The sequence below is a fragment of the Oncorhynchus masou genome, unplaced genomic scaffold, assembly GCF_036934945.1.
Source record: "Oncorhynchus masou masou isolate Uvic2021 unplaced genomic scaffold, UVic_Omas_1.1 unplaced_scaffold_921, whole genome shotgun sequence".
Classification (NCBI taxonomy): domain Eukaryota; kingdom Metazoa; phylum Chordata; class Actinopteri; order Salmoniformes; family Salmonidae; genus Oncorhynchus; species Oncorhynchus masou.
The window spans coordinates 215,579-280,331 of record NW_027015689.1 but is presented as its reverse complement, the minus strand read 5'-3'; the positions used below and the strand labels follow the sequence as shown (position 1 = coordinate 280,331).

The window sequence follows — 64,753 nt, the reverse complement described above, 5'->3', positions numbered from 1 at the left end:
GAGTCACCTGTAGATCTCTATTAACTAGAGGTAGAGTCACCTGTAGATCTATATTAACTAGAGGTAGAGTCACCTGTAGATCTCTATTAACTAGAGGTAGAGTCACCTGTAGATCTATATTAACTAGAGGTAGAGTCACCTGTAGATCTATATTAACTAGAGGTAGAGTCACATGTAGATCTATATTAACTATAGAGGTAGAGTCACCTGTAGATCTATATTGACTATAGAGGTAGAGTCACCTGTAGATCTATATTAACTAGAGGTAGAGTCACCTGTAGATCTATATTAACTAGAGGTAGAGTCACCTGTAGATCTATATTAACTACAGAGGTAGAGTCACCTGTAGATCTATATTAACTACAGAGGTAGAGTCACCTGTAGATCTATATTAACTACAGAGGTAGAGTCACCTGTAGATCTATATTAACTACAGAGGTAGAGTCACCTGTAGTTCTATATCAACTATACTATAGAGGTAGAGTCACCTGTAGATCTATATTAACTACAGAGGTAGAGTCACCTGTAGATCTATATTAACTACAGAGGTAGAGTCACCTGTAGTTCTATATCAACTATACTATAGAGGTAGAGTCACCTGTAGATCTATATTAACTATAGAGGTAGAGTCACCTGTAGATCTATATTAACTACAGAGGTAGAGTCACCTGTAGATCTATATTGACTATAGAGGTAGAGTCACCTGTAGATCTATATTGACTATAGAGGTAGAGTCACCTGTAGATCTATATTAACTACAGAGGTAGAGTCACCTGTAGATCTATATTAACTATAGAGGTAGAGTCACCTGTAGATCTATATTAACTACAGAGGTAGAGTCACCTGTAGATCTCTATTAACTACAGAGGTAGAGTCACCTGTAGTTCTATATCAACTATACTATAGAGGTAGAGTCACCTGTAGATCTATATTGACTATAGAGGTAGAGTCACCTGTAGATCTATATTAACTACAGAGGTAGAGTCACCTGTAGATCTATATTGACTATAGAGGTAGAGTCACCTGTAGATCTATATTAACTATAGAGGTAGAGTCACCTGTAGATCTATATTGACTACAGAGGTAGAGTCACCTGTAGATCTATATTAACTACAGAGGCAGAGTCACCTGTAGATCTATATTAACTACAGAGGTAGAGTCACCTGTAGTTCTATATCAACTATACTATAGAGGTAGAGTCACATGTAGATCTATATTGACTATAGAGGTAGAGTCACCTGTAGATCTATATTAACTACAGAGGTAGTCACCTGTAGATCTATATTGACTATAGACGTAGAGTCACCTGTAGATCTATATTAACTACAGAGGTAGAGTCACCTGTAGATCTATATTGACTATAGAGGTAGAGTCACCTGTAGATCTATATTGACTATAGAGGTAGAGTCACCTGTAGATCTATATTGACTATAGAGGTAGAGTCACCTGTAGATCTATATTGACTATAGAGGTAGAGTCACCTGTAGATCTATATTGACTATAGAGGTAGAGTCACCTGTAGATCTATATTAACTACAGAGGTAGAGTCACCTGTAGATCTATATTAACTACAGAGGTAGAGTCACCTGTAGATCTATATTAACTACAGAGGTAGAGTCACCTGTAGATCTATATTAACTACAGAGGTAGAGTCACCTGTAGTTCTATATCAACTATACTATAGAGGTAGAGTCACCTGTAGATCTATATTAACTACAGAGGTAGAGTCACCTGTAGATCTATATTAACTACAGAGGTAGAGTCACCTGTAGTTCTATATCAACTATACTATAGAGGTAGAGTCACCTGTAGATCTATATTAACTATAGAGGTAGAGTCACCTGTAGATCTATATTAACTACAGAGGTAGAGTCACCTGTAGATCTATATTGACTATAGAGGTAGAGTCACCTGTAGATCTATATTGACTATAGAGGTAGAGTCACCTGTAGATCTATATTAACTACAGAGGTAGAGTCACCTGTAGATCTATATTAACTATACTATAGAGGTAGAGTCACCTGTAGATCTATATTAACTATAGAGGTAGAGTCACCTGTAGATCTATATTAACTACAGAGGTAGAGTCACCTGTAGATCTCTATTAACTACAGAGGTAGAGTCACCTGTAGTTCTATATCAACTATACTATAGAGGTAGAGTCACCTGTAGATCTATATTGAATATAGAGGTAGAGTCACCTGTAGATCTATATTAACTACAGAGGTAGAGTCACCTGTAGATCTATATTGACTATAGAGGTAGAGTCACCTGTAGATCTATATTAACTATAGAGGTAGAGTCACCTGTAGATCTATATTGACTACAGAGGTAGAGTCACCTGTAGATCTATATTAACTACAGAGGTAGAGTCACCTGTAGATCTATATTAACTACAGAGGTAGAGTCACCTGTAGTTCTATATCAACTATACTATAGAGGTAGAGTCACATGTAGATCTATATTGACTATAGAGGTAGAGTCACCTGTAGATCTATATTGACTACAGAGGTAGAGTCACCTGTAGATCTATATTAACTACAGAGGTAGAGTCACCTGTAGATCTATATTGACTATAGACGTAGAGTCACCTGTAGATCTATATTAACTACAGAGGTAGAGTCACCTGTAGATCTATATTGACTATAGACGTAGAGTCACCTGTAGATCTATATTAACTACAGAGGTAGAGTCACCTGTAGATCTATATTGACTATAGACGTAGAGTCACCTGTAGATCTATATTAACTACAGAGGTAGAGTCACCTGTAGTTCTATATCAACTATACTATAGAGGTAGAGTCACCTGTAGATCTCTATTAACTACAGAGGTAGAGTCACCTGTAGATCTATATTAACTACAGAGGTAGAGTCACCTGTAGTTCTATATCAACTACAGAGGTAGAGTCACCTGTAGATCTCTATTAACTACAGAGGTAGAGTCACCTGTAGATCTATATTAACTACAGAGGTAGAGTCACCTGTAGTTCTATATCAACTATACTATAGAGGTAGAGTCACCTGTAGATCTATATTAACTACAGAGGTAGAGTCACCTGTAGATCTATATTAACTACAGAGGTAGAGTCACCTGTAGATCTATATTGACTATAGAGGTAGAGTCACCTGTAGATCTATATTGACTATAGAGGTAGAGTCACCTGTAGATCTATATTGACTATAGAGGTAGAGTCACCTGTAGATCTATATTGACTATAGAGGTAGAGTCACCTGTAGATCTATATTGACTATAGAGGTAGAGTCACCTGTAGATCTATATTGACTATAGAGGTAGAGTCACCTGTAGATCTATATTGACTATAGAGGTAGAGTCACCTGTAGATCTATATTAACTACAGAGGTAGAGTCACCTGTAGATCTATATTAACTACAGAGGTAGAGTCACCTGTAGATCTATATTGACTATAGAGGTAGAGTCACCTGTAGATCTATATTGACTATAGAGGTAGAGTCACCTGTAGATCTATATTGACTATAGAGGTAGAGTCACCTGTAGATCTATATTGACTATAGAGGTAGAGTCACCTGTAGATCTATATTGACTATAGAGGTAGAGTCACCTGTAGATCTATATTGACTATAGAGGTAGAGTCACCTGTAGATCTATATTGACTAGAGGTCGAGTCACCTGTAGATCTATATTAACTATAGCGGTAGAGTCACCTGTAGATCTATATTGACTATAGAGGTAGAGTCACCTGTAGATCTATATTGACTATAGAGGTAGAGTCACCTGTAGATCTATATTGACTATAGAGGTAGAGTCACCTGTAGATCTATATTGACTATACTATAGAGGTAGAGTCACCTGTAGATCTATATTGACTATAGAGGCAGAGTCACCTGTAGATCTATATTGACTATAGAGGTAGAGTCACCTGTAGATCCAACCGGTTGGAGCGAGCGGCCGCATCTACACTTCGGTCCGCAGGTAGTATAACTTTTTATAACTTTTCATTACATTTCGTTATAGTACAACGGTTTGATTTGTCTAATCTTAGCAATTTCTTCTTAGCCAGCTACATAGCCGTCTTTGTATCAACGACAATTGCATAATTATCGTATTTCGTCGTCCTAACGTATCTGCCCAGCAGCTAGCTAAGCAGCTAGCTAAGCAGCTAAGCAGCTAGCTAACATCCACTGTCCACTAGCACTGTAGAAACTATTACACTCAACTGAACGACTCGATTAGCGTAGTGTCAGCTAGCTACATAGTTGTCTTCGTATCCAAGATAATTGTGCAGTTTAGAGTGTGTAGACTTAGAGTGATTATCTTAATTTACCGAGGTTAGCTAGCCAGCTATTTGTCGTCCTTAACGTAGGAAATGCTGCTAGCTAGCTAGCCAACAGCTAGCCAACCTCTACCGAATTGAACTCCAACTACCCGGTCAACATTCCGCGTCGCTCCACAGGTAGTATCACATTTTCATTTCACTTCATTACAGTACAACGGTTTGATTTGTTTGATCGTAGCTAGCTAGCTACATAGCCGTCTTTGTTCAAAGACAATTGTGTAGCCTAGAGCGATTTTCTAGGTTAGCCAGCCAGCTATTGTCGTTCTTTTAAGTAACGGAACGCAATCAACCTTGCTAGCTAGCCAGCTAGCCCCCGAATAGCAGCACTGTAGAAACTATTACACTCGACGGAACGACTTGATTAGTGTAGTGTCAACATCGCAGCCACTACCAGCTAGCCTACTCCAGCAGTACTGTTTCATTTCAATCATTTTAGTCAATAAGATTCTTGCTACGTAAGCTTAACTTTCTGAACATTCGAGACGTGTAGTCCACTTGTCATTCCAATCTCCTTTGCATTAGCGTAGCCTCTTCTGTACCCTGTTAACTATGTGTCTATCTATCCCTGTTCTCTCCTCTCTGCACAGACCATACAAACGCTCCACACCGCGTGGCCGCGGCCACCCTAATCTGGTGGTCCCAGCGCGCACGACCCACGTGGAGTTCCTGGTCTCCGGTAGCCTCTGGAACTGCCGATCTGCGGCCAACAAGGCAGAGTTCATCTCAGCCTATGCCTCCCTCCAGTCCCTCGACTTCCTGGCACTGACGGAAACATGGATCACCACAGATAACACTGCTACTCCTACTGCTCTCTCTTCGTCCGCCCACGTGTTCTCGCACACCCCGAGAGCTTCTGGTCAGCGGGGTGGTGGCACCGGGATCCTCATCTCTCCCAAGTGGTCATTCTCTCTCTCTCCCTTACCCATCTATCTATCGCCTCCTTTGAATTCCATGCTGTCACAGTTACCAGCCCTTTCAAGCTTAACATTCTTATCATTTATCGCCCCCAGGTTCCCTCGGAGAGTTCATCAATGAGCTTGATGCCTTGATAAGCTCCTTTCCTGAGGACGGCTCACCTCTCACAGTCCTGGGCGACTTTAACCTCCCCACGTCTACCTTTGACTCATTCCTCTCTGCCTCCTTCTTTCCACTCCTCTCCTCTTTTGACCTCACCCTCTCACCTTCCCCCCTACTCACAAGGCAGGCAATACGCTCGACCTCATCTTTACTAGATGCTGTTCTTCCACTAACCTCACTGCAACTCCCCTCCAAGTCTCCGACCACTACCTTGTATCCTTTTCCCTCTCGCTCTCATCCAACACTTCCCACACTGCCCCTACTCGGATGGTATCGCGCCGTCCCAACCTTCGCTCTCTCTCCCCCGCTACTCTTTCCTCTTCCATCCTTTCATCTCTTCCCTCTGCTCATACCTTCTCCAACCTTTCTCCTGACTCTGCCTCCTCAACCCTCCTCTCTTCCCTTTCTGCATCCTTTGACTCTCTATGTCCCCTATCCTCCAGGCCGGCTCGGTCCTCCCCTCCCGCTCCGTGGCTCGATGACTCATTGCGAGCTCACAGAACAGAGCTCCGGGCAGCCGAGCGGAAATGGAGGAAAACTCGCCTCCCTGCGGACCTGGCATCCTTTCACTCCCTCCTCTCTACATTTTCCTCCTCTGTCTCTGCTGCTAAAGCCACTTTCTACCACTCTAAATTCCAAGCATCTGCCTCTAACCCTAGGAAGCTCTTTGCCACCTTCTCCTCCCTCCTGAATCCTCCTCCCCCCCCCCTCCTCCCTCTCTGCAGATGACTTCGTCAACCATTTTGAAAAGAAGGTCGACGACATCCGATCCTCGTTTGCTAAGTCAAACGACACCGCTGGTTCTGCTCACACTGCCCTACCCTGTGCTCTGACCTCTTTCTCCCTCTCTCTCCAGATGAAATCTCGCTTCTTGTGACGGCCGGCCGCCCAACAACCTGCCCGCCGACCCTATCCCCTCCTCTCTCCTCCAGACCATTTCCGGGGACCTTCTCCCTTACCTCACCTCGCTCATCAACTCATCCCTGACCGCTGGCTACGTCCCTTCCGTCTTCAAGAGAGCGAGAGTTGCACCCTTCTGAAGAAACCTACACTCGATCCCTCCGATGTCAACAACTACAGACCAGTATCCCTTCTTTCTTTTCTCTCCAAAACTCTTGAACGTGCCGTCCTTGGCCAGCTCTCCTCTATCTCTCTCAGAATGACCTTCTTGATCCAAATCAGTCAGGTTTCAAGACTAGTCATTCAACTGAGACTGCTCTTCTCTGCATCACGGAGGCGCTCCGCACTGCTAAAGCTAACTCTCTCTCCTCTGCTCTCATCCTTCTAGACCTATCGGCTGCCTTCGATACTGTGAACCATCAGATCCTCCTCTCCACCCTCTCCGAGTTGGGCATCTCCGGCGCGGCCCACGCTTGGATTGCGTCCTACCTGACAGGTCGCTCCTACCAGGTGGCGTGGCGAGAATCTGTCTCCTCGCCACGCGCTCTCACCACTGGTGTCCCCCAGGGCTCTGTTCTAGGCCCTCTCCTATTCTCGCTATACACCAAGTCACTTGGCTCTGTCATAACCTCACATGGTCTCTCCTATCATTGCTATGCAGACGACACACAATTAATCTTCTCCTTTCCCCCTTCTGATGACCAGGTGGCGAATCGCATCTCTGCATGTCTGGCAGACATATCAGTGTGGATGACGGATCACCACCTCAAGCTGAACCTCGGCAAGACGGAGCTGCTCTTCCTCCCGGGGAAGGACTGCCCGTTCCATGATCTCGCCATCACGGTTGACAACTCCATTGTGTCCTCCTCCCAGAGCGCTAAGAACCTTGGCGTGATCCTGGACAACACCCTGTCGTTCTCAACCAACATCATGGCGGTGGCCCGTTCCTGTAGGTTCATGCTCTACAACATCCGCAGAGTACGACCCTGCCTCACACAGGAAGCGGCGCAGGTCCTAATCCAGGCACTTGTCATCTCCCGTCTGGATTACTGCAACTCGCTGTTGGCTGGGCTCCCTGCCTGTGCCATTAAACCCCTACAACTCATCCAGAACGCCGCAGCCCGTCTGGTGTTCAACCTTCCCAAGTTCTCTCACGTCACCCCGCTCCTCCGCTCTCTCCACTGGCTTCCAGTTGAAGCTCGCATCCGCTACAAGACCATGGTGCTTGCCTACGGAGCTGTGAGGGGAACGGCACCGCAGTACCTCCAGGCTCTGATCAGGCCCTACACCCAAGCAAGGGCACTGCGTTCATCCACCTCTGGCCTGCTCGCCTCCCTACCATTGAGGAAGTACAGTTCCCGCTCAGCCCAGTCAAAACTGTTCGCTGCTCTGGCCCCCCAATGGTGGAACAAACTCCCTCACGACGCCAGGACAGCGGAGTCAATCACCACCTTCCGGAGACACCTGAAACCCCACCTCTTCAAGGAATACCTAGGATAGGATAAGTAATCCTTCTCACCCCCCCCCCCCTTAATGACTTAGATGCACTATTGTAAAGTGGCTGTTCCACTGGATGTCAGAAGGTGAATTCACCAATTTGTAAGTCGCTCTGGATAAGAGCGTCTGCTAAATGACTTAAATGTAAATGTAAATGTAGATCTATATTGACTATAGAGGTAGAGTCACCTGAAGATCTCTATGGTGCTCCAGAGGTAGAAGACGAAGAAGACCACTGCTTTGTTCTGCATCTCCTCCAGACTACCGAAGATCACAAACAGGATTACGTTCCTACCCACCACCTGGACAGGTCAACAACAACAACAAAAAAATCACAGAAACACACTTCATTAAAGGGTTAATTCACCCTAAATACAAAATCACTTGTCCTCGCCCTGAATGCATCCTGTCCTCAACCTGAATGCACCCTGTCCTCACCCTGAATGCACCCTGGCCTCACCCTGAATGCACCCTGGCCTCACCCTGAATGCACCCTGGCCTCACCCTGAATGCACCCTGGCCTCGCCCTGAATGCACCCTGGCCTCACCCTGAATGCACCCTGGCCTCACCCTGAATGCATCCTGAATGCACCCTGGCCTCAACCTGAATGCACCCTGGCCTCACCCTGAATGCACCCTGGCCTCAACCTGAATGCACCCAGGCCTCAACCTGAATGCATCCTGGCCTCACCCTGAATGCACCCTGTCCTCAACCTGAATGCACCCTGGCCTCACCCTGAATGCACTCTGGCCTCAACCTGAATGCACCCTGGCCTCACCCTGAATGCACCCTGTCCTCAACCTGAATGCACCCTGGCCTCACCCTGAATGCAGCCTGGCCTCACCCTGGCCCCAATCTGAATGCACCCTGAATGCACCCTGGCCTCACCCTGAATGCAGCCTGGCCTCACCCTGGCCTCACCCTGAATGCACCCTGGCCTCACCCTGAATGCATCCTGGCCTCAACCTGAATGCACCCTGGCCTCACCCTGAATGCACCCTGGCCTCACCCTGGCCTCACCCTGAATGCATCCTGGCCTCAACCTGAATGCACCCTGGCCTCACCCTGAATGCACCCTGTCCTCACCCTGAATGCATCCTGTCCTCAACCTGAATGCATCCTGGCCTCACCCTGAATGCACCCTGGCCTCAACCTGAATGCAGCCTGGCCTCAACCTGAATGCAGCCTGGCCTCAACCTGAATGCATCATGTCCTCACCCTGAATGCACCCTGTCCTCAACCTGAATGCATCCTGGCCTCAACCTGGATGCAGCCTGGCCTCACCCTGGCCTCACCCTGAATGCAGCCTGGCCTCACCCTGAATGCAGCCTGGCCTCAACCTGAATGCAGCCTGGCCTCAACCTGAATGCATCATGTCCTCACCCTGAATGCACCCTGTCCTCAACCTGAATGCATCCTGGCCTCAACCTGGATGCAGCCTGGCCTCACCCTGGCCTCACCCTGAATGCAGCCTGGCCTCACCCTGAATGCAGCCTGGCCTCAACCTGAATGCAGCCTGGCCTCAACCTGAATGCATCATGTCCTCACCCTGAATGCACCCTGGCCTCACCCTGAATGCACCCTGGCCTCACCCTGAATGCACCCTGGTCTCAACCTGGCCCCAATCTGAATGCACCCTGGCCTCAACCTGAATGCAGCCTGTCCTCAACCTGAAAGTCTCCTATGGGCAAGGAGATAATCTTTGCTTTGGGTTGGTTTACAAAACCATTGCCGCCAACTTTAGCTTTGACTAAACCAAAAGCAACTAAAAGTCAATGTAACCTAAATTAACATGTGTTTTGAAAGTTATTTTTCTGTGTGTTTGGATTGAACCCTACCTGGATCATAGCAGGGAACACCCCTGTCTTGACCAGACCCACTAGAGGGTTCATGACCTCTGCTACGGCCATCATCTGACAGAAGTACATCATGTCAGCAATGGTGTGGAACGTGTCATAGAACGAGTCTGATAAGAGGGAGAGAAAGAGAGGTAGAACACAGTGGTGCTACACAGTGGTAGAACACAGTGGTGCTACACAGTGGTGCTACACAGTGGTGCTACACAGTGGTAGAACACAGTGGTGCTACACAGTGGTGCTACACAGTGGTGCTACACAGTGGTGCTACACAGTGGTGGTACACAGTGGTGCTACACAGTGGTGCTACACAGTGGTGCTACACAGTGGTGCTACACAGTGGTGCTACACAGTGGTGCTACACAGTGGTGCTACACAGTGGTGGTATACAGTGGTGCTACACAGTGGTGCTACACAGTGGTGGTATACAGTGGTGCAACACAGTGGTGGTATACAGTGGTGCTATACAGTGGTAGAACACAGTGGTGCTACACAGTGGTGCTATACAGTGGTAGAACACAGTGGTGCTACACAGTGGTGCTATACAGTGGTGCTATACAGCGGTGCAACACAGTGGTGGTATACAGTGGTGGTACACAGTGGTGGTACACAGTGGTGCTATACAGTGGTGCTACACAGTGGTGGTATACAGTGGTGCTACACAGTGGTGCTACACAGTGGTGCTATACAGTGGTGCAATACAGTGGTGCTATACAGTGGTGCTACACAGTGGTGCAACACAGTGGTGCTATACAGTGGTGCTATACAGTGGTGCTACACAGTGGTGCTATACAGTGGTGCTACACAGTGGTGCTATACAGTGGTGCTATACAGTGGTGCTACACAGTGGTGCTACACAGTGGTGCTACACAGTGGTGCTACACAGTGGTGCTACACAGTGGTGCTACACAGTGGTGCTATACAGTGGTGCTATACAGTGGTGCTACACAGTGGTGCTACACAGCGGTGCTACACAGCGGTGCTACAGTGGTGCTACACAGTGGTGGTATACAGTGGTGGTATACAGTGGTGCTACACAGTGGTGCAACACAGTGGTGCTATACAGTGGTGCTATACAGTGGTGCTACACAGTGGTGCTACACAGTGGTGCTACACTGTGGTGCTATACAGTGGTGGTACACAGTGGTGCAACACAGTGGTGCTACACAGTGGTGCAACACAGTGGTGCTAACATGTTAGGCCAAACACTGCATACCCAGAGTAACATACTGTACGTGCTCAAATCCAGTGGTTCTCAACCTATTTTAGTTGCTCTACACCAATCACATTTAGCTGTGCCTGAAGTACACCCCAAGTACCACTTCACATGTATTTCACCAGTAGGTCTACGTTCTCATTAGTGTCCTCAAGTATCTCTGCGGATAGACCAAACACAACAGGGTGGCAACTACTGCTATAGTCAACTCTTAAAATGTTGTGAAGACATACAGACAGAATGTGGCTAAAACACAAAACAGACTGGACCACCAGGCTATTCAAAGCTATTTGCAAGACAAATTAATCTACAGACTAGAGTCAATGTTCCCTTTCTCATATTCAAATTGACACATCTATGAATAAAAAGCCTGTTTAGTTATTCTAGGGAAGTAACACACTGGCTCGGTGGTGTGGTTTAATCTGACTCACTCAGATCACTTCACAGAAACACAACTGAATATAAACTAGACAGCTTTCAGAAACACAACTAGACAGCTTTCAGCTAAAAAAAATAGGAGGAAGAATGATAATGTATGTAAATATTAGTGTTATATGAGCCATCTATACTAACTCTCTTACATTATGATGACGAACCAGTTCTGAAGTAGCTAGTTCCAACCGTAGCTGTTGAAAAGAAATGATTCTGATTGTGTTCTTTTCCATCCCAGAAACACTGACTGAGACACAAAGTAGGTTATCTATGGCCAACGCTGTCGTCAACTCTCAAGACAATCAACCAACAAAACAACAGCTACTAACAGGCTGGACCCTCAGCAGGCTCTGGACCACTGACCTTGTCCCAGGATGAAGAGACGAACGGTCATGTTGACAAAGATCCAGGAGAAGCCCAGGAACTGGACGAGGTTGTACATGAACAGATAGCCCTTCTTCAGGCCCAGGTAGGCTGAGAGAACATTGTACAGCTTTCAATAAAAACACAATTCAAAAAATACAAAGGAAACTCTAGTCAGTTGGTTTTTTATGTCTATAACCAAAACCAAAATGATTTGAAATTACATTTCAGATGTTTACATTTTCAAATATCAAGTACTTAAAAAGGTAGCTTGTACTTGTGTGTGGTATAAACTAAAAGATGATGCACAGTCAAAACCAGGTTTGGCGGCCAGTTGGCGGCCCCGCAGTGGATTTATTTGGCCCCACAACTTTTCTGAGAAAAAAAAAAAAAAAGTTGAATTTTTCTTTCTTTTTTCTTTTTGCATTTTCATTGTTGGAGATAAAAGGGTGTAAAAACCACCAGGATGTTAATTTAGTCAAATCTGTTCTCAAGTATAAAAGAGAGAGAGACGTGATCGGATACAACTTTAAGCAAAGTTTCAAATGATCCGTTTTGGATTCTTGCCGTCAATTTGCAGTCTACAAATGATTTGTACTCATGTTCCGGTCTGCCGACCAACTGGTCAATGAAAAATAAATATATCAGCCCGAGGCTGAACTTAGTTGATGATTCCTGGTCTAAACCAACAGCATCTTTACATTTACATTTAAGTCATTTAGCAGACGCTCTTATCCAGAGCGACTTACAAATTTACCAAGAAATGTAAATGTTCAGATTAGAGATAAATGGGCTGCGGTGTTCACAGCTGCTCCGCTCTGTACTTACGGTCTTTACGGATCCTTGACTCGATGCTGACCTTGTTTATCTTCCCCTCTTCCTGACAACAAACAGACAGACCACCAGCTGTAATAAATGTCATAACACCCTTATAAAATACAAATAAATAAAGCCTTATACTTCCTTATGTATTACATCTAAAAGTTGTACCAAAACTGACCCTGGTCATGACTACCTTAGCCTGAAGCTCCATCTCCGCGTCTGATTCGTCGAGCCAACGGTCGAAGTCTGGCGCCAGGAAGAGAGGTTTCCTCTCCTGCAGAGTGAGTCTATCCCACCAACGCTGCTCTTGCTTCCTCACTGTCACATTTACCAGGCGCTGGGTCGACCTGTGACTAACCTGGCAGACAGACACACAGTGAGTATGATAATAACTGTAGATACCACAGGAGGTTGGTGGCACCTTAATTTGGGAGGACGGGGCTCGTGGTAATGACTGGAGCGGAATTAGTGGAATGGTATCAAACACATGGTTTCCATTCCATTCCATTTGCTCTGTTCCAGACATTATCATGAGCAGCCTCCTGTGGAAGTCACACTTACTAATAAACCACAAGCAGGGAACAGTAACAATCTCGAGTACCAGAAGAGAATGCTTGTCTTTGAGACTGAGAAGAGTGTGAGGTATTTATCACTAATGAAAAAACTACATTTCTGGAATAGGAAATAATAGAATACCTCAGGTTTTACTGGTTCCAGGAAGTCCAGACTGAACTCATAGTCATGGTCTCCTTTAGCTCCGTGACCCTGAGCTGTCCAACAAAGGAACGTCGGTTTAATACCATGTACTCTGTACAGACTACACTTATTTTCCTTCTTTCTGTTCCAGCGTAATACAAACCACCAACCTTTGAATTGCAGGGTGTTGTTTTGCACGCAGATATCAAGATTCTAAAAAAAAAAGAAAAAAAGAAAGATAAATGTCATGCATCAAAAAAAACTCAAAAAGCGGAAGACTGTCAGCTACAAGGCTAAATATAGGAACCACACTAACATTGGTTGAGATCAAACTAAGTGACTGAATGGCTGATGTGGATGTGTTTCCTTCACACATACAGCATCACTAAACATATTCCGATGACATTACATACAGTAGTACGTAGCTGGAGTACATGTGGTCACGATGCACCTGGAGTGTGTGTTTGCTGACTGGCTAAATTGGATCCAGCGATCACCATGACGATCAGCGATCACCATGACGATTCCTGAATCTTTTATGAAGCATGACATTTGGTAGGATGCACCACCACCACTAGCTACTACAACTCAATATGAATTACAGTAGATAGTTAGCTTCAGTAGCTGAGTGTTGGCTACTGTCTCGCCTCGTCGAGAACCACACTTCTCATGATGACCTGATTTTGTTATGTGGAGAAACTGAATCAAGACCTCAGGAAACTTTATATAATATATAAGTTATAGATATATATATATATTTATTATATATATAAGTTACTCTGTCTTGTGACATGCTACACTTTTGTTTTCACTCTGTATAGCTAATAGAACAAGTGGTAAATTATCTAGCTAGATGTATGAGCTTACTCGCTAACATGTAAGCATGGGGCTGCTATCAGTCCATTCTCTAAGCAGCATTGTAGCTAATGTCATGTATGTCATTTGTTCATGTCAGCGACGTGCATTCAATTTACAACGTCCAGCAGTGAGCTTAAACAAATACACTTATTACTGGCTGAAAGAGGCTATCTAGCTGGCTTGTTGTCCTAACCATCTAGCTGGCTTGTTGTCCTAGCCATCTAGCTGGCTTGTTGTCCTAACCATCTAGCTGGCTTGTTGTCCTAACCATCTAGCTGGCTTGTTGTCCTAACCATCCAGCTGGCTTGTTGTCCTAACCATCTAGCTGGCTTGTTGTCCTAACCGTCTAGCTGGCTTGTTGTCCTAACCGTCTAGCTGGCTTGTTGTCCTAACCGTCTAGCTGGCTTGTTGTCCTAACCGTCTAGCTGGCTTGTTGTCCTAACCGTCCAGCTGGCTTGTTGTCCTAACCATCTAGCTGGCTTGTTGTCCTAACCATCCAGCTGGCTTGTTGTCCTAACCATCCAGCTGGCTTGTTGTCCTAACCATCTAGCTGGCTTGTTGTCCTAACCATCTAGCTGGCTTGTTGTCCTAACCATCCAGCTGGCTTGTTGTCCTAACCATCTAGCTGGCTTGTTGTCCTAACCATCTAGCTGGCTTGTTGTCCTAACCATCCAGCTGGCTTGTTGTCCTAACCATCTAGCTGGCTTGTTGTCCTAACCATCTAGCTGGCTTGTTGTCCTAACCATCTAGCTGGCTTGTTGTCCTAACCGTCTAGCTGGCTTGTTGTCCTAACCGTCTAGCTGGCTTGTTGTCCTAACCATCTAGCTGGCTTGTTGTCCCAACCATCCAGCTGGCTTGTTGTCCTAACCATCTAGCTGGCTTGTTGTCCTAACCATCTAGCTGGCTTGTTATCCTAACCATCTAGCTCGATGACAGGTCGGTCCCGGAGATCATCCGTAACATACCTTAGCGTCACTCAGCTCCACACGCAGGTAGATGTCTGCATGACGCTGTGCCCAATACACGTGGGGTGTGAGGGTCTGCATTGTGATATCTAAAGGTACTGTTAGTGAAATTAATATCCTTGCAGTTATATCACTGAGAAGCAATGCTGGAGATCCTCCGCCTCATTCATTAGGACAGCTGGCTAGATGCGGAAACAGTCATCCAGGATACTCGGGGGGTGCGTTCAGTTCGATTGAACGTTTACATTGCCTACCGGTATGTACTGAACGACACGGTTCCCTAAAACGATCTTGAACTTACTTTGAGGCACGTTTGCTCCGTGTGTAACGAAGCAATTTACTGTAAATGACTGCGGCACAGCGGTCCTCCAACACAAATCCCACCCAACTACGCCTTCCCCGTTTTTGAACTGGTCGTTCAGAACAGCACCGTTTCCGACGAATTGAACGTTACAGTACGTTTTTCTGCATTGAACGTAGCTCAGGAGTCGCTACGTGCGCGTTACACCCACAAATCAAAACAAAGGAAGGGACGTGCTCGTGCACAGTCGGTACAATTTTTTTAAGTTTGAAAACATTGATACTACAAAGGTATTTTTTTTTAATTCGGGGCTTCATGTATGCTATGGGTGAAACCAACATCCAAGGGCTGCTCGAGTCATGTTCCGCTCCAAGTGACACCAGCCAATTCATGCCATCTGAAATATTTACATCTGATGTGAGTGATATCCACCCTCATGTTATGTACTATATACAGTCCATACAATAGAAGTGACGGTTATACAATCAGTCAAGTAATCAGTGGTGGAAAAAGTACTCAATTGTCATACTTAAGTGAAAGTAAAGATTACTTGTCATTTTCTATTAAGTTAAAATGAACGTCACCAGGTAAAATAATACTTAAGTACATTTAAAACCAAATACTTTTACTCAAGTATAAAAAGTAAATGGAACTTCTAAAATGTATATAAGTATCAAAACTAAAAGTATAAATAATTTCAAATTCTGTATATTAAGAAAACCAGAAGGGACCATTTTTTATTTATTGTCAGATAGCCAGGGGCACACTCCAACATCATTTACAAATGAAGCATTTGTGTTTAGGGAGTCCTCCAAATCAGAGACAGTAGGGATGACCAGGGATGTTCTCTGTTTAGGGAGTCCTCCAGATCAGAGACAGTAGGGATGACCAGGGATGTTCTCTGTTTAGGGAGTCCTCCAGATCAGAGACAGTATGGATGACCAGGGATGTTCTCTGTTTAGTGAGTCCACCAGATCAGAGGCAGTAGGGATGACCAGGGATGTTCTCTGTTTAGGGAGTCCTCCAGATCAGAGACAGTAGGGATGACCAGGGATGTTCTCTGTTTAGTGAGTCCACCAGATCAGAGACAGGAGGGATGACCAGGGATGTTCTGTGTTTAGTGAGTCCACCAGATCAGAGGCAGTAGGGATGACCAGGGATGTTCTCTGTTTAGTGAGTCGACCAGATCAGAGGCAGTAGGGATGACCAGGGATGTTCTCTGTTTAGGGAGTCCTCCAGATCAGAGACAGTAGGGATGACCAGGGATGTTCTCTGTTTAGGGAGTCCTCCAAATCAGAGACAGTAGGGATGACCAGGGATGTTCTCTGTTTAGTGAGTCCACCAGATCAGAGACAGGAGGGATGACCAGGGATGTTCTCGGTTTAGGGAGTCCTCCAAATCAGAGACAGGAGGGATAACCAGGGATGTTCTTTTGATAAGTGTGGGATTTTTGACCATTTTACATTCAAAATGTAACAAGTACTTTTGGGTGTCATGGAAAATGTATGTTGTAAATAGTACATTATTTTCTTCAGGAATGTAGTGAAGTAAAAGTAGACAAAAATATAAAATAGTAAAGTACAGATACCCCAAAAAAACAACTTAAGTAAAAATACATTAAAGTACTACCTATGTACTTCACACCACTGCAAGTAATACAGGTCAAGACAGATGATGCATGTATCATTAGTACAGACCCCCAAAAATAATCTTGGTTAGAGCGCCAGCACACCAAACTATCAAGTTTGACCTACTTGTGATGCTGTAGGTCTATGAGTCTATGAATGGTGCATTCGGAAAGTATTCAGACCCCTTGACTTTTTCCACATTTTGTTACATTACGCCTTATTCTAAAATGAGTTTGTTCTTTTTGATCCAATCTACACACAATACCCCAAAATGACAAAGCAAAAACAGGATTTATAAATGTGTTAATTTATTACAAATAAAAGATACCTTAAAATTGACATAAGTATTCAGACTATTTGCAATAAAATTCTTAAATTGAGCTCAGGTGCATCCTGTTTCGATTGATAAACGTTGAGATGTTTTTACAACTTGGAGTTCACCTGTGGTAAATTCAATTGATTGGACATGATTTGGAAAGGCACACACCTGTCTATATAAAGGTCCCACAGTTGGCAGTGCATGTCAGAGCAAAAACCAAGCCATGAGGTCAAAGGAATTGCCCGTAGAGCTCAGAGACAGGATTGTGTCGAGGCACAGATCTGGGGAAGGATAGAAACAAATATCTTCAGCTTTGAATGTCCCCAAGCACACAGTGGCCTCCATCAATTTTAAATGGAAGAAGTTTGGAACTACCAAGACACTTCCTAAAGCTGAGCAATCGGGAGAAGGGCCTTGGTCCGGGAGGTGATCAAGAATCTGATGGTTACTCTGACAGAGCTCCTCTGTGGAGATGGGAGAACCTTCCAGAAGGACAACCATCTCTGTGGCCAGACGGAAGCCACTCCGCAGTAAAAGGCACATTACAGCCCGTTTGGCGTTTTGCCAAAAGGCACCGAAAGGATTCACACCTTGAGAAACAAGATTCTCTGGTCTGATAAAACCAAGATTGAACTATTTGGCCTGAATGCCAAGCATCACATCTGGAGGAAACCTGGCACCATCCCTACGATGAAGAATGGTGGTGGCAGCATCATGCTGTGGGGATGCTTTTCAGCAGCAGGGACTGGGAGACTAGCCAGGATCGAGGGAAAGATGAACAGAGCAAAGTACAGAAAGATCCTTGATGAATTCCTTCTCCAGATCGCTCTGGTACCTCAGACTGGGTCGAAGGTTCACCTTCCAACAGGACAGCAATCCTAAGCACACAGCCAAGACAACGCAGGAGTGGCTTCGGGACAAGTCTCCGAATGTCCTTGAGTGGCCCTGCCAGAGCCCGGACTTGAACCGGATCAAACATCTCTGGAGAGACATGAAAATAGCTGTGCAGCGATGCTCCTCCTCCAACCTGACAGAGCTTGAGAGGATCTGCAGAGAAGAATGGGAGAAACTCCCCAAATACAGATGTGCCAAGCTTGTAGTATCATACCCAAGAAGACTCGAGGCTGTAATCTCTACCAAAGGTGCTTCAACAAAGTACTGAGTAAAGGGTCTTATTACTTATTGTAAATGTGATTTCAGTTTATTTTTAATACATTTATAAAAATGTCTAAAAACTAGTTTATGCTTTCTCATTATGGGGTACTGTGTATAGATTGAAGGGAGAAAAACAATTGACTACATTTTATAAGGCTGTAACGTAACAAAATGTGTAAAAGTCAATGGGTCTGAATACTTTCTGAACGAACACACTGTGTGTTTACGGGTCTATGATGTTTGATGCAGGTGGAATGTGAACAGGAGCCAAAGTGTTCAAGCATTAATTATATTTTGGTCTAAAGAAACAAAATCGTATAACAAAAATTCCTTTTGAATGACATTTATTTAAATAGGACATTTTGTTTGTAAGAATGGTTATAATACATGAAAGCAACTGTGTCTGAACTTACCATTTCACAGAAAGTATCAGAAACAAAGAGATTAAAAAATAGTATTTTCAGATCATTCACACTTTGGTGAAAAGAGAAATCTTTGTTTCCCGTCTTGTCAGCCACATCAATGTCAAATGCCAGACTCTTGTCTTTCTCGAGGGCTACAGTGCATTGAGAAATGTATTCCAACAAACACGGACTGAGGACAGCACTGTGACTAGTCCAGCCACTTCTCTGGGCTCGGGTTTGTCTCGTTTTGGACCTCGTAAGCTCGTATAAAACTGGAAAGTGTTATGAAGGTAAAATGGCATCATGTTACCATGTTGGTACAACCCAGGCTGCTTTCCAAATGACAACCTATCGCCTACAGGGCTCCACTCCCCATTGGTCTGTGGTCAGAAGTAGTGCACTATATAGGGAATAGGGTGGCATTTCAGACTAGCAACCAGTGTAAACGCCACTCTCATAGTTTAGCCTAGATGCCAAAGCTTTACAACAGACATCTCAAAAACATCAGCGCTGCTTTATGCTCAGTCCTTATATATTTTTTTTAAATGCAGTTGTCGGACAAGACTCGTTCCTTAAAGCCCACGAAGCAGTTTGTATAGCTCAACTGGATGGTGCTATCGATAACAATACTCCTTTACAGAACAGATAAAGAAAGGGGAGGAGTTATGGGGTACGTCTTGTCAGCCAGGTCTGTCACAGTTCCTACTTCTTTAGGGGACTAGGTCATGTAGTCATGCTGACTGACTCAAGTTTAAAACAGCCCTTTAAGGGAATTACATACCGCCTCCCAGGTTACCAAGGAGCCCTACCGCCTCCCAGGTTACCACGGTGCCCTACCGCCTGCCAGGTTACCAAGGTGCCCTACCGCCTCCCAGGTTACCACGGTGCCCTACCGCCTGCCAGGTTACCAAGGTGCCCTACCGCCTGCCAGGTTACCACGGTGCCCTACCGCCTCCCAGGTTACCACGGTGCCCTACCGCCTGCCAGGTTACCAAGGTGCCCTACCGCCTGCCAGGTTACCAAGGTGCCCTACCGCCTGCCAGGTTACCAAGGTGCCCTACCGCCTCCCAGGTTACCAAGGTGCCCTACCGCCTCCCAGGTTACCACGGTGCCCTACCGCCTCCCAGGTTACCACGGTGCCCTACCGCCTCCCAGGTTACCACGGTGCCCTACCGCCTCCCAGGTTACCACGGTGCCCTACCGCCTGCCAGGTTACCAAGGTGCCCTACCGCCTGCCAGGTTACCAAGGTGCCCTACCGCCTGCCAGGTTACCAAGGTGCCCTACCGCCTGCCAGGTTACCAAGGTGCCCTACCGCCTGCCAGGTTACCAAGGTGCCCTACCGCCTGCCAGGTTACCACGGTGCCCTACCGCCTCCCAGGTTACCAAGGTGCCCTACCGCCTCCCAGGTTACCAAGGTGCCCTACCGCCTCCCAGGTTACCACGGTGCCCTACCGCCTCCCAGGTTACCAAGGTGCCCTACCGCCTCCCAGGTTACCAAGGTGCCCTACCGCCTCCCAGGTTACCAAGGTGCCCTACCGCCTCCCAGGTTACCAAGGTGCCCTACCGCCTCCCAGGTTACCACGGTGCCCTACCGCCTGCCAGGTTACCACGGTACCCTACCGCCTGCCAGGTTACCACGGTACCCTACCGCCTCCCAGGTTACCAAGGTGCCCTACCGCCTGCCAGGTTACCACGGTACCCTACCGCCTCCCAGGTTACCAAGGTGCCCTACCGCCTCCCAGGTTACCAAGGTGCAAACAAAAAACCATGAGGAAAAGCTCAAGTCTGAAAAAAGAAATACATTTGTTTATTTGTTTTTAAATGAGTGAATGTCACTCAATTTGGCTCTCATGAAACAGTTGGTAGTGTGTTATCTAGAAATTACAACTTCTAAGGAGAAACAGGAGGAGGGGTGGTGATGGAAGAACAAAAACAAGAGGGAAGGAAGGAGGGAGGGAGGGGGGTAGAACAACCAGGACATTACCTTCATCCCAAACGGCACTCTATTCCCTTTACAATGCATTACTATTGACCAGGGCCCATAGTGTGCTATATAGAGAATATGGAGCCACTTAGGACACAACGGAGTCCTTTCCAAGTCCATTCTCTGTTCATTTCTCAAAACCCCCTCAGGTGCAATTAGCTGATAACCTCTGAAGGTTGCAAGGTCAATTCCAACTATGAATAAATCAATGTATTACCTGAACTACAGTCTGGCTTGCTGTTAAAAAGAAGAAGAAGATGGTTTGTTCTTTAGTCTCATTCTCTCACCTAATGCTGTCCTTTTAGGTGGATTTTGTTTTTTTGTCAGAATTGCTTTCAAAAAGCTACAACAACCCGGTCAGAGTTTCATCGCTCGTTCAAACTGTTTCTTTCCTTGTCCTCCTGGGTGAAGCTACACAGCTTCTAAAAACCCTCACAAAGAATACATTTTCTTTTAAAGCAGGAGCGAACTTGTCTTCTACACAGCAACAATATTGAATATTTGAAAAAAAAGAATAAATATTTTTCAAAACAAAAGACAAACGAAAGAAAACGGCCACACTTGCTGTTCCATGCATATGCGTTATTTACAAACTGAAAAACAGGTTTCCTTTTTCCTGCACTCCCTATGGTCTGTTTCCTGCCAACCCACATGGTTCAGCACCTTACAATCAGCAAATCAACATTCAAAAAACCCTACATGTGATCTAAACACATTTAATGAACATGGCAGTTGGACTGTGTTGAACACAAACCCATGTCCCACACAAGGGTACTTTAAAAAGTAAACAAATAAAATACATCACTGGGAAACTGAACAGGGTGGGGGGGGGGGGGGGGGGGGTGATGATGATGTTACAATAGTGACCAATTGAGAGAAGCGGGGGAGTTCTTTTTTTTTTGTCCTCACAATCCAATCTGCTACAAACAATACTGTTGTACGATTAATGTTTGAAATATTCTACTTTTTTTTTTATTATTTATTATTTTGATATAATTTATTTTAAACTTTTCCATTAAACAAAACCCAAGAGGAGGAAAAAAAAAATGCAATATTGGGAAGATCAGCAACAACCTGCCCCGTGGCATTGCATCAGCGCTCTCTAGTCTGTAGAGGTTTCTCTTTTAGTAAAGAGTCTATCCTTAATCTTCTATGTATTCCCAGAGGTCCTTCTCATAGCCCTCGTGCACATGTTGCAGCAGCACACGACGCCGACTCTCACAGTATCTGGAGGACAGGAAACAGGAAACAGTGAAGAAGAGAGGAGGAGAGGAAGGCGCATTTTAAAAATCAGTCTGGTCTCATTCTGATATTTTTTTTATTTTACCTTTATTGAACTCGGCTGTACTTCCTGTCGTAATAAAGACATCTATACCAGGTATTGAACTCAGCTGTACTTCCTGTCGTAATAAAGACATCTATAGCAGGTATTTAACTCAGCTGTACTTCCTGTCGTAATAAAGACATCTATACCAGGTATTGAACTCAGCTATACTTCCTGTCGTAATAAAGACATCTATACCAGGTATTTAACTCAGCTGTACTTCCTGTCGTAATAAAGACATCTATACCAGGTATTGAACTCAGCTGTACTTCCTGTCGTAATAAAGACATCTATAGCAGGTATTTAACTCGGCTGTACTTCCTGTCGTAATAAAGACAGCTATACCAGGTATTGAACTCAGCTGTACTTCCTGTCGTAATAAAGACATCTATACCAGGTATTGAACTCAGCTGTACTTCCTGTCGTAATAAAGACATCTATAGCAGGTATTTAACTCGGCTGTACTTCCTGTCGTAATAAAGACAGCTGTACTTCCTGTCATAATAAAGACATCTATAGCAGGTATTGAACTCGGCTGTACTTCCTGTCGTAATAAAGACATCTATAGCAGGTATTGAACTCAGCTGTACTTCCTGTCGTAATACAGACAGCTGTACTTCCTGTCGTAATAAAGACATCTATAGCAGGTATTGAACTCAGCTGTACTTCCTGTCGTAATACAGACAGCTGTACTTCCTGTCGTAATAAAGACATCTATAGCAGGTATTGAACTCAGCTGTACTTCCTGTCGTAATAAAGACATCTATAGCAGGTATTGAACTCGGCTGTACTTCCTGTCATAATAAAGACATCTATAGCAGGTATTGAACTCAGCTGTACTTCCTGTCGTAATAAAGACATCTATAGCAGGTATTGAACTCGGCTGTACTTCCTGTCATAATAAAGACATCTATAGCAGGTATTGAACTCAGCTGTACTTCCTGTCGTAATACAGACAGCTGTACTTCCTGTCGTAATAAAGACATCTATAGCAGGTATTGAACTCAGCTGTACTTCCTGTCGTAATACAGACAGCTGTACTTCCTGTCGTAATAAAGACATCTATAGCAGGTATTGAACTCAGCTGTACTTCCTGTCGTAATAAAGACATCTATAGCAGGTATTGAACTCGGCTGTACTTCCTGTCATAATAAAGACATCTATAGCAGGTATTGAACTCAGCTGTACTTCCTGTCGTAATAAAGACATCTATAGCAGGTATTGAACTCGGCTGTACTTCCTGTCATAATAAAGACATCTACAGCAGGTATTGAACTCAGCTGTACTTCCTGTCGTAATAAAGACATCTATAGCAGGTATTGAACTCGGCTGTACTTCCTGTCGTAATAAAGACATCTATAGCAGGTATTGAACTCAGCTGTACTTCCTGTCGTAATAAAGACATCTATAGCAGGTATTGAACTCAGCTGTACTTCCTGTCGTAATAAAGACATCTATAGCAGGTATTGAACTCGGCTGTACTTCCTGTCATAATAAAGACATCTATAGCAGGTATTGAACTCAGCTGTACTTCCTGTCGTAATAAAGACATCTATAGCAGGTATTGAACTCGGCTGTACTTCCTGTCGAAATAAAGACATCTATAGCAGGTATTGAACTCGGCTGTACTTCCTGTCGTAATAAAGACATCTATAGCAGGTATTGAACTCAGCTGTACTTCCTGTCGTAATAAAGACATCTATAGCAGGTATTGAACTCGGCTGTACTTCCTGTCGTAATAAAGACATCTATACCAGGTATTGAACTCAGCTGTACTTCCTGTCGTAATAATGACATCTATAGCAGGTATTGAACTCAGCTGTACTTCCTGTCGTAATAAAGACATCTATAGCAAGTATTTAACTCGGCTGTACTTCCTGTCGTAATAAAGACATCTATAGCAGGTATTTAACTCGGCTGTACTTCCTGTCGTAATAAAGACATCTATAGCAGGTATTTAACCTGTCGTAATAAAGACAGCTGTACTTCCTGTCATAATAAAGACATCTATACCAGGTATTGAACTGTACTTCCTGTCATAATAAAGACATCTATACCAGGTATTGAACTCGGCTGTACTTCCTGTCGTAATAATGACAACTATACCAGGTATTGAACTCAGCTATACTTCCTGTCGTAATAAAGACATCTATACCAGGTATTGAACTCAGCTGTACTTCCTGTCGTAATAAAGACATCTATAGCAGGTATTGAACTCAGGTATTGAATAAAGACATCTATACCAGGTATTGAACTCAGCTATACTTCCTGTCGTAATAAAGACATCTATACCAGGTATTGAACTCAGCTGTACTTCCTGTCGTAATAAAGACATCTATAGCAGGTATTGAACTCAGCTGTACTTCCTGTCGTAATAAAGACATCTATACCAGGTATTGAACTCAGCTATACTTCCTGTCGTAATAAAGACATCTATAGCAGGTATTGAACTCAGCTGTACTTCCTGTCATAATAAAGACATCTATAGCAGGTATTGAACTCAGCTGTACTTCCTGTCGTAATAAAGACATCTATACTTCCTGTCGTAATAAAGACATCTATAGCAGGTATTGAACTCAGCTATACTTCCTGTCGTAATAAAGACATCTATACCAGGTATTGAACTCAGCTGTACTTCCTGTCGTAATAAAGACATCTATAGCAGGTATTGAACTCAGCTATACTTCCTGTCGTAATAAAGACATCTATACCAGGTATTGAACTCAGCTATACTTCCTGTCGTAATAAAGACATCTATACCAGGTATTGAACTCAGCTATACTTCCTGTCATAATAAAGACATCTATAGCAGGTATTTAACTCGGCTGTACTTCCTGTTGTAATAAAGACATCTATAGCAGGTATTGAACTCAGCTGTACTTCCTGTCGTAATAAAGACATCTATAGCAGGTATTGAACTCAGCTGTACTTCCTGTCGTAATAAAGACATCTATAGCAGGTATTTAACGCAGCTGTACTTCCTGTCGTAATAAAGACATCTAAAGCAGGTATTGAACTCAGCTGTACTTCCTGTCATAATAAAGACATCTATAGCAGGTATTGAACTCAGCTGTACTTCCTGTCGTAATAAAGACATCTATAGCAGGTATTGAACTCAGCTGTACTTCCTGTCGTAATAAAGACATCTATACCAGGTATTGAACTCAGCTGTACTTCCTGTCGTAATAAAGACATCTATACTTCCTGTCGTAATAAAGACATCTATAGCAGGTATTGAACTCAGCTATACTTCCTGTCATAATAAAGACATCTATACCAGGTATTGAACTCAGCTGTACTTCCTGTCGTAATAAAGACATCTATAGCAGGTATTGAACTCAGCTATACTTCCTGTCGTAATAAAGACATCTATACCAGGTATTGAACTCAGCTATACTTCCTGTCGTAATAAAGACATCTATACCAGGTATTGAACTCAGCTATACTTCCTGTCATAATAAAGACATCTATACCAGGTATTGAACTCAGCTATACTTCCTGTCATAATAAAGACATCTATAGCAGGTATTTAACTCGGCTGTACTTCCTGTTGTAATAAAGACATCTATACCTGGTATTGAACTCAGCTGTACTTCCTGTCATAATAAAGGCATCTATACCAGGTATTGAACTCAGCTGTACTTCCTGTCATAATAAAGACATCTATATCACATATTCAACTCAGCTGTACTCAGTTAAGAACAAATTCGTATTTTCAATGACGGACTAGGAACAGTGGGTTTGACTGCCTGTTCAGGGGCAGAACGACAGATTTGTACCTTGTCAGCTCGGGGGTTTGAACTTGCAACCTTCCGGTTACTAGTCCAATGCTCTAACCACTAGGCTACCCTGCTGTAGCTACCTATAATGCTGTAGCGTAGCCAACTAATCCACATTTGGCTTTGACAACAGAGACAAATAGAACGGAACAAGAGACCATTTCTGATGAAATTAAATCGCTGATCAATGACATCAGCCTCATAGTAGACATGTTGACAATCGTCCTCCCAACATTGCCATTGAAATGTCATAGTAATAAAGACATCTATACCAGGTATTGAACTCGGCTGTACTTCCTGTCGTAATAAAGACATCTATACTTCCTGTCGTAATAAAGACATCTATAGCAGGTATTGAACTCAGCTATACTTCCTGTCGTAATAAAGACATCTATACCAGGTATTGAACTCAGCTATACTTCCTGTCGTAATAAAGACATCTATACCAGGTATTGAACTCAGCTGTACTTCCTGTCGTAATAAAGACATCTATACCAGGTATTGAACTCAGCTATACTTCCTGTCGTAATAAAGACATCTATACCAGGTATTGAACTCAGCTATACTTCCTGTCATAATAAAGACATCTATAGCAGGTATTTAACTCGGCTGTACTTCCTGTTGTAATAAAGACATCTATAGCAGGTATTGAACTCAGCTGTACTTCCTGTCGTAATAAAGACATCTATAGCAGGTATTGAACTCAGCTGTACTTCCTGTCGTAATAAAGACATCTATAGCAGGTATTTAACGCAGCTGTACTTCCTGTCGTAATAAAGACATCTAAAGCAGGTATTGAACTCAGCTGTACTTCCTGTCATAATAAAGACATCTATAGCAGGTATTGAACTCAGCTGTACTTCCTGTCGTAATAAAGACATCTATAGCAGGTATTGAACTCAGCTGTACTTCCTGTCGTAATAAAGACATCTATACCAGGTATTGAACTCAGCTGTACTTCCTGTCGTAATAAAGACATCTATACTTCCTGTCGTAATAAAGACATCTATAGCAGGTATTGAACTCAGCTATACTTCCTGTCATAATAAAGACATCTATACCAGGTATTGAACTCAGCTGTACTTCCTGTCGTAATAAAGACATCTATAGCAGGTATTGAACTCAGCTATACTTCCTGTCGTAATAAAGACATCTATACCAGGTATTGAACTCAGCTATACTTCCTGTCGTAATAAAGACATCTATACCAGGTATTGAACTCAGCTATACTTCCTGTCATAATAAAGACATCTATACCAGGTATTGAACTCAGCTATACTTCCTGTCATAATAAAGACATCTATAGCAGGTATTTAACTCGGCTGTACTTCCTGTTGTAATAAAGACATCTATACCTGGTATTGAACTCAGCTGTACTTCCTGTCATAATAAAGGCATCTATACCAGGTATTGAACTCAGCTGTACTTCCTGTCATAATAAAGACATCTATATCACATATTCAACTCAGCTGTACTCAGTTAAGAACAAATTCGTATTTTCAATGACGGACTAGGAACAGTGGGTTTGACTGCCTGTTCAGGGGCAGAACGACAGATTTGTACCTTGTCAGCTCGGGGGTTTGAACTTGCAACCTTCCGGTTACTAGTCCAATGCTCTAACCACTAGGCTACCCTGCTGTAGCTACCTATAATGCTGTAGCGTAGCCAACTAATTCACATTTGGCTTTGACAACAGAGACAAATAGAACGGAACAAGAGACCATTTCTGATGAAATTAAATCGCTGATCAATGACATCAGCCTCATAGTAGACATGTTGACAATCGTCCTCCCAACATTGCCATTGAAATGTCATAGTACAAAAAGACAAATCTGGTATCATTTCATAGATACACTGATCTATTAAATCGTCCATCCTGTTGCAGACCAACCTATCGTAATAAAGACATCTATACCAGGTATTGAACTCGGCTGTACTTCCTGTCGAAATAAAGACATCTATAGCAGGTATTGAACTCGGCTGTACTTCCTGTCATAATAAAGATATCTATACCAGGTATTGAACTCAGCTGTACTTCCTGTCGTAATAAAGACATCTATACCAGGTATTGAACTCAGCTGTACTTCCTGTCGTAATAAAGACATCTATAGCAGGTATTGAACTCAGCTGTACTTCCTGTCGTAATAAAGACATCTATAGCAGGTATTTAACGCAGCTGTACTTCCTGTCGTAATAAAGACATCTAAAGCAGGTATTGAACTCAGCTGTACTTCCTGTCATAATAAAGACATCTATAGCAGGTATTGAACTCAGCTGTACTTCCTGTCGTAATAAAGACATCTATAGCAGGTATTGAACTCAGCTGTACTTCCTGTCGTAATAAAGACATCTATACCAGGTATTGAACTCAGCTGTACTTCCTGTCGTAATAAAGACATCTATACCAGGTATTGAACTCAGCTGTACTTCCTGTCGTAATAAAGACATCTATACTTCCTGTCGTAATAAAGACATCTATAGCAGGTATTGAACTCAGCTATACTTCCTGTCATAATAAAGACATCTATACCAGGTATTGAACTCAGCTGTACTTCCTGTCGTAATAAAGACATCTATAGCAGGTATTGAACTCAGCTATACTTCCTGTCATAATAAAGACATCTATACCAGGTATTTAACTCAGCTATACTTCCTGTCGTAATAAAGACATCTATAGCAGGTATTGAACTCAGCTGTACTTCCTGTCGTAATAAAGACATCTATAGCAGGTATTGAACTCAGCTATACTTCCTGTCGTAATAAAGACATCTATACCAGGTATTGAACTCAGCTATACTTCCTGTCGTAATAAAGACATCTATACCAGGTATTGAACTCAGCTATACTTCCTGTCATAATAAAGACATCTATACCAGGTATTGAACTCAGCTATACTTCCTGTCATAATAAAGACATCTATAGCAGGTATTTAACTCGGCTGTACTTCCTGTTGTAATAAAGACATCTATACCTGGTATTGAACTCAGCTGTACTTCCTGTCATAATAAAGGCATCTATACCAGGTATTGAACTCAGCTGTACTTCCTGTCATAATAAAGACATCTATATCACATATTCAACTCAGCTGTACTCAGTTAAGAACAAATTCGTATTTTCAATGACGGACTAGGAACAGTGGGTTTGACTGCCTGTTCAGGGGCAGAACGACAGATTTGTACCTTGTCAGCTCGGGGGTTTGAACTTGCAACCTTCCGGTTACTAGTCCAATGCTCTAACCACTAGGCTACCCTGCTGTAGCTACCTATAATGCTGTAGCGTAGCCAACTAATCCACATTTGGCTTTGACAACAGAGACAAATAGAACGGAACAAGAGACCATTTCTGATGAAATTAAATCGCTGATCAATGACATCAGCCTCATAGTAGACATGTTGACAATCGTCCTCCCAACATTGCCATTGAAATGTCATAGTACAAAAAGACAAATCTGGTATCATTTCATAGATACACTGATCTATTAAATCGTCCATCCTGTTGCAGACCAACCTATCGTAATAAAGACATCTATACCAGGTATTGAACTCAGCTGTACTTCCTGTCGTAATAAAGACATCTATACCAGGTATTGAACTCACCTGTACTTCCTGTCGTAATAAAGACATCTATAGCAGGTATTGAACTCGGCTGTACTTCCTGTCATAATAAAGATATCTATACCAGGTATTGAACTCAGCTGTACTTCCTGTCATAATAAAGACATCTATAGCAGGTATTGAACTCACCTGTACTTCCTGTCATAATAAAGACATCTATACTTCCTGTCATAATAAAGACATCTATAGCAGGTATTGAACTCGGCTGTACTTCCTGTCATAATAAAGACATCTATACTTCCTGTCGTAATAAAGACATCTATACCAGGTATTGAACTCAGCTGTACTTCCTGTCATAATAAAGATATCTATACCAGGTATTGAACTCAGCTGTACTTCCTGTCATAATAAAGACATCTATAGCAGGTATTGAACTCACCTGTACTTCCTGTCATAATAAAGACATCTATACTTCCTGTCGTAATAAAGACATCTATACCAGGTATTGAACTCAGCTGTACTTCCTGTCATAATAAAGACATCTATAGCAGGTATTGAACTCAGCTGTACTTCCTGTCGTAATAAAGACATCTATAGCAGGTATTGAACTCAGCTGTACTTCCTGTCGTAATAAAGACATCTATAGCAGGTATTGAACTCAGCTGTACTTCCTGTCGTAATAAAGACATCTATACCAGGTATTGAACTCAGCTGTACTTCCTGTCGTAATAAAGACATCTATACCAGGTATTGAACTCAGCTGTACTTCCTGTCATAATAAAGACATCTATACTTCCTGTCATAATAAAGACATCTATAGCAGGTATTGAACTCACCTGTACTTGTCCTGTACTTTCTGTTTGATGTCCTGCAGAGAGTCCTGGGAGATGTCCCGCTCCAGATATCCAGACAGAACCTCCGTAGCGTTCTCCAAGTCAGCCTGATTATTCTAAAAGAGGACCGCTTGGGTTCAGTCATAGCATATACACTGAATGTACAAAACATTAAGAACACCTGCTCTTTCTGTGACAGGCTGACCAGGCGAAAGATTATCAGTGTCGATGAAGGGGAGGAGTCAGGTTAAAGAAGGAGTTTTAAGACCTGAGACATGGATTGTGTGTATGTGTGAATGAGAAAGACTAAATATGTGCGTGCCTTTGAACGGGGTATGGTAGTAGGTGCCATGCGCACCGGTTTGAGTGTGTCATGAACTGCAACGCTGCTGGGTTTCGTACACTCAGTGTATAGTATAGGGCCACTACTTGTCCTGAGAAAACTACACAAAACAGGAATAACTGTGCTGCCAGGTTTTTACCTGGAGCACTTCCTCTCATGACAACAACGGTGGAGACCTCCTCTCCTGAGAGAGGAGACCTTGACTTGTAGATGTAGAAATACATCATGGCTTTACTGTATACAACTGTACCAACACTTACTGGAACAACCAAAACACTTCAAGCCTAATAGAATACACGCTCTCCACTCCTTCCCCCTCCCTTCTCTACCCCCCTCCCTTCTCTCCCCCCTCCCTTCTCTACCCCCCCCCCCTCCCTTCTCTACCCCCCTCCCTTCTCTACCCCCTCACCTCAAAGATGGGACTGGTTGTTCTTTTTCAGGTAGAAAGGTTTGGGTAGAAGGGTTAGGACTCGAGCTGTGAAAAGTTACCTCAAAGATGATGGACTGGTTGTTCTTCTTGAGGTAGAAGGCGAAGACGTAGGTGAACATGAGAGTGGAGCGACACTGACACAGCACGTCCACGGCCTTCTTCAGGAACTGCACCTCGATCCAGGACATGTTGTGATGCTGCATCTCCTCCATCTTGGCCTTGACCCCGGCGTACAGCTTGTGCTCGAAGCGCAGCGACTGCATGTGGTTCATGTAGCGGTTGCAGTAGAACAGGTACCTCTGCAGGGCTGCCCTGGACCGCTGGAGGAGGAGGAGGAGGGACAACGCCTGGCTCTTAAAATTAGAACAATCATCAAGCCTGGGTGAATATGTTTATCATTATACATGCTCGTCATCATTAGTATAACCAATACTAGCGCCACCACCGCTACTAGCATAACCACCGCTACTAGCATAACCACCGCTACCAGCATAACCACCGCTACCAGCATAACCACCGCTACCAGCATAACCACCGCTACCAGCATAACCACCGCTACCAGCATAACCACCGCTACTAGCATAACCACCGCTACTAACATAACCACCGCTACTAGCATAAACACCGCTACCACCGCTACTAGCATAACCACCGCTACTAGCATAACCACCGCTATTAGCATAACCACCGCTACTACCAAACCGTCGCCACCACCGCTACTAGCATAACCACCGCTACTAGCATAACCACCGCCACTAGCATAACCACCGCCACTAGCATAACCACCGCCGCTACTAGCATTACCACCGCCACCACCACCGCTACTAGCATAACCACCGCCACCGCTACTAGCATAACCACCGCAACCACCACCTACACCGCTACTAGCATAACCACCACCACCACCGCTACTAGCATAACCACCGACACCACTAGCATAACCACCGCCACCACCCACCACGCCACGCCACCCACCCACCCACCCACCAGCAGCACACCCACCCACCACCACCACCGCCGCTAGCAGCACACCCACCCACCAACGCTAGGAGCACACCCACCCACCACCGCTAGCAGCACACCCACCCACCACCGCTAGCAGCACACCCACCCACCACCACCACGAGCAGCACACCCACCCACCACCACCACGAGCAGCACAACCACCACGAAAACAACCATCAACTAGCACACCCACCACCAATAGCAGCACACCCACCCACCTGCCCACCACTAGCAGCACACCCACCCACCTGCCCACCACTAGCAGCACATCCACCCACCTGCCCACCACTAGCAGCACACCCACCCACCTGCCCACCACTAGCAGCACATCCACTCACCTGCCCACCACTAGCAGCACATCCACCCACCTGCCCACCACTAGCAGCACACCCACCCACCTGCCCACCACTAGCAGCACACCCACCCACCTGCCCACCACTAGCAGCACATCCACCCACCTGCCCACCACTAGCAGCACATCCACTCACCTGCCCACCACTAGCAGCACATCCACCCACCTGCCCACCACTAGCAGCACACCCACCCACCTGCCCACCACTAGCAGCACACCCACCCACCACTAGCAGCACACCCACCCACCTGCCCACCACTAGCAGCACACCCACCCACCTGCCCACCACTAGCAGCACACCCACCCACCACTAGCAGCACACCCACCCACTTGCCCACTACTAGCAGCCCACCCACCACTAGCAGCACACCCACCCACCTGCCCACCACTAGCAGCACACACACCCACCCACCTGCCCACCACTAGCAGCACATCCACCCACCTGCCCACAACTAGCAGCACACCCACCCACCCACCTGCCCACCACTAGCAGCACATCCACCCACCTGCCCACCACTAGCAGCACATCCACCCACCTGCCCACCACTAGCAGCACACCCACCCACCTGCCCACCACTAGCAGCACACCCACCCTCCCACCCACCACTAGCAGCACACCCACCCACCACTAGCAGCACACCCACCCACCCACCTGCCCACCACTAGCAGCACACCCACCACTAGCAGCACATCCACCCACCTGCCCACCACTAGCAGCACACCCACCCACCTGCCCACCACTAGCAGCACATCCACTCACCTGCCCACCACTAGCAGCACATCCACCCACCTGCCCACCACTAGCAGCACACCCACCCACCTGCCCACCACTAGCAGCACACCCACCCACCTGCCCACCACTAGCAGCACATCCACCCACCTGCCCACCACTAGCAGCACATCCACTCACCTGCCCACCACTAGCAGCACATCCACCCACCTGCCCACCACTAGCAGCACACCCACCCACCTGCCCACCACAAGCAGCACACCCACCCACCACTAGCAGCACACCCACCCACCTGCCCACCACTAGCAGCACACCCACCCACCTGCCCACCACTAGCAGCACACCCACCCACCACTAGCAGCACACCCACCCACCTGCCCACTACTAGCAGCCCACCCACCACTAGCAGCACCCCCACCCACCTGCCCACCACTAGCAGCACACACACCCACCCACCTGCCCACCACTAGCAGCACATCCACCCACCTGCCCACAACTAGCAGCACACCCACCCACCCACCTGCCCACCACTAGCAGCACATCCACCCACCTGCCCACCACTAGCAGCACATCCACCCACCTGCCCACCACTAGCAGCACACCCACCCACCTGCCCACCACTAGCAGCACACCCACCCACCCACCCACCACTAGCAGCACACCCACCCACCACTAGCAGCACACCCACCCACCCACCTGCCCACCACTAGCAGCACACCCACCACTAGCAGCACACCCACCCACCCGCCCACCACTAGCAGCACACCCACCCACCCGCCCACCACTAGCAGCACACCCACCCACCGCCACTAGCATAACTGCCCGCCACTAGCAGCACACCCACCCACCTGCCCACCCACCACTAGCAGCACACCCACCCACCAGCAGCAGCACACCCACCCACCACCACCACTAGCAGCACACCCACCAGCAGCAGCACACCCACCCACCACCACCACCGCCGCTAGCAGCACACCCACCCACCAACGCTAGGAGCACACCCACCCACCACCGCTAGCAGCACACCCACCCACCACCACCACGAGCAGCACAACCACCACGAAAACAACCATCAACTAGCACACCCACCACCAATAGCAGCACACGCACCCACCTGCCCACCACTAGCAGCACACCCACCCACCTGCCCACCACTAGCAGCACACCCACCCACCTGCCCACCACTAGCAGCACATCCACCCACCTGCCCACCACTAGCAGCACATCCACTCACCTGCCCACCACTAGCAGCACATCCACCCACCTGCCCACCACTAGCAGCACACCCACCCACCTGCCCACCACTAGCAGCACACCCACCCACCACTAGCAGCACACCCACCCACCTGCCCACCACTAGCAGCCCACCCACCACTAGCAGCACACCCACCCACCCACCTGCCCACCACTAGCAGCACATCCACCCACCTGCCCACCACTAGCAGCACATCCACCCACCGCCACTAGCAGCACATCCACCCACATGCCCACCACTAGCAGCACACCCACCCACCTGCCCACCACTAGCAGCCCACCCACCACTAGCAGCACACCCACCCACCACTAGCAGCACACCCACCCACCACTAGCAACCCACCCACCCACCTGCCCACCACTAGCAGCACACCCACCCACCTGCCCACCACTAGCAGCACACCCACCCACCCGCCCACCACCACTAGCAGCACACCCACCCACCCGCCCACCACCACTAGCAGCACACCCACCCACCCGCCCGCCACTAGCAGCACACCCAGCCACCTGCCCACCCACCACTAGCAGCACACCCACCCACCAGCAGCAGCACACCCACCCACCACCACCACCACTAGCAGCACACCCACCACTAGCAGCACACCCACCACTAGCAGCACACCCACCACTAGCAGCACACCCACCACCAATAGCAGCACACCCACCCACCACTAGCAGCACACCCACCCACCCGCCCACCACTAGCAGCACACCCACCCACCCGCCCACCACTAGCAGCACACCCACCCACCACCACCACTAGCAGCACAACCCCCACCCACCACCACCACTAGCAGCACAACCCACACTACAACAACTATCACTAGCACACCCACCACCAATAGCAGCACACCCACCACCACACCCACCCACCACTAGCAGCACACCCACCCACCACTAGCAGCACACCCAACCACCCACCCACCACTAGCAGCACACCCACCACCAATAGCAGCACACCCACCACCACACCCACCCACCCACCACTAGCAGCACACCCACCACAAGCAGCACACCCACCACACCCGCAAAATAGCAGCACACCCACCCACCCACCACCACGAGCGGCACACCCACCACACCCGCCCACCACTAGCGGCACACCCACCCACCCGCCCACCACTAGCGGCACACCCACCCACCCGCCCACCACTAGCAGCACACCCACCACAAGCAGCACACTCACCACACCTGCCCACCACTAGCAGCACACCCACCCACCCGCTCACCACTAGCAGCACACCCACCCACCCGCCCACCACTAGCAGCCCGCCCACCACTAGCAGCACACCCACCCACCCGCCCACCACTAGCAGCACACCCACCCACCCACCACCACTAGCAGCACACCCACCACACCCGCCCACCACTAGCAGCACACCCACCCACCACTAGCAGCACACCCACCCACCACCACCACTAGCAGCACACCCACCCACCACCACCACTAGCAGCACACCCACCGACCACCACCACCACTAGCAGCACACCCACCGACCACCACCACCACCACTAGCAGCACACCCACCCACCACCACCACCACTAGCAGCACACCCACCCACCACCACCACTAGCAGCACACCCACCCACCACCACCACTAGCAGCACACCCACCGATCACCACCACTAGCAGCACACCCACCCACCACCACCACTAGCAGCACACCCACCCACCACCACCACTAGCAGCACACCCACCCACCACCACCACTAGCAGCACAACCACCCACCACCACCACTAGCAGCACAACCACCCACCACCACCACCACTAGCAGCACAACCCCCACTACAACAACTATCACTAGCACACCCACAACCAATAGCAGCACACCCACCACCACACCCACCCACCACTAGCAGCACACCCACCCACCCACCCGCCCACCACTAGCAGCACACCCACCCACCACTAGCAGCACACGCAGCACACCCACCCACCACTAGCAGCACACCCACCCACCCGCCCACCACTAGCAGCACACCCACCCACCCGCCCACCACTAGCAGCACACCCACCCACCACCACCACCACTAGCAGCACACCCACCCACCCGCCCACCACTAGCAGCACACCCACCACACCCGCCACCACTAGCAGCACACCCACCACACCCGCCACCACTAGCAGCACACCCACCACACCCGCCCACCACTAGCAGCACACCCACCCACCCGCCACTAGCAGCACACCCACCCACCACCACCACCACTAGCAGAACAACCACCCACCACCACCACTAGCAGCACAACCCCCACTACAACAACTATCACTAGCACACCCACCACCAATAGCAGCACACCCACCACCACACCCACCCACCACTAGCAGCACACCCACCCACCCACCCGCCCACCACTAGCAGCACACCCACCCACCCGCCCACCACTAGCAGCACACCCACCCACCCACCACACTAGCAGCACACCCACCCACCACTAGCAGCACACGCAGCACACCCACCCACCACTAGCAGCACACCCACCCACCCGCCCACCACTAGCAGCACACCCACCCACCCCTAGCAGCACACCCACCCACCCGCCCACCACTCGCAGCACACTGTCACTTCCGGCGCCGACAGAGATGGTCGCCTCGCTTCGCGTTCCTAGGAAACTATGCAGTTTTTTGTTTTTTTACGTGTTATTTCTTACATTAGTACCCCAGGTCATCTTAGGTTTCATTACATACAGTCGAGAAGAGCTACTGAATATAAGATCAGCGTCAACTCACCATCAGTACGACCAAGAATATGACTTTCGCGAAGCGGATCCTGTGTTCTGCCTTTCAACCAGGACAACGGAATGGATCCCAGCCGGCGACCCAAAAAAACGACTTCGTAAAAGAGGGAAACGAGGCGGTCTTCTGGTCAGACTTCGGAGACGGGCACATCGTGCCCCACTTCCTAGCATTCTTCTCGCCAATGTCCAGTCTCTTGACAACAAGGTTGATGAAATCCGAGCAAGGGTAGCATTCCAGAGGGACATCAGAGACTGTAACGTTCTTTGCTTCACGGAAACATGGCTCACTGGAGAGACGCTTTCGGAGGCGGTGCAGCCAGCGGGTTTCTCCACACATCGCGCCGACAGAAACAAACACCTCTCTGGTAAGAAGAGGGGCGGGGGCGTATGCCTTATGGCTAACGAGACGTGATGTGATCACAGAAACATACAGGAACTCAAATCCTTCTGTTCACCTGATTTAGAATTCCTCACAATCAAATGTCGACCGCATTATCTACCAAGAGAATTCTCTTCGATTATAATCACAGCCGTATATATTCCCCCCCAAGCAGACACATCAATGGCTCTGAACGAACTTTATTTGACTCTTTGCAAACTGGAATCCATACATCCTGAGGCTGCATTCATTGTAGCTGGGGATTTTAACAAGGCTAATCTGAAAACAAGACTCCCTAAAATATATAAGCATATCGATTGCGCCACCAGGGCTGGCAAAACCTTGGATCACTGTTATTCTAACTTCCGCAACGCATATAAGGCCCTGCCCCGCCCCCCTTTCGGAAAAGCTGACCCTGACTCCATTTTGCTGATCCCTGCCTACAGACAGAAACTAAAACAAGAAGCTCCCACGCTGAGGTCTGTCCAACGCTGGTCCGACCAAGCTGATTCCACACTCCAAGACTGCTTCCAACACGTGGACTGGGACATGTTTCGTATTGCGTCAGGCAACAACATTGACGAATACGCTGATTCGGTGTGTGAGTTCATTAGAACGTGCGTTGAAGATGTCGTTCCCATAGCAACGACTAAAACATTCCCTAACCAGAAACCGTGGACTGATGGCAGCATTCGCGTGAAACTGAAAGCGCGAACCACTGCTTTTAATCAGGGCAAGGTGACTGGTAATATGACCGAATACAAACTGTGCAGATATTCCCTCCGTAAGGCTATCAAACAAGCTAAGCGTCAGTACAGAGACAAAGTAGAATCCCAATTCAACGGCTCAGACACAAGAGGTATGTGGCAGGGTCTACAGTCAATCACGGACTACAAGAAGAAATCCAGCTCAGTCACGGACCAGGATGTCTTGCTCCCAGGCAGACTAAATAACTTTTTTGCCCGCTTTGAGGACAATACAGTGCCACTGACACGGCCTGCAATGGAAACATGCGGTCTCTCCTTCACTGCAGCCGAAGTGAGTAAAACATTTAAACGTGTTAACCCTCGCAAAGCTGCAGGCCCAGACGGCATCCCCAGCCGCGCCCTCAGAGCATGCGCAGACCAGCTGGCTGGTGTGTTTACGGACATATTCAATCAATCCCTATACCAGTCTGCTGTTCCCACATGCTTCAAGAGGGCCACCATTGTTCCTGTTCCCAAGAAAGCTAAGGTAACTGAGCTAAACGACTACCGCCCGTAGCACTCACTTCCGTCATCATGAAGTGCTTTGAGAGACTAGTCAAGAACCATATCACCTCCACCCTACCTGACACCCTAGACCCACTCCAATTTGCTTACCGCTCAAATAGGTCCACAGACGATGCAATCTCAACCACACTGCACACTGCCCTAACCCATCTGGACAAGAGGAATACCTATGTGAGAATGCTGTTCATCGACTACAGCTCGGCATTCAACACCATAGTACCCTCCAAGCTCGTCATCAAGCTCGAGACCCTGGGTCTCGACCCCGCCCTGTGCAACTGGGTACTGGACTTCCTGACGGGCCGCCCCCAGGTGGTGAGGGTAGGCAACAACATCTCCACCCCGCTGATCCTCAACACTGGGGCCCCACAAGGGTGCGTTCTGAGCCCTCTCCTTTACTCCCTGTTCACCCACGACTGCGCGGCAACGCACGCCTCCAACTCAATCATCAAGTTTGCGGATGACACAACAGTGGTAGGCTTGATTACCAACAACGACGAGACGGCCTACAGGGAGGAGGTGAGGGCCCTCGGAGTGTGGTGTCAGGACAATAACCTCACACTCAACGTCAACAAAACTAAGGAGATGATTGTGGACTTCAGGAAACAGCAGAGGGAACACCCCCCTATCCACATCGATGGAACAGTAGTGGAGAGGGTAGTAAGTTTTAAGTTCCTCGGCATACACATCACAGACAAACTGAATTGGTTCACTCACACAGACAGCATCGTGAAGAAGGCGCAGCAGCGCCTCTTCAACCACAGGAGGCTGAAGAAATTTGGCTTGTCACCAAAAGCACTCACAAACTTCTACAGATGCACAATCGAGAGCTTCCTGGCGGGCTGTATCACCTCCTGGTACGGCAACTGCTCCGCCCACAACCGTAAGGCTCTCCAGAGGGTAGTGAGGTCTGCACAATGTATCACCGGGGGCAAACTACCTGCCCTCCAGGACACCTACACCACCCGATGTTAAAGGAAGGCTATAAAGTTCATCAAGGACAACACCCACCCGAGCCACTGCCTGTTCACTCCGCTATCATCCAGAAGGCGAGGTCAGTACAGGTGCATCAAAGCTGGGACCGAGAGACTGAAAAACAGCTTCTATCTCAAGGCCATCAGACTGTTAAACAGCAACCACTAACATTGAGTGGCTCCTGCCAACACACTGACTCAACTCCAGCCACTTCAATAATGGGAATTGATGGGAAAGGATGTAAAATATATCACTAGCCACTTTAAACAATGCTACCTAATATAATGTTTACATACCCTACATTATTCATCTCATATGTATACGTATATACTGTACTCTATCATCTACTGCATCCTTATGTAATACATGTATCACTAGCCACTTTAACTATGCCACTTTGTTTACATACTCATCTCATATGTATATACTGTACTCCATCTACTGTATCTTGCCTATGCTGCTCTGCACCATCACTCATTCATATCTTTATGTACATATTCTTTATCCCCTTACACTGTGTATAAGAAATTAGTTTTGGAATTGTTAGTTAAATTACTTGTTGGTTATTACTGCATTGTCGGAACTGGAAGCACAAGCATTTCGCTACACTCGCATTAACATCTGCTAACCATGTGCATGTGACAAATAAAATTTGATTTGATTTGACTAGCAGCACACCCACCCACCCGCCCACCACTACTAGCAGCACACCCACCCACCACCACCACTAGCAGCACACCACCCGCCCACCACTAGCAGCACATCCACCCACCCACCCGCCCACCACTAGCAGCACACCCACCCACCACTACTAGCAGCACACCCAACCACCCGCCCACCACTCGCAGCACACCCACCCACCACCACTAGCAACACACCCACCCACCCGCCCACCACTAGCAGCACAACCACTAGCAGCACACCCACCCACCACTTGCAGCACACCCAGCCACCACTAGCAGCACACCCAGCCACCACTAGCAGCACACCCAGCCACCACTAGCAGCACACCCAGCCACCACTAGCAGCACACCCAGCCACCACTAGCAGCACACCCAGCCACCACTAGCAGCACACCCAGCCACCACTAGCAGCACACCCAGCCACCACTAGCAGCACACCCACCCACCACTAGCAGCACACCCACCACTAGAACACCATAACTAGCAGCACCACTAGCACACAATAACTAGCAGCACCACCACCACTAGAACACAATAACTAGCAGCACCACCACCACTAGAACACAATAACTAGCAGCACCACCACCACACCATAACTAGCACCACCACCACTAGAACACAATAACTAGCAGCACCACCACCACTAGAACACAATAACTAGCAGCACCACCACCACACCATAACTAGCACCACCACCACCACTAGAACACAATAACTAGCATCACCACCACCACACCATAACTAGCACCACCACCACTAGAACACAATAACTAGCAGCACCACCACCACTAGAACACAATAACTAGCAGCACCACCACCACACCATAACTAGCACCACCACCACTAGAACACAATAACTAGCAGCACCACCACCACCACTAGAACACAATAACTAGCAGCACCACCACCACACCATAACTAGCACCACCACCACCACTAGATCACAATAACTAGCAGCACCACCACCACTAGAACACAATAACTAGCATCACCACCACCACACCATAACTAGCAGCACCACCACCACTAGAACACAATAACTAGCAGCACCACCACAACTAGAACACAATAACTAGCAGCACCACCACCACCAGAACACAATAACTAGCACAGCAGACAGTTAAAGTCAGAAGTTTACATAGGTTGGAGTCATTAAAACTCGTTTTTCAACCACTCCACAAATTTCTTGTTAAACTATAGTTTTGGCAAGTCTGTTACGAAATCTACTGTTTGCATGACAAGTAATTTTTCCAACAATTGTTTACAGACACATTATTTCACTTATAATTCACTGTATCACAATTCCAGTGGGTCAGAAGTTTACAAACACTAAGTTGATTGTGCCTTTAAACAGCTTGGAAAATTCCAGAAAATGATGTCCCGGCTTTAGAAGCTTCTGATGGGCTAATTGACATCATTTGAGTCAATTGGAGCTGTACTTGTGGATGTATTTCAAGGCCTACCTTCAAACTCAGTGCTTCTTTGCTTGACATCATGGGAAAATAAAAAGAAATCAGCCAAGACCTCATAAAATAAAATCAGCCAAGACCTCTACAAGTCTGATTCATCCTTGGGAGCAATATCCAAACGCTTGAAGGTACCATGTTCATCTGTACAAACAATAGTACGCAAGTATAAACACCATGGGACCACTCAGCCGTCATACTGCTCAGGAAGGAGACGCGTTCTGTCTCCTGGAGATGAACGTACTTGATTGCAAAACGTGCTAATCAATCCCAGAACAACAGCAAAGAACATTGTGAAGATGCTGGAAGAAACAGGTACTAAAGTATCTATATCCACAGTAAAACAAGTCCTATATCGACATAACCTGAAAGGCCGCTCAGCAAGGAAGAAGCCACTGCTCCAAAATCGACACCATTAAAAAAGCCAGACTACGGTTTGCAACTGCACATGGGGACAAAGATCGTACTTTTTGGAGAAATGTCCTCTGGTCTGATGAAACAAAAATAGAACTGTTTGGCCATAATGACCATCGTTCTGTTTGGAGGAAAAAGGGGAGGCTTGCAAGCTGAAGAACACCATCCCAACCGTGAAGCACGGGGGTGGCAGCATAATGTTGTGGGGGTGCTTTGCTGCAGGAGGGACTGGTGCACTTCACACAATAGATGGCATCACGAGGCAGGAAAATTATGTGGATATATTGAAGCAACATCTCAAGACATCAGTCAGGAAGTTAAAGCTTGGTCGCAAATGGATCTTCCAAATGGACAATGACCCTAAGCATACTTCCAAAGCTGTGGCAAAATGGCTTAAGGACAACAAAGTCAAGGTATTGGAGTTGCCATCACAAAGCCCTGACCTCAATCCTATAGAACATTTGTGGGCAGAACTGTAAAAGCATGTGCGAGCAAGGAGGCCTACAAGCCTGACTTCAGTGTTCATTAAGTGTTCATTCAGTGTTGTTGTAATTGTCATTATTACAAAAAACAAACAAAAAACCCAAAAAGGTATCGGCTTTTTTTGGTCCTCCAATAATCGGCACTGAAAAATCATAAATCGCTCGACCTCTAATGTAAACGTCCGACTTCAACTGTAACTAGCCCCCCCCACCACTAGTATAACCACTAGCCCCCCCCACCACTAGTATAACCACTAGCCCCCCCCACCACTAGTATAACCACTAGTCCCCCCCACCACTAGTATAACCACTAGTCCCCCCCACCACTAGTATAACCACTAGCCCCCCCACCACTAGTATAACCACTAGCCCCCCCACCACTAGTATAACCACTAGCCCCCCCCACCACTAGTATAACCACTAGCCACCCCCCCACCACTAGTATAACCACTAGCCCCCCCCACCACTAGTATAACCACTAGCCCCCCACCACTAGTATAACCACTAGCCCCCCACCACTAGTATAACCACTAGCCCCCCCACCACTAGTATAACCACTAGCCCCCCCACCACTAGTATAACCACTAGCCCCCCCACCACTAGTATAACCACTAGCCCCCCCCACCACTAGTATAACCACTAGCCCCCCCACCACTAGTATAATCACTAGCCACCCCCCACCACTAGTATAACCACTAGCCCCCCCACCACTAGTATAACCACTAGCCCCCCCCACCACTAGTATAACCACTAGCCCCCCCCACCACTAGTATAACCACTAGCCCCCCCCACCACTAGTATAACCACTAGCCCCCCACCACTAGTATAACCACTAGCCCCCCTCACCACTAGTATAACCACTAGCCCCCCACCACTAGTATAACCACTAGCCCCCCACCACTAGTATAACCACTAGCCCCCCCACCACTAGTATAACCACTAGCCCCCCCCCCACCACTAGTATAACCACTAACCCCCACCACTAGTATAACCACTAGCCCCCCACCACTAGTATAACCACTAGCCCCCCACCACTAGTATAACCACTAGCCCCCCCCCCCCACCACTAGTATAACCACTAGCCCCCCCCACCACTAGTATAACCACTAGCCCCCACCACTAGTATAACCACTAGCCCCCCCCACCACTAGTATAACCACTAGCCCCCCCACCACTAGTATAACCACTAGCCCCCCCCACCACTAGTATAACCACTAGCCCCCCCACCACTAGTATAACCACTAGCCCCCCCCACCACTAGTATAACCACTAGCCCCCCCCCACCACTAGTATAACCACTAGCCCCCCACCACTAGTATAACCACTAGCCACCCCACCACTAGCATAACCACTAGCCAACCCCCACTAGCCCACCCACTCCCACTAGCCCACCCACTCCCACTAGCCCACCCACCCACCACTAGCCCACCGACCCCCCACTACTAGTATAACCACTAGCACAACCCCCCCCCACCCCCCCACTAGCACACACACCCACCACTAGTATAACCCCCCCACTAGCCAACCCACCCTCCACTAGTATAACCACTAGCACAACCTCCCCACTAGTATAACCCCCCCCACTAGTACAACCCCCCCACCCCCACCACTAGTACAACCACCACCAGTACCCCATGACAGGCATAACCACCAGTACCCCATGACAGGCATAACCACCAGTACCCCATGACAGGCATAACCACCAGTACCCCATGACAGGCATAACCACCAGTACCCCATGACAGGCATAACCACCAGTACCCCATGACAGGCATAACCACCAGTACCCCATAACATGCATAACCACCATTATAAACTGGGTGGTTCGAGCCCTGAATGCTGATTGGCTGACAGCCGTGGTATACCACAGGTATGACTAAACATTTCTTTTTACTGCTCTAATTAACCAGTTTATAACAGCAATAAGGCACCTCGGGGGGGTGAAGTATAGTGCCAATATACCACGGCTAAGGGCTGTGTCCAGGCACTCGCGTTGCATTATGCCTATGGACAGTCCCTAGCCGTGGTCTATTAGCCATATACCACACCCACTCTGGCCTTATTGCTTAAGTACACCGCCACTAGCATAGCCGCCACTACACCGCCACTAGCATAGCTGCCACTACACCGCCACTAGCATAGCCGCCACTAGCATAGCCGCCACTAGCATAGCCGCCACTACACCGCCACTAGCATAGCCGCCACTACACCGCCACTAGCATAGCCGCCACTACACCGCCACTAGCATAGCCACCACTACACCACTACCAGCATAGCCACCACTACCAGCATAGCCACCACTACACCGCCACTAGCATAGCCACCACTAGCATAGCCACCACTACACCGCCACTAGCATAGCCACAACTACACCGCCACTAGCATAGCCACCACTACACTGCCACTAGCATAGCCACCACTAGCATAGCCACCACTACACCGCCACTAGCATAGCCACCACTACACCGCCACTAGCATAGCCACCACTACACCGCCACTAGCATAGCCACCACTACACCACTACCAGCATAGCCACCACTAACATAGCCACCACTAGCATAGCCACCACTAGCATTAGCCGCCACTACACCGCCACTAGCATAGCCGCCACTACACCGCCACTAGCATAGCCACCACTACACCGCCACTAGCCACCACTACACCGCCACTAGCATAGCCACCACTACACCACCACCGCCACTAGCATAGCCGCCACTAGCATAGCCGTCACTAGCATAGCCGTCACTAGCATAGCTGCCACCACCATAGCCGCCACCACCACCACTACCACTACACCGCCACCACACCGCCACTACACCACCACTAGCATAGCCACCACCACACCGCCACTACACAGTCACTGAACTGTTGTGGGAATGAGGAAATATGTCATTATACATGATGGTCAACAAAGACCCGGACTGTGTTGTGATTCTAGTCTACAGTGAGGAACACTAAAGACACCATGACTCACTGTTACCTCTTGGGCGTCCCTCGCTGCCTTGGCATCATCCTCATTGTAGCGGTTGCAGTTGTACCTACAATAAACACAGAGCTAGGAATTAGTGAAAGCAGAAAAAAAACAAAACATTTTAGTCCCAATATACACTGCTCAAAAAAATAAAGGGAACACTTAAACAACACAATGTAACTCCAAGTCAATCACACTTCTGTGAAATCAAACTGTCCACTTAGGAAGCAACACTGATTGACAATAAATTTCACATGCTGTTGTGCAAATGGATTAGACAACAGGTGGAAATTATAGGCAATTAGCAAGACACCCCAATAAAGGACTGGTTCTGCGAGCTGTAGCAAGGTTTGCTGTGTCTGTCAGCGTAGTGTCCAGAGCATGGAGGCGCTACCAGGAGACAGGCCAGTACATCAGGAGACATGGAGGAGGCCGTAGGAGGGCAACAACCCAGCAGCAGGACCGCTACCTCCGCCTTTGTGCAAGGAGGAGCACTGCCAGAGCCCTACAAATGTGCATGTGTCTGCTCAAACGGTCAGAAACAGACTCCATGAGTGTGGTAATGAGGGCGATTCCCTGATCCACCTTTACGCAAACCACACCATTCTGTATACTTCCGGCCCGTCCTTGGACACTGTGCTATCTTACCTTCAAACGAGCTTCAATGCCATACAACACTCCTTCCGTGGCCTCAACTGCTCTGAAACGCTAGTAAAACCAAATACATGCTTTTCAACCGTTCGCTGCCTGCACCCGCAAGCCCGACTGGACATCTATAAGTACCTAGGTGTCTGGCTAGACTGTAAACTCTCCTTCCAGACTCATATCAAACATCTCCAATCTAAAATCAAATCTAGAGTCGGCTTTCTGTTCCGCAACAAAGCCTCCTTCACTCACGCTGCCAAACTTACCCTAGTAAAACTGACTATCCTACCGATCCTCGACTTCGGCGATGTCATCTACAAAATAGCTTCCAACACTCTACTCAGCAAACTGGATGCAGTTTATCACAGTGCCATCCGTTTTGTTACTAAATCACCTTATACCACCCACCACTGCGACCTGTATGCTCTAGTCGTCTGGCCCTCGCTACATATTCATCGCCAGACCAACTGGCTCCAGATCATCTACAAGTCCATGTTAGGTAAAGCTCCGCCTTATCTCAGTTCACTGGTCACGATGGCAACACCCACCCGCAGCACGCGCTCCAGCAGGTGTATCTCACTGATCATCCCTGAAGCCAACACCTCATTTGGCCGCCTTTCGTTCCAGTTCTCTGCTGCCTGTGACTGGAACGAATTGCAAAAATCGCTGAAGTTGGATACTTTTATCTCCCTCACCAACTTTAAACATCTGCTATCTGAGCAGCTAACCGATCGCTGCAGCTGTACATAGTTTTATCGGTAAATAGCCCACCCAATTTACCTACCTCATCCCCATACTGTTTATATTTATTTACTTTTCTGCTCTTTTGCACACCAATATCTCTACCTGTACATGACCATCTGATCATTTCACTCCAGTGTTAATCTGCAAAATTGTAATTATTCTCCTACCTCCTCATGCCTATTGCACACAATGTATATAGACTTTTTTTTCCTACTGTGTTATTGCCTTGTTTATTGTTTACTCCATGTGTAACTCTGTGTTGTCTGTTCACACTGCTATGATTTATCTTGGCCAGGTCACAGTTGCAAATGAGAACTTGTTCTCAACTAGCCTACCTGGTTAAATAAAGGTGAAATAAAAAAATAAAAAATAAATAAAATGAGGGCCCGACGTCCACAGGTGGGGTTTGTGCTTACAGCACAACACCGTGCAGGACGTTTGGCATTTGCCAGAGAACACCAAGATTGGCAAATTTGCCACTGGCGCCCTGTGCTCTTCACAGATGAAAGCAGGTTCACACTGAGCACATGTGACAGACGTGACAGAGTCTGGAGATGCCGTGGAGAACGTTCTGCTGCCTGCAACATCCTCCAGCATGACCGGTTTGGCGGTGGGTCAGTCATGGTGTGGGGTGGCATTTCTTTGGAGGGCAGAACAGCCCTCCATGTGCTCGCCAGAGGTAGCCTGACTGCCATTAGGTACCGAGATGAGATCCTCAGACCCCTTGTGAGACCATATGCTGGTGCGGTTGGCCCTGGGTTCCTACTAACGCAAGACAATGCTAGACCTCATGTGGCTGGAGTGTGTCAGCAGTTCCTGCAAGAGGAAGGCATTGATGCTATGGACTGGCCCGCCCGTTCCCCAGACTTGAATCCAATTGAGCACATCTGGGTCATCATGTCTCACTCCATCCACCAACGCCACGTTGCACCACAGACTGTCCAGAAGTTGGTGGATGCTTTAGTCCGGGTCTGGGAGGAGATCCCTCAGGAGACCATCCACCACCTCATCAGGAGCATGCCCAGGCGTTGTAGGGAGGCACGTGGAGGCCACACACACTACTGAGCCTCATTTTGACTTGTTTTAAGGACATTACATCAAAGTTGGATCAGCCTGTAGTGTGGTTTTCCACTTTAATTTTGAGTGTGACTCCAAATCCAGACCTCCGTGGGTTGATAAATTTGATTTCCATTAATAGTTTTTGTGTGATTTTGTTGTCAGCACATTCAACTATGTAAAGAAAAAAGTATTTAATAAGAATATTTCATTCATTCAGATCTAGGATGTGCTATTTTAGTGTTCCCTTTATTTTTTTGAGCAGTGTAGTTGTAGCGTCCTTCATTATTTCAGCAACAACAAAGACCGACAGCAACCGGAGGGATGCCAGTTTGAATCCCGGGTCTGACAGAAAATCTGTCCGGAAGTGAGCTTTTAACAGGAGAGGTGCTAGCAACAAATCCTAGACGCCTTCACCTGCCGTCGAGGCCTTGATCAAGGCCCCCCCCCCCACAACACCTGCTCCACGGCTGCCCAAGTAAGGCAGCCCCCCGCTCCAACCTGTATGTGTCTTTCTGGGGTGTTGGTTGGGATAAAGCAGAAGGACAATAATGGAATCTAAAAGGGATACTTCTGAATGTTGGCAGTGAGGTCATTAATCAACTTCCCCCAGAGTCAGATTTTATGTTTCTATGGCCAGTATGAAGGAAGTTAGAGGTAGTTTCACGAGCCAATGCTAACTAGCATTAGCTCAATGACTGCAAGTCTATGGGTATCTTACTAGCATGCTAGCAGATTTTTTTCTTGAACCTTTATTTAACTCGGCAAGTCAGTTAAGAACAAATTCTTATTTTCAATGACGGCCTAGGAACAGTGGGTTAACTGCCTGTTCAGGGAACAGAACGACAGATTTGTATATTGTCAGCTCGGGGATTTGAACTTGCAACCTTCCGGTCACTAGTCCAACGCTCTAACCACTAGGCTACCCTGCCGCCCAGATACCCATAGACTTCCAGTAAAATAGCACTAGTCAGTAGGAGGTAGATCCCCCACCCACCAGGCAGAGCCGTGTGGTTCCCAGGGCCCCAGGCAGACCCAGCAGAACTCTGCCTTGCAGCTCTGGTTCCGACACACCATGTGGTTGCAGCCGCCGTCCTTCTCAATGGTCACGTGGCATTTGGGGCACTCCTGAGGGACAGATGGCCAAGCAGAGATGGGGCTCAGTAACAGTCCATCGTTCGCACAGCGGCAGCACTATAGAGCAACATGTAAGAGCCAGTTTCCCCTGACACAGATTAAGCCTAGAATATCCACCGAGAATGCTTTTTAGTCCAGGAATAGGGCGTAATCTGTGTCTGGGGGAAACCCGTCCTAAAATGCTTAAAGAGATACTCAAAATACAAATCTACCTGGTTTCGTGGAAGGACACGCAAGTGATCCATAAAAAAACAGAGCAGGATTGTATTTAGAGCTAAGCCTTTTTTAAATACCCTTGTATTGGCTGCGATCCAGTTAGACGTCTCGCTGTCATCGTCACACTTCTTGATCCATTTCCTCAACCACTGAAAGATAACAACAAAGAGATTCAATACAACAAGTTCAAAGTCACCAATCTTCGTTTGATAATATATATTAATAATAATAATATATTACAGTATTTTTTTTATTTTACCTTTATTTAACTAGGCAAGTCAGTTAAGAACAAATTCTTATTTTCAATGACGGCCTGGGAACAGTGGGTTAACTGCCTGTTCAGGGGCAGAACGACAGATTTGTACCTTGTCAGCTCGGGGATTCGAACTTGCAACCTTTAGGTAACTAGTCCTACTCTCTAACCACTAGGCTACCCTGCCGCTCCATACAAGTATAACTATGATAATGTCAGGGGACCTCTGTCCCAACCACACTTTACCATGAATGTGTAGACTAGGGCCCAGTCTAGAACCAACCCATTGGTCACTAGTGGAGAACTGAAAGGATAAGCAATATGGTGACCATTCTACCTATCCTGTCAGGGGACAAGGTGAAGCTACCACCACCTAACCTGTCAGGGGACAAGGTGAAGCCACCACCACCTATCCTGTCAGGGGACAAGGTGAAGCAGCTACCACCACCTAACCTGTCAGGAGACAAGGTGAAGCTACCACCACCTGTCCTGTCAGGGGACAAGGTGAAGCCACCACCACCTATCCTGTCAGGGGACAAGGTGAAGCAGCTACCACCACCTGTCCTGTCAGGGGACAAGGTGAAGCTACCACCAGCTAACCTGTCAGGGGACAAGGTGAATTAGCTACCACCACCTATCCTGTCAGGGGACAAGGTGAAGCTACCACCACCTAACCTGTCAGGGGACAAGGTGAATTAGCTACCACCACCTAACCTGTCAGGGGACAAGGTGAAGCTACCACCACCTAACCTGTCAGGGGACAAGGTGAATTAGCTACCACCACCTAACCTGTCAGGGGACAAGGTGAAGCTACCACCACCTGTCCTGTCAGGGGACAAGGTGAAGCAGCTACCACCACCTGTCCTGTCAGGGGACAAGGTGAAGCAGCTACCACCACCTGTCCTGTCAGGGGACAAGGTGAAGCAGCTACCACCACCTGTCCTGTCAGGGGACAAGGTGAAGCAGCTACCACCACCTATCCTGTCAGGGGACAAGGTGAATTAGCTACCACCACCTATCCTGTCAGGGGACAAGGTGAAGCAGCTACCACCACCTGTCCTGTCAGGGGACAAGGTGAAGCAGCTACCACCACCTGTCCTGTCAGGGGACAAGGTGAAGCTACCACTACCTAACCTGTCAGGGGACAAGGTGAAGCAGCTACCACCACCTATCCTGTCAGAACTACAGTACATGACATGTATATGGGGTAAGGGTTAGAGTTGTTTTTGTGGACTGCGTCTGACCACTATTACATTACCACTGACAGGGAAGGTTGAATTTAGACTCCGTTGTGACATACCTTACACTTGACGGGATCATGCCAGTTCTCGCCACAATTGAAGCTGCAGTGAATTGGGTTGAAATAAAGATCCACATGTAACCATTAAAATCAAAGCATTTTATTTTATTTTTTACTGCAGGAGATAAATCATCATGTGTTGTGAGAACAGTGTTTCAAATAAAATCAAGACGTCTTCTGTGTGAGTATTAGTGATAAAAAAAATAAAAAAAACAATAAGCAGGGAATGTAAGGCACAGTATGGTTGTCTCTTACCAGAACTGCCGGCCACATGTGCATCTCACAGGCTTAGCATCTGGGTACTGGACTTTGACTACGTGATGACAGTCTGGCGCTGGGCACCATTTTAACAGTCGATTGCACTGAGGACGAGAGGACAGGAGCATAAGAAGAGGGATACAAGCAGAAGGAATACATGCCAATCGTCTTCTCCCAAACAAGCAAGATTATCTAACATCTGAAGAACAGATTGAATATTCTCACAGCTAGGCTTACATGGGAAACGGCTACATTGTATTTTAGAGTACAGACATCTCCATATAAAGCACAAGATGCTGTGTGTGTGTATATATATATATATATATATATAAAATCAATGAAGAACATTACACATCTTACCTCTACAAAACTATTGGTAATCAAGTGTTGGTACTTCAACTTCACCTTGGACTCTGTGATCAGTCTCCTATAGGAAAATAATTTGGGTTTCAAATGATAATTAAAATGTAGTGGATTTGAACAAATACAAAAAAAAACGTGATTTATAAACTCATCTGCTACTCTACATCTTCAACTCTCACAGAACAAGCAGCGTGTAGAACTAGCAGCGCGTAGGACTAGCAGCGCGTACAACTAGCACAACTAGCAGCGTGTACGACTAGCAGCGTGTACGACTAGGACTAGCAGCGCGTAGGACTAGCAGCGTGTACAAATAGCAGCGTGTACAACTAGCAGCGTGTACAACTGGCAGCGTGTACAACTGGCAGCGTGTACAACTGGCAGCGTGTACAACTGGCAGCGTGTACAACTGGCAGCGTGTAGAACTAGCAGCGTGTAGAACTGGCAGCGCGTAGAACTGGCAGCGCGTAGAACTGGCAGCGCGTAGAACTAGCAACGCGTAGAACTGCCAGCGTGTAGAACTGGCAGCGTGTAGAACTGGCAGCGTGTACAACTAGCAGCGTGTAGAACTGGCAGCGTGTAGAACTGGCAGCGTGTAGAACTGGCAGTGTGTAGAACTGGCAGCGCGTAGAACTAGCAGCGCATAGAACTAGCAGCGTGTAGAACTGGCAGCGTGTAGAACTGGAGAACTGGCAGCGTGTAGAACTGGCAGCGTGTAGAACTGGCAGCGTGTAGAACTAGCAGCGTGTAGAACTAGCAGCGTGTAGAACTAGCAGCGTGTAGAACTAGCAGCGCGTAGAACTGGCAGCGTGTAGAACTGGCAGCGTGTAGAACTGGCAGCTCGTAGGACTAGCAGCGCGTAGAACTAGCAGCGTGTATGTAATGTTGAAACTTAATAATAATAATAAATATAAAAGGCTTTACTGTCACAGAGCAGATAGATGCAGTGAAATGTGTAGTTGTTTTTACAGGGTCCTCCATAGTAGTAAGGAGTCCCTGGAGCAAATCGGGGTTAAGTGTCTTGCTCAAAGGGCACAGACAGATTTTTCATCTTGACGGTATTTGGAAACCAGCAACCTTTCAGTGACTGTCCCAACGCTGTAACCACTAGTCTACCTGCTGTGGAATGTAAAGCGACAGCGACGCAACACTTACATGACTGTGTTGTCGTCCACCAATATATCACAGCTGTGAGCAGGGCAGGAAATTGTCTTTTTTTTTTTTAAGAAAGAGAAAGGAAACATGGTGAGATTTTTTCACATCTCAACAAAAAGCCCAATGATTGCTTTTCCTGAGTCAGAATAAGAGTTTACAGTCCATGGTAACGATACATACATACATGCTGTGTGTATGAATGTATGTATGTATGCAAGCGCTTGGTCAAAGGTCATTATTTTAACGTTTTGTCTGTGCTATTGCATTGCTTTCTTCTTGACTACTTCCTGCTGACCTCTTGCCAGGCCCCGCCCACCAAGGGTTTCTTACCGTAAGGGTCTTTTCTCTGGTTAAACAAAAAGGTGTTTGTGGTGCTTACCTGTCCCATCCCCTCCTCAATGATTTTGGTAGTCAAGTAGTCACCCCAACACTGCATGCAGAACTTGTGTCCACACTCCAGGCCAGTGAAGTACTGTGGGAGAGGAAGATGAAGATGAAGTTTCAGTCATAGAGGTTAGGGGGTAAGGGTTAGAGGCTAGGGGGTATGGGTTAGAGGCTAGGGGGTATGGGTTAGAGGCTAGGGGTAAGGGTTAGAGGCTAGGGGGTATGGGTTAGAGGCTAGGGGGTATGAGTTAGCTAGGGGGCATGGGTTAGAGAGTAAGAGGCTAGGGGGTAGGGTTAGAGGCTAGGGGGTAAGGGATAGCGGCAAGTGGGTAAGGGTTAGAGGCTAGGGGGTAAGGGTTAGAGGCTAGGGGGTAAGGGTTAGAGGCTAGGGGGTAAGGGTTAGAGGCTAGGGGGTAAGGGAGTCTAGGGTTAGAGGCTAGGGGGCAGGGGAGTAAGAGGCTAGGGGGTAAGGGTTAGAGGCTAGGGGTAAGGGTTAGAGGCTAAGGGTTAGAGGCTAGGGGGTAAGGGTTAGAGGCTAGGGGGTAAGGGTTAGCGGCTAGGGGTAAGGGTTAGAGGGGGGTAAGGGTTAGAGGCCAGGGGGTAAGGGTTAGAGGCTAGGGGGTAAGGGTTAGAGACTAGGGGGTCAGAGGCTAAGGGTTAGAGGCTAGGGGGTAAGGGTCAGAGGCTAAGGGGTAAGGGTTAGAGGCCAAGGGGTAAGGGTTAGAGGCTAGGGGGTAAGGGTTAGAGGCCAGGGGGTAAGGGTTAGAGGCCAGGGGTAAGGGTTAGAGGCTAGGGGGTAAGGGTTAGAGGCTAGGGGGTGTCTCCCTTCATAATACTGACTGACTGAGTTTGGGTAGTTCAGGTAGCAGATCTGACTTGGCATGTCCTGATCCTTTCAGATGTACACTACTGCCTAGTGGATAGGACGCTGTGCATCTCTCCCTTCAGAGTAAGGTACTGACCGAGTTTGGGTAGTTCAGGTAGCAGATCTGACTTGGCATGTCCTGATCCTTTCAGATGTACACTACTGCCTAGTGGATAGGACGCTGTGCATCTCTCCCTTCAGAGTAGGGTACTGACCGAGTTTGGGTAGTTCAGGTAGCAGATCTGACAGGGAAGATCCTGAGCAGAGGACCTCGTGTTCATCAGCCGTGTCCTCGACTTCTTACTGGGGTTGATGACATGGCATTCCGAGAACAATTTGTCAAGGTTCCCATCAAAATATCTAGTGAGAGAAGACATGTCATCACTGGCTGGGAAACACGCTACTTTAATTGGGTGGTGTATTATTCACTAGAATAGGGTCTTTATGTCATGCTATAACAAACGGTTACATAGAAAGGCAATAAGTCATAGCCAAACTAGAGCACCAAGACAAAGGCGAAACCTGTGCCAGATCTCAGGACTTTTAACTATTGGACATAGCGCAGATGGAGCATTAAAAAGGGTCTGTAGGGAAATTGGTAAACAGACAATTCATTTGATCAATTCAATTTCCTTGTGTAATGCTGTCTATTCATATTTAATACCAGACCATATGGCCATTCAACAGACCACCTAACCTAACACAATGATGGCACTAATAGAGCCAAGAAGATGACACTGTTTTTACAATAAATCATACAAGAGCCAATGTCACGACTAACCTTTCCATCAGTTTCTCTTTGTCCCAATTGAAGTGACTAAGAAGTATTCTTGTTATCGTTGCAGGGTTCTAGAGAAGAGTAACAAAAAATGAGGAGGCAAAAATACACATTTATATGGCCTCCGGGAAAGCTTCATAACTGTTATTAAAAGACAGCCACTCAACTAGCTAGCTATTTAGCACTTGATTATAATACACTAACCGTTAACTAGCAGTACGGTCATGTCAGTTACACGGACAAAATAAGGCTATTATTGTGCAAAATGTGTCTAATAATAGGATTGATAAATAAATAAAAAATCTGCAATTCATTGCAGACAAACTCAGTGGCTGACAGAAGTGGAAATCAAGGTTCGGCCATGTTGTTTCAGGCGCACAGGCCTCAACAAAGTCAGACAGTGGAAAGTAAAGATAGCAAAGTGAGCTAGTTGATAATCCAGGTGAAACTATGGACACACAGGGGGGGCTGATAGGATTTCAACAAAAAACTAAATAGCCCAGTAACGTTAGCTACTTCGCCATTTTGATGCCATGAAAGTAGACAAATACTGTTGATGACAGTGTTGTAATAGCTACGTTGTAGGCAACAGGGGAAATGACAAAGATCACTAGCCAAACGAGCTAGGTTTTCTGGCTGGGTCTAATAGTTATTATTTATTTTTTTACTTCATTTTACTGTAGCTAGTTGGGTCAGCATCTTGGCAGAGTTGACAACTCACTTATATCTCGCTGAACCAGGCGCACTAGTCATTCAAGAGATATAACATGATGTTATTGGTTCGTTAGCTAACCTTAATTGACTAAAGAGAAAACATTTTGTCAGCTTCCCTACCAGACAGATACCATTAATTTAGGTAGCTGGTTAGCTACAATAACAGTTTGTTGAAATGGAAGTCGGAGTAATTTAGCTACAGTACCTAAACTAAGGTAACGTAACTAACGTTAGTTTGTAACTAGTTAGGTAAGGTTAGCTAACAAACAGGCTAACATACGTTGAGGCTTACAGTCACCTACGATTGTTTGTGATGGACAGTAAACTAAATCGGTAAATAATTAGCTGTTTACGTTTTTACAATTTGCGGCCTACCGAGACCCAACATCCTCGGCCTTTCCTTCGCCTCACCTGGATGACATCATTGACCTCCCTGATACACTCGACCATATGCTGAAGGATCTGTTCAGCAGTCAAAACCTCGAACCGATAATCCTCTTCGTCTTGACCGGGCCCTAGGCCACTGCCCCCGGTCTCCCCACATTCATCTCGTTCTCCACCGGCCACAACAGGATCATCCAACTCCACTTCCAGGGTGTCGTCTTCGGGATCCTCCTCGGCGCTGTCTTCGCTGCATTCCTCTTCCTCCTCGTCGAATTCATAATTGTACCCTTCGTCTGAGTCCATTACTCGGTTTAACTTGATATTGTGACAAGGTATGATACCAAACGCTAGATACTAGGATGTGTACAGGCCGCGACGAAAACAAGAGACGAAATATTTCGAAAGAGAAAAATATTTCCAGAGAGAGAGAGTAGCTACAACAACATGAGCGCAGCTGCCGCTGGACCAACAAAGAGATGCGGCGTCATACGGACCGACGCGTTACGTCAAAAAATAATAATATAAGGAAAGGATTGTCCAGGCAAGAGATGTACAAACACTTCAAACTCATCAAAGATCACTGATATTTATTTGTTGAAGACAGCAATGGAATGTTTTAACTAATTATTATACTTTATTATGTAAAAAAAAAATATATATATATATAAGGCAGACATTCACCGTTGTGTTGTTTTTTTCTCTAGTGAATTTGACCTTCTTTTAAATGAGCCTAATCCTTCATGATAAATAATTCAACAAACATTGGTTATTTATATTCCTGTGTAGGACATTGTGTACTATGGACACAAGAATCCTATGGCCACATTACCCCCCAAAAATACAGTATTGACATACCCATTACAATCAATGGATACATTGTCGTTTTAATACATTTAGTTTTGTATCATATTGTAATGCTGTAGCCAATCACATTATATCACATGTAAGCGCCCGAGACAACATTATATAGGGCCTGTTTATAATTACACTGGTGAATCTTGCAAACATAGTGAGTGTGTGTAGACACTTTACCACTAGATGGCAGCATAGAATTAAATCTAAAACGTTTGAGCTGCATTGGATTTAATGTAGTGTGACTGACAGCAATCGGCTCCGTAGCCTGTGGCTGAGGGCACAGTGTTGCGGTAATGCTATAGAACATAAGTAGGCTAATCTAATTTTGCGAGTATTCATTTTGCAAGTATATTGCAATAATTGTATATGTAGTCTTCAAATTATTTTAAACTCTACCGTTTAGCAAAACGTGGAATCACTAGGCGTCTTTAATTCACATAAATCACCTTTGAGTATATCTGGGTTTTTATTACCAGATGATGAATAACCAGACTGTTTTCAAGAACTGTTACACATCCTCAGAGACCTCTACTGTTACACATCCTCAGAGACCTCTACTGTTACACATCCTCAGAGACCTCTACTGTTACACATCCTCAGAGACCTCTACTGTTACACATCCTCAGAGACCTCTACTGTTACACATCCTCAGAGACCTCTACTGTTACACATCCTCAGAGTCCTCTACTGTTACACATCCTCAGAGACCTCTACTGTTACACATCCTCAGAGACCTCTACTGTTACACATCCTCAGAGACCTCTACTGTTACACATCCTCAGAGTCCTCTACTGTTACACATCCTCAGAGACCTCTACTGTTACACATCCTCAGAGACCTCTACTGTTACACATCCTCAGAGTCCTCTACTGTTACACATCCTCAGAGACCTCTACGGTTACACATCCTCAGAGTCCTCTACTATTACACATCCTCAGAGACCTCTACTGTTACACATCCTCAGAGACCTCTACTGTTACACATCCTCAGAGACCTCTACTGTTGCACATCCTCAGAGACCTCTACTGTTACACATCCTCAGAGACCTCTACTGTTACACATCCTCAGAGACTTCTACTGTTACACATCCTCAGAGACCTCTACTGTTACACATCCTCAGAGACCTCTACTGTTACACATCCTCAGAGACCTCTACTGTTACACATCCTCAGAGACCTCTACTGTTACACATCCTCAGAGTCCTCTACTGTTACACATCCTCAGAGACCTCTACTGTTACACATCCTCAGAGACCTCTACTGTTACACATCCTCAGAGTCCTCTACTGTTACACATCCTCAGAGACCTCTACTGTTACACATCCTCAGAGACCTCTACTGTTACACATCCTCAGAGACCTCTACTGTTACACATCCTCAGAGACCTCTACTGTTGAACATCCTCAGAGACCTCTACGGTTACACATCCTCAGAGACCTCTACTGTTACACATCCTCAGAGACCTCTACTGTTACACATCCTCAGAGACCTCTACTGTTACACATCCTCAGAGACCTCTACTGTTACACATCCTCAGAGACCTCTACTGTTACACATCCTCAGAGACCTCTACTATTACACATCCTCAGAGACCTCTACTGTTACACATCCTCAGAGTCCTCTACTGTTACACATCCTCAGAGACCTCTACTGTTACACATCCTCAGAGACCTCTACTGTTACACATCCTCAGAGTCCTCTGTGAATTGAGGCATATTGTGTGTTTCAGGTTTTGTAGTCACAGTTTGTTTTTAATGATTCTATCTTATTGAAAGCCTACACATACCACAATATAGGACAAAATAATTACAAGACAAAAGAGTCTTTGAGCCAAAACACATTATATGTTGAGGAATGGTAGTTGAAAGCAGAATGGAGTGGCCTGGGTCTCAGTACTCCACGTTTGTTTTCGGGGAGACGTGTGACTGATAGCTGCTTGAATTTGTATTCGTTGTTTTGTAGTATTATTTTTTCCAATGCTGGCTGCAATCCCTCAACTACAATTGTAAACTGAATCTTTCCACTGTATAAATCATCTGCTGTTACAAAAATAGCCTTTGCTGCGATTGGCACAATATTTGTAGCAGGTGTTCTTTTGTTTGGTGCAAATACAGTTTGTTTTCATGCTGTCGAAAAAAAACCCCCAAAGCAATAATCATTGCATTATCTCCCATTGTAACAGTCAACAGTAGTTAACCATAGGGTCTTAGAGATTTAGAGACTTTATATAACAGATGTCCATGGTGTGATCTTTATGGACAGTGCTGCTAAATATCTGTTGCAACCTGTTGAGGAAACCAAACAGAAGCGATTGCAACATTCTGATAGATTTTTTAACTAATTGGTCCTTTGACTAATCAGATTATTTATTTTGCCCATAATGGGGCTGCCTGTATAAACACAGCCCAAGTAGACAAATACTGTATTCTCTTAAAGAGAGTGGACATTTCTCTTACAATGGCCGCCAGCTGAGGAAAATGTTTTGGTATTTTGTCATTTTGCAGATTACAATAAAATCTAGTTTGGTAAAGCAACCCGATTGGATAACACAAAAACCTGATAGTGAATGTGTATGTAGATTTACAGTTGGGTGTAGAAGGATGAGCTCATAGCAATGGTGCAGTACAGGGAAATACATTTTACCTTGTCTCTGTGCTCTTGTGATTACATGAGACAGGAGCAGGTTTAATGTGATACACCTTTAATGTGCCTCACAGCAATCCCCTGATCTGAGCCAGACCAGACAGAGCCTGATCACATCCCGTTAAAGCATGAACTGAACTTTCCTCCGAACACAACAACACATCACTAACCGCTCAGTCTCCGTCTCAACACAAGCACTACATTCCAAAAAGAAATAAATGGGATTGAAACAAAAATATTATATGGCTATTTTTTGTGTGGGGGAGGAACACAGTGTATCCCCTGCTAGGATGCCAGCCCCCCCTAGGTGAACACATACAAACACACACATCCCTCTGTGCACCGGCAGGGATACTCTATCTGTGAGATCCAGGGGGGTGGCAGTGAGGGGGACATACAAGTGCCACGTTACACTGGTCCTTTGAGCCGGGAGGACTGGGGGACAATGGTGCTGTTAACACTGCTGACTGGGACCTTTGGGCCTTCTGAAACTTTAATGTGATTTGGTGAGCGACCTACCTCTCGCCGAGGTCAGAGATGAACCCGGCCCCGGCAACATCCCGGGGTTGCCGTGTGTCGTTGCCGCTGTAACCAGACACCGGCCCGGCGACGGGGGCAGAGGGGGAATCGGGTGCCGGCTCGTCTTTGTCCCCTGTGGCATGGATAATGACCCGTCTGTCCTCACCGGGGGCATAGAGAGATGGGACTCAGTGTCTCAGGTAAAAAGAGCACAGGTTACCAATCTGATTTATACAAGGCAGAGGACAGTGACCTGATCTCAGGTAGAGGAGACTGTTTTCAATCATTTATACTCTGGGTTTTTCCTTCCTGTGGGGTTTTCCTCAGCTCACACCATACAGAACTCTAGTCTATACCTATCTAGTACTCGGGAGAGTTGTTCCTCTCTGTCTGTATCTTATCAGAGGTACATGATATAGATAGTGGGTTTCTGTGCTGATTTTCCCTGTAATGAAGAATCTTTCGATTTAATCGATTACATTTATTTCTCAATAAATTTAGCTCAAATCTGAAAGAGACTCCTTTTGATGAGTGTGCCTTCCTTGATAATCCATGATCAGTCACCTATAAAAACTCTTCCATTTTGTTTTTGGCACCTTGACAAAAGAGTGTATTTAAGTGAATTTCCAATCATAGCCCTTGTAGCAGGGGCCAGGGCCAACTAACTTCTTCTTCTTCTGCCTCTGGCAGAGGACTAGGACTGACTTGGTCCCCTGGCAGAGTGGATGAGGGCTGGAGGACTTGGTCCCCTGGCAGAGTGGATGAGGGCTGGAGGACTTGGTCCCCTGGCAGAGTGGATGAGGGCTGGAGGACTTGGTCCCCTGGCAGAGTGGATGAGGGCTGGAGGACTTGGTCCCTTGGCAGAGTGGATGAGGGCTGGAGGACTTGGTCCCCTGGCAGAGTGGATGAGGGCTGGAGGACTTGGTCCCCTGGCAGAGTGGATGAGGGCTGGAGGACTTGGTCCCCTGGCAGAGTGGATGAGGGCTGGAGGACTTGGCCTTTTGGCTATACAGTAGAAAGGTGATCTCTGGGTGTTTTGTCCCGCTGTAATCAGACAGGAACATCCTCCATCATGAGAGAGAGGCTATAACAGCCAGGTTACAATGGGAGATAAGATAATGAGAGAGGTTATTACAGCCAGGTTACAATGGGAGATAAGATAAGGAGCAAGGTTACAGGAGCCCGGCCCAGACAGCCTCGCGGGGAGAGGTACAGCTCAGGTGACAGCCCAGGTAGGTTCCTCATTACATAGCCAGGCCTGGCCTACATGGCTAACTCTCCACTGGCCTGGGAAGGCTAGAGTAAGCCAGGGCTGGAGTGTAAGGGCTCGATGCATGGTCACAAGCCACACTGCTATGGTGAATTGGTTTATGCTGAATTGTTTTTGTGATGAATTGGTTTTGTGGTGAATTGGTTTTGTGGTGAATTGGTTTTATGGTGAATTGGTTGGAGTCAGCAGAGTCCTTGGTTCGTAACCTGATAGAGTGGAACAATAACAAGAGAATTGACAAAACACTGTAAAACGTTATGTCCTGTATACTCCTGTCAGTGATGTGATGGACATGGACTCTGGCATTGAAATGACGTTATCAAGTTAGCATGAGTGTTAATCGTCTATTGTTTCATCTCTAAATAAAGGTGTTCTCAACTAGCCTACCTGGTTAAATAAAGGTGTTCTCAACTAGCCCACCTGGTTAAATAAAGGTGTTCTCAACTAGCCTACCTGGTTAAATAAAGGTGTTCTCAACTAGCCTCCCTGGTTAAATAAAGGTGTTCTCAACTAGCCTACCTGGTTAAATAAAGGTGTTCTCAACTAGCCTACCTGGTTAAATAAAGGTGTTCTCAACTAGCCTACCTGGTTAAATAAAGGTGTTCTCAACTAGCCTACCTGGTTAAATAAAGGTGTTCTCAACTAGCCTACCTGGTTAAATAAAGGTGTTCTCAACTAGCCTACCTGGTTAAATAAAGGTGTTCTCAACTAGCCCACCTGGTTAAATAAAGGTGAAAAAAATAAATAAATAAATAAATGTTGCCAATTACTTGTGTAAAGATAAAATCAGGAGTTTATTAGTTATAATACATGTCAATCTGAACTCTTTATCTCGGACCCAACAAATATCAACATACGCAATGTACCAGAGTCTGCTTATCCCCTAAATCACTGACATGACATGATCGTCATCTGAAGGCGATTAAAGTATAAGTCGTTGGTCTGGTAGAGTGTGTGTCTGCAGGTGCATGAGGCGTTTCACGTGTCACAGAGTTTTGGGATTGTGTGACCCGGCCAGAGGTCGGCATCATGTCCCCACAGGTGACAAAAATCCGTCCCGTTGTCTTATCATCCCCTGTAGAAGTGTGTCATGACCCGAGTGTGTGTGTGTATGTGTGTGTGTGTGTGTTTGTCACCGATAAGACCCACAGCCATGTCTGTCTGTCCATCCAGCATGCTCGTAGCCTTTCACTCACTGACATGGAGCCGCTGGTCGCTAATCCTAGACTGACGCCTCTCTCTCTCTCTTCAGAGTCACAATAGGCATAGATCTGTTTTGAATATCTTGCCAACTCCTATGGTCATTGTCACATTTTGTGGACTGGAAAGCACAAACAGATCTGGGGCCAGGCCATAACTAACCACCACCCCGAGTCTGTGTGTCCGGGAGGGTCTGGGAACGTCAGTCAATCTGTTATGTCTAATGGATGCCAACATTGTTCTACCCAGATCTGTTTACAGAGAAAAGGACGACACCAGGAAGTGGGTTATTTTGACAGTTACACCACAAAGTATAGATGTTATTTCACATTAAGGATTATTTTTTGAGGGGCAAAATTAATTAATTTGCCTTGGATTAACGATTAACAGCTAAGAGGGTTTGAGAATTTAATATTATGAAGCTAATATTCACCCAAAAGCAAGGGTATTATTTTAATTAGGCCTAGCAGAAATTAAAGACGATGAATTAGTAAAAACAGACATTCTGTTCCAGAAAGACATCTGCTGTAAATTACTGGTCTGCATTTTGGGCGGGATGATGTTTACTGGCTATAAGATACTGGTGTATCAGTCATACGGACACATTGGGTCGGCTGCCTTGTTACTGGCTATAAGATACTAGTGTATCAGTCATAGGGACACATTGGGTCGGCTGCCTTGTTACTGGCTATAAGCTGTGGTAAGGGTGCCTTGTTACTGGCTATAAGCTGTGGTATGACTGCCTTGTTACTGGCTATAAGCTGTGGTATGACTGCCTTGTTACTGGCTATAAGCTGTGGTAAGGTTGCCTTGTTACTGGCTATAAGCTGTGGTAAGGGTGCCTTGTTACTGGCTATAAGCTGTGGTAAGGCTGCCTTGTTACTGGCTATAAGCTGTGGTATGACTGCCTTGTTACTGGCTATAAGCTGTGGTAAGGCTGCCTTGTTACTGGCTATAAGCTGTGGTAAGGCTGCATTGGGCAGGCTGGGCCAGATGCCAGTTACAAGCGTTATTGTTGTGTTGTATTGAACTCTGAGTGACTCTTTAAGGAACATCTGTGTTCTGGACGGTCAGACAACACCATCATTGGCTGTATGTTTATGAGTGCCACAATGTGTATTGAAGACATTAAATATTGATTCAATTCAGATGACCTGGATGTAAACTGGTTCATCTGCATGACAGTACATTTTAAACAACTCTTATAACGTTCGACACACCAACAGTTTATTCTGTTTCCTAATATAATATGGCCGTTTACAGCTCGTGAGAACCTATCACAACCCCCCATCCCAGACCCTGTAACAACACTAGTTAGAACCCCCCATCCCAGACCCTGTAACAACACTAGCTAGAACCCCCATCCCAGACCCTGTAACAAAACTAGCTAGAACCCCCCATCCCAGACCCTGTAACAACACTAACTACAACCCCCATCCCAGACCCTGTAACAACACTAGCTAGAACCACCCCATCCCAGACCCTGTAACAACTGGCTAGAACCTCCCCCATCCCAGACCCTGTAACAACGCTAAATAGAACCCTCCTCCCCCTGCCCCAGACCCTGTAACAAAACTAGCTAGAACCCTCGCACCACACATCCCAGACCCTGTAACAACACTAGCTGGAACCCCCCATCCCAGACCCTGTAACAACACTAGTTAGAACCCCCATCCCAGACCTTGTAACAACACTAGCTAGAACCCCCATCCCAGACCCTGTAACAACACTAGCTAGAACCCCCTACATCCCAGACCCTGTATCAACACTAGCTAGAACCCCCTACATCCCAGACCCTGTAACAACACTAGCTAGAACCCCCTACATCCCAGACCCTGTATCAACACTAGCTAGAACCCCCCACATCCCAGACCCTGTATCAACACTAGCTAGAACCCCCTACATCCCAGACCCTGTAACAACACTATCTAGAACCCCCTACATCCCAGACCATGTATCAACACTAGCAGCACCCCCCCATAATAAACCTTCTCCGTCTCAGTCAGCAGTAAATGGACTTTAAGCTAAGTCGTCCCAATGTTTAATTTACTTGGGGAAATGAGCTTACATGCCTGTGATATTTACTTAAGCAATTGATTTTCTCATTCTGATAATGATGGTCCTCTCAGCAGATGGTGGTGGGGGGGGGGGGTTCTATGAGGGGGAGAGGAAGTTTGGGAAGGGGTACGGAGGGGGAGAGGATGTTTGGGGGGTATGGAGGGGGAGAGGAAGTTTGGGAGGGGG

The 64,753-nt window shown here is 46.7% G+C and overlaps 2 protein-coding genes across 4 annotated transcripts; both read right to left on the bottom strand.

Moving 5' to 3' along the window:
• Positions 1 to 7,975: 7,975 nt before the first annotated feature.
• Positions 7,976 to 15,333, bottom strand: LOC135538159 (very-long-chain (3R)-3-hydroxyacyl-CoA dehydratase-like). 2 transcript variants are annotated; one of them, XM_064964130.1, is made up of 8 exons: positions 15,000 to 15,333; positions 13,347 to 13,389; positions 13,177 to 13,250; positions 12,659 to 12,838; positions 12,487 to 12,538; positions 11,659 to 11,769; positions 9,630 to 9,757; positions 7,976 to 8,092 (listed from the first exon to the last, which is right to left on the bottom strand). In XM_064964130.1, exons 1-8 carry the CDS (start codon positions 15,078 to 15,080, stop codon positions 7,976 to 7,978), a joined length of 786 nt encoding a protein of 261 aa, XP_064820202.1. In that variant the 5' UTR covers positions 15,081 to 15,333. The 2 variants fall into 2 exon arrangements, with proteins under 2 accessions (XP_064820202.1, XP_064820203.1); XM_064964131.1 differs by having other exon boundaries at positions 12,674 to 12,838; positions 15,000 to 15,330.
• Positions 15,334 to 18,733: 3,400 nt separating this feature from the next.
• Positions 18,734 to 56,487, bottom strand: LOC135538153 (E3 ubiquitin-protein ligase arih1). Of its 2 annotated transcripts, none has more exons than XM_064964125.1 (14): positions 56,051 to 56,487; positions 54,929 to 54,996; positions 54,363 to 54,507; positions 53,278 to 53,370; positions 52,899 to 52,954; positions 51,744 to 51,810; positions 51,381 to 51,487; positions 51,126 to 51,168; positions 49,650 to 49,721; positions 49,217 to 49,347; positions 45,778 to 45,841; positions 31,114 to 31,374; positions 30,285 to 30,397; positions 18,734 to 22,018 (listed from the first exon to the last, which is right to left on the bottom strand). In XM_064964125.1, the coding sequence occupies exons 1-14, from the start codon at positions 56,324 to 56,326 to the stop codon at positions 21,934 to 21,936; spliced, it is 1,581 nt and encodes a 526-aa protein (XP_064820197.1). In that variant the 5' UTR covers positions 56,327 to 56,487; the 3' UTR covers positions 18,734 to 21,933. The 2 variants fall into 2 exon arrangements, with proteins under 2 accessions (XP_064820197.1, XP_064820198.1); XM_064964126.1 differs by having other exon boundaries at positions 45,784 to 45,841.
• Positions 56,488 to 64,753: the final 8,266 nt, after the last annotated feature.

Bases quoted from the DNA above. Each gene is read 5' to 3' on its own strand.
- LOC135538159 (XM_064964130.1), bottom strand. From the start codon at position 15,080: ATGCAGACCCTCACACCCCACGTGTATTGGGCACAGCGTCATGCAGAC. The intron at 12,839-13,176 runs GTATTCTATTAT...TCTGTCTGCCAG, and splicing joins TGGAACCAGTAAAACCTGAG to GTTAGTCACAGGTCGACCCA. The intron at 8,093-9,629 runs GTAGGGTTCAAT...TGACCTGTCCAG, and splicing joins TGTTCCCTGCTATGATCCAG to GTGGTGGGTAGGAACGTAAT.
- LOC135538153 (XM_064964125.1), bottom strand. From the start codon at position 56,326: ATGGACTCAGACGAAGGGTACAATTATGAATTCGACGAGGAGGAAGAG. The intron at 52,955-53,277 runs GTAAGCACCACA...AAAAAAAAAAAG, and splicing joins TTGAGGAGGGGATGGGACAG to ACAATTTCCTGCCCTGCTCA. The intron at 51,811-52,898 runs GTAAGTGTTGCG...ATTTTCCTATAG, and splicing joins GTGGACGACAACACAGTCAT to GAGACTGATCACAGAGTCCA.